We start from the raw sequence: 72,089 nt of genomic DNA, 5'->3' as shown, positions 1-72,089 counted from the left end.
CACATACATACATACATTAAAGCCGAATTTTCATTCCATTACTCCAGTCACCGCAGCTGTTTCAAAACAAATCCAGACCTAGTGGGTATTGAAGGACAGCGGAGGCTGGGGGAGGGGTACATTGTTTTAATTTTAATTAAAGTAATATTTTTGTTCCCTGAAACAGATCAGTTTAATTTTGCATCCTTAAATAGTTTGATTTCACAAATATATTATGTGTATTATAAATAAACAATTTGTTAGTCAAATACTAAATTGTTTTAGTGGAAAAAAAAGATAAAATATAACTACATTTTAGATAAAATTAACTGTTGTATTTTTAGTCAATTATTATATGTTTACATTTATGCATTTGGCAGAAGCTTTTATCCAAAGCAACTACATTGCATTTCAAGGTACACATTTACAATCGTATAATATTCAGAGATTTTATTAAGTTCATAAAGTTAAATATTATTGTAATATTTACTAAGCCACAGAATTATTTAGAGGGTTAAGGGTTGAGTGTGAGGGTTAATGCAATGCATATTTTTTTTTTCAAGTAGTGCAATTAAACAAGCTTTTTTGTTTCAAAACCATTAGTCATTTTACTTAAATATTAAACATGTTTATAAAGAAATTGGTTGAAATAATGCGGACCTCAATAAAAGCCTATAGCATTGATTTAAAGCATAGAAGCTCGCAGTTGGTCTCTTTTAATTTTTCTTTTAGGTTTATTGTTAAAAATAAATGTCCCTATGTAGAAAATTAACCTGTCCTCTTGTTAAGAAGAATGCTGTTAATTTTTGCAACTCCTCCCCCTAGTAAACTTTGTTTGAGATTTTACCTATCATACGGTCCAACAGAATGTTTGCTTCTTCAGGTGCTATTTGTTTTGTGTATTTGTCGCTTTCTTGTAACATTCAGGTTTGAATGTTAGCTCTAACCAGTTATCTTTAAAATTTGCCTGTAGGGTTCAGCTGATCTACCCGTCTTCGTACACGCAGAGTTGGCAGAGGAGGTCATAAAAATCTACATCCTTCGGGACAATGATGGGGCAGTCAGCGATGTAGGAGTTGTGATTGAGGGCATCACTGTCCTCCGCAGTCTTGGGAATCTCAGCAGAGCCTGCTGCTATCTTTTGGGAGTCACGATGCATTGGATTTGAGATATCCCAAGACCCACAAATACAGGTCCTTCTCAGAAAAATTAGCTTATTGTGATAAAGTTCATTATTTTCCATAATGTAATGATAAAAATTAAACTTTCATATATTTTAGATTCATTGCAAACCAACTGAAATATTTCAGGTCTTTTATTGTTTTAATACTGATGATTTTGGCATACAGCTCATGAAAACCCCAAATTCTCAAAACATTAGCATATTTCATCCGACCAATAAAATAAAAGTGTTTTTAATACAAAAAAAAAAGTCAACCTTTAAATAATTATGTTCAGTTATGCACTCAATACTTTGGGAATCCGTTTGCAGAAATTACTGCTTCAATGCGGCGTGGCATGGAGGCAATCAGCCTGTGGCACTGCTGAGGTGTTATGGAGGCCCAGGTTGCTTCGATAGCGGCCTTAAGCTCATCCAGAGTGTTGGGTCTTGCGTCTCTTAACTTTCTCTTCACAATATCCCACAGATTCTATATGGGGTTCAGGTCAGGAGAGTTGGCAGGCCAATTGAGCACAGTAATACCATGGTCAGTAAACCATTCACCAGTGGTTTTGGCACTGTGAGCAGGTGCCAGGTCGCTGAAAAACGAAATCTTCATCTACATAAAGCTTTTCAGCAGATTGAAGCATGAAGTGCTCCAAAATCTCCTGATAGCTAGCTGCATTGACCCTGCCCTTGATAAAACACAGTGGACCAACACCAGCAGCTGACATAGCACCCCAGACCATCACTGACTGTGGGTACTTGACACTGGACTTCAGGCATTTTGGCATTTCCTTCTCCCAGTCTTCCTCCAGACTCTGGCACCTTGATTTCCGAATGACATGCAAAATTTGCTTTCATCCGAAAAAAGTAGTTTGGACCACTGAGCAACAGCCCAGTGCTGCTTCTCTGTAGCCCATTTCCTGCACACGCCTGTGCACGGTGGCTCTGGATGTTTCTACTCCAGACTCAGTCCACTGCTTCCGCAGGTTCCCCAAGGTCTGGAATCGGTCCTTCTCCACAATCTTCCTCTTCCGTCCAGTCACCTCTTCTCGTTGTGCAGCGTTTTTTGCCACACTTTTTCCTTCCCACAGACTTCCCACTGAGGTGCCTTGATACAGCACTCTGGGAACAGCCTATTCGTTCAGAAATTTCTTTCTGTGTCTTACCCTCTCGCTTGAGGGTGTCAATGATGGCCTTCTCAGGTTGGCAATCTTACCCATGATTGCGGTTTTGAGTAATGAACCAGGCTGGGAGTTTTTAAAAGCCTCAGGAATCTTTTGCAGGTGTTTAGAATTAATTAGTTGATTCAGATGATTAGGTTAATAGCTCGTTTAGAGAACCTTTTCATGATATACTCATTTTTTGAGATAGGAATTTTGGGTTTTAATGAGCTGTATGCCAAAATCAACACTATTAAAACAATAAAAGACCTGAAATATTTCAGTTGTTGTGCAATAAATCAAAAATATCTGAAAGTTTAATTTTTATCAATACATTATGGAAAATAATGAACTTTTATCATAATATACAAATTTTTTGAGAAAGACCTGTACTCACTTGAGTTGTTCCAAAAACTGTTTCTTGAGCTGGATCCTCCAAAACTCTCTGTTAATGTTCAGAGGTTAAAAAATTATCTTCTTGCATAGTAGTGGTTCATGATCATCCCACAGAATGGGTATTCCTGATGGAAGTGTTTCTGTTATTGGATTAATTCTGTTGAAGGTTAGTTCACTCAAAAAGATGATGTTGTCATAATTTACTCTCCCTCAATTTGTCCCAAACCTGTACGAGTTTCTTTCTTCTGTTGAACACAAAAGATATTTTAAGTGAAGTGACGTGACATTCAGCCAAGTATTAAAGGGTGTTGGTTAACGCATTTAAAGGTTGCCATTGACTTTGCATAGTAGCCTTTTTTTTTTTTTTTTCCTATTATGGAAGTCAATGGCAACTTTCAACTGTCTGTTAACCAACATTCATTAAAATATCTTTTGTGTTCAACAGAAGAAAGAAACTCGTACAGGTTTGGGACAACTTGAGGGCGAGTACATTATGACAACATCATCTTTTTGGGTGAACTGTCCCTTTAATATTGATGTAAGTGTTGTTGTTTTTTTATGGTTTAATGAGTGGTAATGAGTGTGACTGCAAATGGCTGGTATGCACCAGGAACAAAGTAAGATGTCATTTCTCTTATGGCTATCATATTTTACATGTAATCTACTTGAATACTAAGATGGATGAAATGTTTCATAAGGTTTTATCATTTCCCTTATGGCTGCTTTACAGTTTTTAATTTTTGCAATCTACTGGAATATTAAAATGGATAAAATGTTTCAAAAGGTTGATTTTAGACTTTGTCTGATGTTTAATTGATAAATAAATGTTTAATAAAATATGTGTTTCTTTCTTTATTTGGTTTTATTATATTAATTATAAAGGGTAAATGGGTGTAAAAAAAAAAAAAAAGTGAATGCAACATTTTGATCATTTATAGTCCAATATTAAGTTAAATTCACTTTTACATGTAGTAAACATAGCACATTTGTTTGGTTAAATTTCATCCAATATATCAATTATATCTACTCAATATTTTTTTGTTTATTTTACATAGAATTACGGTTGTGGTGTTATAATTTTGATTATATCTAATTAATTTTATTTCTCATATAAAGTTATTCAGTTATTCAGATTTACTTAATTTTTTTACTTACAATTACTCAATTTAAACAGTATATTTCATTGATTTCACAGCTTTAAAATTTACTCAATTTTTTTGAGTGTAAAAATGTTTCACCAAAAAAATTGAGTAAATAATAGTTAAACTTTTTTACAGTGAAGTAGTGTTGAAAGTATTTGGCAGTACTAGCAGACACACAAACATACACACATTATTACCTCGACCACACTTTATTTCCAGATACGTTTCACGCCATTGTTGGGTGCTTTAATAATATAACTGTGTATGTGTTGTGTCATTAATACGCACATTAACTATTGAATTGTTATTTTAATCAGTTCATTAAAACAAACTGTCTGAAAGAATCAGTTCACAGATAAGTTTCAGAGATAAACAGATACATACATACAGGTAATATTGTGTATAATAGTTTCTTGCACAGACTGATAATTTCACTTCGTAAGACCTCAATATATTGTCATGAGTCACAAGTATTCATTTTGTGTTGCATGATATACTTTTTTGACTCTCAAGTGACAGTAACGCTTGACTTGAATTTTATGAATCATCAAGGACTATAGTTTCAGCTAAACTTTTTCTCTACTGCTCCACTGAAGAAATGGCCAGAAGGTGAGTAAATTAACAGCAAATGTAATTTTTTTTGTTGAACTACTACATTAAAGATCTGAAGCTGAAATAATACTGACTTATGGCTTCAACAGAATGTATTGTGGTTCAATTTCTCTATGGAGATACTTAATGGCATTTTTACTTTCAGAACCACCCTATAGGCAGATGACAGTTTTTTTCCTGCTTACCATGCAAAGGGTGTAAAAAAACTTGCTTTCCTAGTGCTTGTATTTCTGACAGTCTCATGTAAAATGCATTAGACTAGAGGATTTGATTTCTCTTCCACTGTTCTTCCACGTTCTCTGCCAAAACCTGTCTCCTTCTGTTATGTGTTGGTTCTCTCTTTATATCAGCCTCGTCAGGGCTTGACCTTGACCGATTCCTCAAGGTCTCGGCACATCTCCAGAGAATCATTAGTGCCTGCTGCTCATCTTGAGAAAATGAAACCGAGAGAGAGAGAGAATATAGACAAGCAGCCTTTAAATGTTTTATGGCTGACATTGTAACCACTTTTCTGACACTTACTGTTTTACGGCTACTCGTGATAAATCTCCAATCTTTAATATTTCCTTGTTTAATGCTCTTTTTTATTTAGAGCTCATGAATTTTTAATCAAGAGTTTCAGAGCGCAATTCATAGTTATGTTTTTCCAGGTAGAAACTGAATATATTATTATCATGACATTGCTGGTGACTTTGGAATAAGCACTTAATGAGAGAAAATTTAATAAAGATAACTATACGGTATATACTGAAATAGTTCATCCCAAAATAAAAGTTGTCTTGATTTATTCACCCTCACGTTGTCAGACCTGTATGACTTTCTGTTTTCTATGAGACATAAAAACAGCATCATTAGATCTCAAATCTTTATCAAAATCTGCCTAAATTCGTCTGGTGTAACACAATATTTCCACAGATTAAGGTTGCTAAAATGCATTAAGGAGACGGCCTGTTTTGACACAACAGCTGCAGAGTTTCAAAACCTAGCATGGGCTCCATTAAAACTACTCTAGATGTGCTGTTAAATGTGCTTTGCGTACAGTTAATTGAATGAATGACTTATTAAACTACTAAAACAGACTGACTGTTGGGAGGCACAGGCGCACACAGCCGCCTTCAGAGCGGAATATATATTGATGATGAAGATTGAAGTGGGAAAAACTGGGACAGAGAGGGAGGGAGGGAGGGGAGGAAGAGACAGATGAGGTGATATGGAGAGTAAAAAAGGGTACAAGGCAGACTATTCTGAAAGGTGTCAACAGGGACCGTCTTCCCACCTTCATTTTCACCTCTAACACACTTTCTGTGAGCGATCGATGTCGTGAGACAAACTCCAAACTTAGCTGTCTGCACTTGAGGTGCGTTCACACTGAGAGTGATCTAATCCATGCAGTCACAACCTCACTTTACTGTTGGTTGTTAGTTAAAAATTAAGCACTAAAAACTCAAAACACACCATTTTATTGGGAAATGAAAACATGTAATAACGTGATTAAATGGTGGATTTTAAATTCCATTAGATCAGATTTTCTTTTTGAAAGTAAATGATTTGTTACTTTTTGTGTTTATTCTGCAAGGATGTATTAAATTGGTCAAAAGTGACAGTAAAAACATTTTCATAGGATTCTGCTTTTAAATAATGTTGTTCCCCAAACCTTTCTAATCCTCAAACGTTTATCAGAGAACCCTGAAAAATATCAAGTGTTCTAAAACGAAACAAAAATGTAAATAATAAAATAATAATGTGAAGCAACACAATTGTTTTAAACATTGATATTAATAATACACGTTTCTTGAGCTGCAAATCTGCATATTAGAATGATTTCTGAAGGATCATGTGACACTGGAGACTGGAGCAATGATGCTGAAATTCAGCTTTACAGCACAGGAATTAAATACATTTTAAAATATATCCAAATAGAAACAGTAATTTTGAACTGAAATAAACAAAAACAAACTATATTATATGAATAAATAGACATGCAATCAACAGCTAAGTTGCTTCCGTTATGATCAACAAAGCTAGTTATGTTACAAGTGAGTGTTCAATTACTTCTAGCGCTTTTTTTTTTTTGTGATGCACATACAGTACACATCTCTCACTGAAATATCACTTCCTGTCTTCTAGTTTCAGTTATATGCATGCACAAAATTGCTTAACATGGCAGGCTTATCTGTCCAGCCCTTGCAGATAACACCGGACGCCCCACAGACACTTAACCACACAGATCCTATTTATCTGCACTGAAATTCAATAAAAGAGCAAGGACACATTAGAAGACTGCAGAGAAAGGCCAGTAAATAATCATTGGTGCGGTGCATAATGAATGTGCTGGACACTTCAAATTCATACACTACACACACAAACACACACATAGGATGCTATTACTGACAGAGCAGATCTTCAGTGAAGCAATGCACTGATGGCATTAGTGTGTGTCAGAATGCGTTATCGTTAGCTCTGTTCCAAATCTAATGAGCGCTCTAGTGCCTACACAGACAGCTACCTACTGAAGGTCACAGGTTTTATGCGAATGAGAGGGTCCGTGCATAGTGCGAGTGATGCAAATTTCGTCATCGGAATAGTACACATGTACTGTATGCGCACCAAAAAAATGTTTTTTACATGGTTTTGCACCAATCAGTTGTTCTACAAGGTGGCAGCACTGGCCCGGGCCACTTTAGTTTAAAAGAGCACAAAGACATTGTATAGTCATAACATTTAAAGAAAAATAGAGCAGACACTGAAGAAAGATGAAGCTTTCTAGAGTGCATGTGTCCACCACCTGCGTTCACATACATCTCCAGTGGTCTATACTTTGAAAGGCTACACATATCAGTGTACACTAGCATACGCATTAAAAAAACTAAGGATACTTGGGCCTTAAGGCAGCATTGTAAGAGTGCGCTTCAGAAACTCACCACCTTCCCTAGATCTAACTGTATAGATCTCATACAGGTTACTTTCATGTGTTTAAATGGGGCGTATTTCATATATGTGCAGGCAGCAGTATTTCTTACATGCTCACATGTCTTTGGGTGTATTGGAACATGCAAATCTCAGCACTTCTGCTAAGACCAACATTGTCATGTTGCCATGCTAAACTCTCAGAGAGAAATTTCTTCACAATTGGCTCACTTGATTTAGTTCAGAAACAGATTGATTCAAAAACAAGCCTGTTTTTGTTGATGAAAAACAGAGCGAATTGTGTTTAACATGTTGCCTACTAAATATTAACTTGTTTGTATAAAACTAATATCAGATTTGCATGCCCATGCGAGGATATTCAGGAAAACATTGCTTCTGTGTTATCTTATAAAAATTCAGGGATATTTTTTACTTTAATAACTAGAATTATAGGGGGAATCTAATTGTATTGTAAAAGGCTTCATTGTGCAGTAAATGCTTTCCACCTCTCAAAATGTGTTTTGTTTATTTTTTGCAAAGTACGTGACATACACAATAGTGTCAAAACCACCACTAGCTCTGCACCGCTTTATTACTTCAGACGTATGTGCCTTCTAGAAGCTTGCATTTTCCACATGAACGTTTCTTTATAGTGCATTCCAAAGAGGCACATAATCATTTCACAGACTTTTAAACAAACTGTTCCCTCCTGGTGGATTGACCTTAGCCATCTTCAAACACATCTCTTCCATCTTTATTTGACCCTCTAACTCTAGCACTCTCTATTCTAATTCTATTCTTTAAAAAATTAAAGAAAATAAATAAACTTGTCTCTTTTAGACACATTTATAAATGCTTCACTTTCGTATTTGTAGCGGCTTTTGTTACTATTTCTGAACTGCATATGCCAGACATTAAACCTTTTTCTTTAGAATGTTTTACACTTTAATTTGGTGTAGTTGTTTTTCCATTCACTGTTAAAGCTGAAATAACAGTCACCACCGGTCTGCCGTAATTGTTTGTCAGAAGTAAGTGGCAATTTACTGCTGAAGAGCTGCAAGCTTCTGCCAAACACTTGCAGCAAAACATTTGATTAGTCATAAATTTGCCACAAATTAGCTGCAAGCTCGCCTCAAATAAACAGTTTTTACAAGGGCATTGTTGTGCTCTGATAATCTCATTGATTTGTCCTTTAGTAATTCTATCTTCTGCAAGCTGGTTATGTGTGTCTGCTTGGCTGTTTCCCTGATCTCAGCAGGCTTCCTGTGGCTACATTCCTGCATACATTTACTTGGTCATTATATTGACATTATATCCTTCTTCCAAAATCTACTGAGTTGTTGTTTACTGCCTACATAGACTGTATTCTAAGAGAACATTGAACCTTGTGACTAACTTTAGACACACCGCTGATTACAAAAGTTTGACATTAGCATGTCGCTAAGCTAATAATGTGATATTCTAATAAGCATAAAAAACAAACAACATTTGTAGGGACATTGGATGACCCGAGTTTATATCCTGGCTTTTGGTTTCTCATGGCCTTTCCGATAAGCTGAGGTCCCCAAGTGTGTCCTGGGCCCCTGGTTAAGAACCACTGATCTACACTTTCTCAAACCACTGTCTTGTGTGAATAATTGCAAAAAAAGCACTTATATATACTGGGTATAATGGTCCATATTTAAGTAGGTTTGTCAGTAAAAATTGCAGTAAATATACTTATAAATGAAAACAGATGTTGTTGTGATCACATTTATTTCTCCTTCAGTATTTCTATCTTCTGCAAGCTGTTTGTGTGTGTGTGTGTGTGTGTGTGTGTTTGGCTGTTTTCCTGATCTCGGCAGACTTCCCGGTCGGGCTCCTGGTGGCTGCACTCCTGCATACATTTTCTTATGCACATAATGTCAGGCTGTTATAAATGACACCAGCCTTTATAAACTAACAAATAAAGATTTATAATTTTAGGACTAAATATTTGATCTTCAGAAATCATTCTAAGATGCTGATTTGATGCTCAAAAAACTTTTCTTATTATTATCAGTGTTGAAAACAGTTTAATATTTTATTTTACTGTGGAAACTGTGGGTATACTTTGATAAATAGAAAGTTCAAAAGAACAGCATTTATATGAAATTAAACTGAAATTGAAAACCCTGGCAGTTCAATTTAAGGCATCATTGCTAAAGGTTGGAAAATTGTTAAGTAAAAAGTTGATCAAAGAGGGCAGCTTTCTTTTCTACATTGACATACTTAGAAACAGGAACTTTGTGCACACATATGAAAAAGATCATCTAGCTATTTTATTCATTAAACAGAAAAAGGCGTTCTCAAGTCAACTCTAAATGACATACAACACTGCCATGAAAATTACATGCACACAAATTCAACTAATGTACAAAAAGGGCACAAACAAACACACGCAGGGCTTCTGATGAGGGCCTCAGAAAGCTCCTCTCACCACAAAGCAATCAGGCCACAGAGTAAATACGACCATCTGACTGCATGATGTGTAATTATGAATCAGCAGGCGGCACCACAAACAGCGACATCCATCACTCCCCAGTGTCTGCATCACTCAGCCAGGGGGAGGGAGAGAATCACTCAGCCCAAAATCGAAGGCTTTCAGCCCCGAAGAACAGCACTGCACCTTCCTGTATCCACTTTAACCCCAAATCAAACCGTATTGATCATCAGACTGCAAACACAAGGTTGTCCTGCAAGCAGAAACATGCTTGCAGCAAGGCAAAATTCAAGGATGGTTCATCATTAAATCTATAAAATGCATTTCTGATATCCATCAGAAAATATATACATTTTTATTAGCCTATTTTGAACTTCAAAACTTAGACAGTAGCTCATATTCATTTTTTCTTTATTATTTTCTTTATTTATTTCTGTATTTTTTGGATGAACTGTCTCTTTGACAATGTGACCATGATGGTTCACCAATTATACCAGCACTAACCAGCAACCATCGCACTTCCTCAAAGTCACAACTTTCACTTTTACTTTGGAATGATCCTACAAGTTTAATTAAACTGTCAAAATATGAAGAACGTGTTAGATTAGGAACTGGGAAACTCTAAACCTGGTTAAGGTATTTAACTGAAAAAACAATTTGGCAATATGGGTTTTATTTAACTATGCAAAAATTACAACAAAAAAAACTAAATCTCACAATATTACAATGTAATCAGTTATTCATATTTCATTTCCTGTACATTCCTCAATTCGCGTGTTTCCTTGCATTATCAAAAATATAACGTTAAAACGTGGAGCACATGCAAAAGTTTCAAACTCTCCAAGCACAACTACGCATACGCTTAGAAAATCGTCATCAACATAACATCAATGTGTTTAAATAAAGGGTTTAAATATAAATTTTGCTAGGCCACTACTGTAATTTCTTTCTCTTTCCTGTGCATCCCATTGGGCAAACGTTTAACAACACTCTCTAGAAATGTCTCTCATAATTCCTGCCATCCATCCACAGCTAAGACCACTTAACATAGAGTTGAGATCAGCATGTGCTCCCTGGTGCTGCTCCACTGTGAGACCCCCTGGTCCCAGAGGTGGAGCTGCATGACCAGCCCCAGACAGTAAATAAACTTCCTTTCTCTCTCCTTATCAATAACCCATCATTGTATCCTCCACAGTAAGACTTAACAGCTAGACCAGCACCAACCACCATATAATCCAGCACAGAACTTCAAACTAGGCTTATCTGTACAATACCTTCCTGTATTCACTTTAACCTGAAAGCAAACCATACTGATCATCAGGAAAGAAAATGCAAGAAAGCAAACTTCAACTCAAAGAGAGTTTAAAAATGATCAATATGCCATCAGTTTACATTGGATGTTGAAACTATCAATTTGAACAGATCTTAAACAAACATTTTCTTCATAAAGCATCAATAAACCATAAAAAAACGAATCTTTTGTAGCTGTGTTGACACACAATGCAGAATCAAAAAGCATCCGTGGCCTTATAGATCAATTGTTCACAAGATATCTCTCAGGTCTTTTATAAAAGACAATTTGCCGCCACGGTATAATTTTTGCAAGCTGTGGAGAGATGGTGGAATAATGCAGGCACATTGATTGACGGATTGATTTAGAGAGAGAGGGGGCGGGGCCAGGCTTCTGCTGAGCTGCGGTTTCGCGATCAAGCTACACGCCGGTCCTCTGAACCTCAGTCTGCTTATTAGATTTGCACATTAATGTTTGATGACTTTGCTCATCCGCATCAGCACTAGCCAATCGGCTGCAGCCAAAGGCACTCAAGGTCAGATGGCGACGCATCACTTCCCCCCCGTGGAGGTGGAGGTGGGGGCAGGGGTGAGGGCGAGGTGACACCTTTACAACCCATCAGCCAATTAGAAGCCCAGCAGGGTGCATTGTGGGAGTATGCAGGGCTCATGTGATCGTGATATATGATATACGCACCAACTCTACTGCACCGAGTCTGGAAAGGAGATTATGTGTTCGGGAGGATGGGCGGCAAAACAAATGGCCCTATTTGTCCACTAGATTTAGTCAACACATTTCACGTTGTGTTCTGAAGTGAATGCTCTTCATCTTTATCCTGAGGTGAGAGAAAAGAGAGAGATGGATGAACGTTTGGTGGATATAAAGGAAGACAGAGCAGAAATTGAAAACACTAACAGATATAAAGTCTAACAAAATTGTTTCCCATATTTTAATTGAGCCAAATGTTTTTTTTTGTTTTTTTTGTCAGAGGACAGTTCTTCAAAGCAAAAAGTGTGGGTTCGTTACCCAGAGGCAATGCTATGCAATTAAAATCAGGGTTAAAGAAGCCTGGTGGGGACACTAGTGTTCCAAAAACAACAAATGCTGTTGACCGGCCATGCTGGGCTTTTTTAGCAGAGATTTGACTTGGACGAGATGAAAGGGTTTAAGAGAAGAAGAGACAGAATGAGGTATAAATTTGGAGTGTGCTGCATTGGCATCTGTGTCTTCAGTCTCCTGGCACTGGAAGCATTAAGAGATGGAGATTTCCTTGAAGTCGTCTGTCAGCATTCGCCAAGAATAAAGCCTCCATCTGACATTCAAAGGTAGAATGTAATGCCAAAATGCTCCTGCAGACCGAGTCCTCAAAAACTTTAACACCACCCTGCTGCATGGTGTATTATAAAACTCTCAGACCATCTGTTTCACCTTTCTATATCTATCCCTTCTCCACAGCAGGACTTTCCAGCTCTAAACGGTCCTGTCATCCATCTAAAACTATAAAATCACTTAACAAAAAGCTGAGATCAGCATGTGCTCCCTGATGCAGCTCTACTGTGAGACCCTCTGGTCCCCGAGGCGGAGCTCCCTGTAAACATACTTCCACCCCCTTTTCAAGAAGCTCGACCCACATATTCCCCATTGAGCAAAAGTTTAACAACACTTTCCTAGCCTAGAAACTAGAATTGCCTCCTCCGATACATCAGGACTTTGCCTTTCTCAGAGGTCCAGCTGAGATCAAAAGAAGCTCTCTGATGTAGCTCCACTGCAAGGCCCACTTGTCCCAGAGACAGAGCTCCCAGTAAATGTACCTCCTTCCCTTTTCAAGAAGCTCGACCTATAAATCTCCCATTTGGCAAATGTTTAAGAAACACTCCTAGCCTAGAAACTAACATTGCCTCCTCCACAGCAGGGCTTGACCAGCTCTCAGAGGTCTTGCCATCTATCCAAAATGAAGATCACGTAACAAAAAGCTGATATCAGCATGAGTTCTCTGATGCAGCTCCACAGTGAGGCCCCCCTGTTTCAAGAGGTGGAGCTCCCTGTAAATAAGCCTACTTCCTTCCCCTTTCGAGAAGCTTAACCTACAAATCCCCCATTGGGCAAATGCTTAACAACATTCTCCTATCCTAAAAACTAACATTGCCTCGTCCACAGCAGGGCTTTTCAGCTCCATCTATCCAAAACGAAGATCAAGTAACAAAAAGCTGAGCTCAGCAAGTGTTCCCTGATGCAGCTCCACCGTGAGGCCTCCAGGTTCAAGAGGCGTAGTTCCTTGTAAATATACTGTACATCCTTCCCCTTTCAAAATCTCCATCATGAGACTCCCTTGTCCCAAAGGCAAAGAGTACAATGCAAATATACCTTCTCCCCCTTTCAAGAAGCTCAATCTACATATCCCACAATGGATCCCATTGGACAAATGTTTAAAAACACTCTCCTAGCCTAGAAACGTTGTACCCTCCACAGCAGGGATTTCCAGCTCTCATAGTTCCTGCCATCTATCCGCAGCACAGATCAGCATGAGATCCCTGATGCAGCTCCGTCTTGGGACTCTCTGGTCCCAGAGGCGGAGCTGCACAACCAGCCCCTGTAAATATACTTTCTTTCTCTTTTAAGGGGCTCGAACTACAAATCCTCCAGTGGATCCTATTGGGCACATGATTAACAACACACCCTAGCCTCGTAATGTCACCACCTCTACGCACACACACACACACCAAATTCACACCTCATAAATCCTTCGTCCCCGTTGCCCGGCTGACAGGTAGCATCACCTAGGGAGGGCAGAGGCAGCAGAGCGAAAGAGAAATAACACGGCTGCAGCTGCTTTCCACAGCCTCATCATGCACAATTACAATAACTGGCACCACAAAAAGAACATGAGCTCTGAAATGTCAGCAGGCGTCGTAAATTACAGGACACACACCGGAGAAGCAGTTACTGACGAGTGCCTGCGCTCAGATGAGACAAAACAGAGCGTTAATGGGAGAATGATCTACTGCAATACTTGCTTTTGTTAATGTTGAATATTTGAGGAAGCAGCTGATTAATTTCAATTAATACTGAGAGTTGATTGGCTAATTTAAAGATACATGGTGTAGACCTGCTAAAAAAGATGGATATGTACCGTGTAAAAATTGTGATTTTATGTTCCAGTAAAGTATATGAATATGCCAAAAACATAATACATTTGAGAAACATTATGTAAAATGTACACGTTTACACATAAGATTTTTTTTTTTTTACCTAATAGGCAAATCGTTTATTTTTTTCCTTTTTTAAGCATAAACACTACATTTTATGAAACTTATTTCATAAAGGCACAGAGGTGCGATAACACAATAAAACGTGATGAGCAATAAAAACACTGACAGCCTCCAGAATTGAAAGTGGCAGGCAAAACTACAGTATATACTGTTCTGATAAAAAAACACCAACAACAATATCGCACGTTGGTATTGATGCTAATATAGTTGTCATTATAGTTATCTCTATCATTACCAGTATGCAAAATAATCAACGTGCAAATATTAGAATAACATCATTGTTAGACAGTTAGACATTTAAAGGAATAGTTCATTCAAAAAAGATTGTCTCAATCCTTATGTTGTTCCTAACCTGTTGAACACAAAATATAATTTGAAGAACATTGGTAACTGAACAGTTGCTAGTAGTATAAAAATATATAAAAATGTTAAATTATGTTATGCAAGTCAATGGCTACCAATAACTCTTTGACTGTCAACATTCTTCAAAATATCTTCTTTCAGGAGTCATACAGGTTTGGAACAACAAGGGGGTGAGTAAATGATGACACAATTACCATTTGCTAAAAAGTCTAAATAGACAACACTCAGTAGATAACAGTCAGTACGTCTGAACAGCTTGAGCTAGATCAATGGCAGAGATGTAAAACTGTAGAGCTAAACTCCTAATGAGAATGTTTGAGAAATATCAATACAGTGCAGCCTTACAAGCGCTGTAATTAAAGTCTATTTGTCTTACCACTGGCACCAAACTCAATGCATCTCTCTTACTCCCGTGGCTTTTGACCTTTGAGTTACTGTGTCCTCTCCTGAGAAATCATTTGCTCTTCAATGTGTTCCTGCTCATGACACTCCAGGGACAAAGACACGACTCTGTCAACACATCTGCACTCCCTTAAGAGCCTCCCTTCATCTTTTACAAGGCAAATAATATCAGCTTCTGTGTATCTGTGGTTTTCCCCAAACATAATAGACTAGGATCCTAAGCTTAAGGCTTTTTCCCATACAAATAATACAGCACACCTTGTATTATTTTAGTATCATATCCATAGCACAAACAGTAGTTGAATTATGCACCAACCTTAAACTGAAAAAATCTTCAGGTATGAGTGACAGAAATAGTTACGCTTGCCAAAATGACTGTTAGTGCATGTATTACTAATTTCTAAGTTATGAGGGTTTTTGTAATTGGACAACTGTGTTAATTTGCAAAAAGCAATATTGAACAGAGCTATAAATAAAGTTGATGCAGTGGCAAGGGTGTAATTAAAAGAAAGAGCTCCATCATGTGGTGGAGAGGAAGACCAGTACACTGCACACTGTACAGTATACACTGTATACACAGAATACACATCTCACTGCTGTTAGAAACGAGCATTATGTTACTAGTATGCTGCATAATGAAACAAACAGGATATTTCTTTATGCAGTGATAACTGCTTCAGAAACTACATGGTATAACATTGTCATGTGACTGAATTCAGAACAGCACACTAGCATGCTGCTCTTACTGTTTTTATCAAATCGTTCTCAGGCAGGAATAAAAGTATGCTGTATGTGCTTCTGAATTCAGCAAACATCTGCTTAAGTCTGACAAAGGTTAGTGAGATGCCTAACATCTCTAATAATAATTCAGCATACAGTATAGCTTTTATTTATCATCAAGGAAATAAAAAAGTTTTTTTACATAATTATTAACACTTTGGGCCCTACCATACACCCGGCGCAATGCGACGCAAGGCGCAGCACAAGTGTGTTCGCTAGCTTTGCATTTTTTTTATATATATAATAAATGTATTATTATTATTATTATAAAATTACTTCTTGTTTCCTGTTTTGTCAAACTGCAAGTCAAAGGTCAGGTCAAGCAAGTGCATTTTTAATGTTTTTATGGAGTGAAAAACTTATAAACTTACAACAGTAAACATTCTCTGAATAAAATGCTAAAACTTTTAAATATTTGTTACCTTTTAAAGTAGTTATTTAAATTATATATGCTTTTTACTTTTTTCATATATTGGCTCTACTTGATATATGTTTGCCTTATAAGTAGTTATATTGCTGCATAAAGTTTATTATTTCTAATTGCACAAAAGTGTGTATAATAACATAAACAGGAAGGGGGCAAAAACATGTTTACGGCACTGTATATTTGATATATTATTTTCAAAAGTCAAGTGCATTGGATCATGGGACCATGCACTAATGCCACATTTTGGCAAAATTAATAAGTCGCCTCGGTATTCCATCCATACAAATTGCAATTCATACTAAAAGTAGAAAAGGTAGTCTGCCAGTGTGCCTATGCAAACACACACACACACACACACACACACACACACACGTTCTCTGCAGAGCTGTTGTGGGTAGAGTGAGTAATCTGACAGTCAATAAAGCTTGTCCTAGATATCATATAATTGTCTCTGCTCTGCAATCAGAGCTCATTTTCATCGAGTGCCCCTCACTAGAGTGTTCATCACCTAGTGGTTTACGATTGGAGCCTTTACCTAAAAGGTTCAAGTTTTGATCATGAGGCTGATGAGAAATGGGAATTAAGCAGTGACTAAACTAATCTAAGATCTGTGTTTTCCTGTATTAGCAGTCAGAGGCTGTGTGCGTGGAGAGACCCATGGCTCTAACATTAGTTTAAACGTCTCTCAAATGAATCATCCAACCCCTCACACACAAACACACACACACAGGAGTGAGTCTCGTTCTCTGGATGAGCTGTCTGCCCTGCAGAGAAAGTAAATGGAGAAACGTGTAGGTGGGTAACGAAGACACTGGGGGAAGAGATCTTCGTGAGGCATAAAGGTAATTTCTAATGTCACAATTATTTGCATGTAGTGTGAAATAATTATGTGAACGTGTGTTTGGTAACAGAGCTATATTTAGTCTGTTTATGTGTCAAAGCATGCATTCTGGGTGGAGGTGAAAAACACAGGGAAAAAAAACTTTACAACTGTTTCATCTCTTTACATAAGAATAGAGTTTCGCGGATAAAAATACTAAAGTTGGCAAGCAAAAATAGCAAGCATGAGCCACAGCAAAAAAATGAAATTTTTGTTGTTGTTTTTTTGTAATTTAGATCTGTTTTAAGCTTAAAAAGCCCAAAACAATTACATTTTAAATAGTGTATAATATTGTAAATGCATTTAGATATTTTTAAAGGGTTGAAGCTAAATACAACCAAATTAAACAATAAGAAAAAAGCTCTAGCCTTTAAATGTCTACGAAAAAAAAAAATAATAATAATAATAATAATTCTCTGGTAACCAAATAAGGCCTAAAAATTCAGGTTTTTGACTTGATTGTAAATGAAATTACAACATTTGAACAGAATAGTTCACCCAGAAATGAAAATTTTGCTGAAAATGTACAAGATGTAAATGATTTGGAGAACATATGTGGAGAAATGTAGCATTACATGACTTGCTCACTAGTAAATCCTCTGCAGTGAATGGGTGCCGTCAGAATGAGAGTCCAAACAGCTGATAAAAACATCACAATAATCCATACCACTACCAGTCCATCAGTTAATGTCTTGTGAAGTCGAAAGCTGCATGTTTCTAAAACAACAAATCCACCATTAAGGCATTTTAACTTATATTTTCACTGTTGCTTCTGGCCAAACTTTAGTTCATAATTCATAATAGCACTTCATTCATCTTGGAAGATCTATGGGTTAATGAATTTTTTACTTAGTTTTTTTAGGAAATGTTTAGTTTTGGGTGAACTATAGAAGAGCTAATGACAGAAATAATACTAGTATTACTACAGAGTTAGTGTTTAAAAATGAGTCACTTGAAATTATACATTATAAACTGTTACTGCTATAGTAAATACAAAGAACATGCAAAGGCCAATTTAAAATAGTGTTAGCAATGTTTCTTGTTTTAATGCTATAGCTGTTAATTTTGCATTTGTCATGGGTTGCCAGGGGAAAAGAGCTCGAAGGAGGCAGATATCGAACAAACAGAGTCTTTAACAGATCCACAAGGGAGGCATGGAGAAAACAACCTCTTCATACGACGGAGACAGGACAAACAAACTGAGGAAAGGCAGGGCTATAAATACTAAATCAAAAGACGGACTAATAAGATAATTAATGAACACAGGTGGAAACTAATTAACTAATCAAGCATCAAAGAAAAACTAGGTCAAGGCAGGGAGAACAGAAACACAGACGTTACATTTATCACGTTCTCCAAGAAAATTGTCAAGAATATTCAATAATCAGGAATAAAATAAGAAATCTGAAGAAATTTGCTGAGAAATAACATAACGTGCTATAATTAATGCATTTATTAACACACTATTTGAAAATGTACTACAGTGTCTAAAGTAGGTGATGTCCTCTATAGCAATGACTTTGTCCTGTTTATTTCTGTAACAGTTGGTCAGACACATTCATTATCTTAAAAGGTATTTTGGCTTAAATCTCTTCAGAAGTATATTTGGTCTAGCTCACGTGTACTGCTGTCCTGAGGCCGAGAAAACATTTTAGGTGAGGAAACAAAGTTCACTTCCCTTCACTTCCTCCCTTTTTTTCTCCCAGGTTTCCTTGCATTTTTTATATAGTTTTGACCTCTCTGATATCAGCAAGTTTGTTTGAGAGTTAAAGGGATCATTCACCCAAAAAATAAAATTTTGTTTGTCTGTTTATCTCCAGGGTATCCAAGATGTAGGTGACTTTGTTTCTTCAGTAGAACACAAACAGAGATTTTTAACTCAAACCATTGCAGTCTGTCAGTCTTATAATGAAAGTGGATGGGAATCACAGCTAAAACATACAATAAAAAAAATAAAAATAAAAAAAAAACATACATAAAAATAAATTAAACCCTGTGGCTTGTGACGATACACTGATGTGTAAAGACACAAAACCATCGGTCTGTGCAAGAAACTGAACAGTATTTATATAGTTTTTTTTACCTCTGATGCACTGCAATTCCTGAACTGTATGAGCTCCTCATCAAAACACAGCCAGCGCAAGAGGTGTCTTCCTCTTCTTCTTGCTTTACAGTGGATTCCACACTTATAAGTGCATTACCGCCATCTATCTCTCAAGTGGACCATTGATACTTGAGATTGTAGATAAAGTGTCAATGGTTCATTTGAGAGATAGGTGGTGGTAAAGTCTGCGATCCGCCATAAAGCAAGAAGAAGAAGACGCCTCACAAGCAGTAAAGAACGGTATTAATACTGTTCAGTTTCTTGCACAACCCAATTGTTTTCTGTCTTTACACATCAGTGTATCATCATGAGCCGCAGGGTTTAATTTGGTTTTGTTTGTGTATGTTTTTTTTATTTATTATTGTATGTTTTAGCCATGATTCCTATCAACTTAAATTATATGACTGACAGACTGCAACAGTTTGAGTTAAAAATCTCCATTTGTGTTCTAATGAAGAAACAAAGTTACCTACAACTTGTATGCCCTGGGGGTAAACAGATACAGTACATTTTCTTTTTTTGGTAAACTATCCCTTTAAGTTAATGGCTGTGCAAATATCACCTCATTATAAAAATCTTATTATCTATTTTGTGCATCTAAAAGACGTCCTCATGACAGATTCTATGCTAAAATTGTTTGTGTTGAGGATAAATGTCCAAATAAAAGCCCAAAACAAGAGAGTGAATAAAGAGAGGAGCACAGAGAGCAGGAGACAGCACTAAAAGCACACCTACTCAGCTGCTGAGAGCGGAGCTCTGCAGGTCACCTTCAACTCCCCAGCTGCCATTCCTGCCGCCTCAACCTTCATCAGTATCTCACACCTGGCCTGAACCACTTTGCCAACTGTCTTTCATGTGTAACAACAGTTGGGACACACTATCCACACTAAAGAAGACAAGGGAACTGCTAGACCTGCACAGTCTAAGCTCCCCTGACTTCCAGTTTTCTGTCCCGTATGGACACAAGCCTCATCCAACTCTTAAATGTGAGCAGTGACCACTTTCACCTCACCCCAGCCTCTTTATCTAATTATTTTTGTACATGACATTTTAATATCCTTACTGTAGGCTCAGGCTAGATGTAAGAACAAGAAATTATCCAGAAGCAGATCCCTTGCTATTCACGTAACACCATGAATAAGAAATTAAGAAACTAAGAGACAATAAATAATGTTCGAATATTCAATGTAAATTTTGTACATAAATAAATATATAAATGTTGAAAACAGTTTTGCTGCTTAATATTTTGTGGAAGTCAAAATATATATGTATATATATATATATATATATATATATATATATATACATATATATATATATATATATATATATATATATATATATATATATATATATATATATATGTATATATATATATACTTTTATCAAAAATATAAGTAAAAGTAAAATAAAAGTATATATAAAAAACTTTTGAATATAAGTTTATTGATTTTGATTAACGGTGTTTGTTTATTATTATTCTTTATTTTATTTTACTTATTATTTATTAAATAATCCTTAAAAAATGTATCACAGGACTCAAGAAATAATATTAAGCAGCACAGCTGTAGCCAACAATGATTATAAATCAGCATTTTAGAATGCTTTCTGAAGGATCATTTGACACTGAAGACTGGAGTATGATGCGGAAAATTCTTCTTTGCTTATAAAGTATATTAAAATAGAAAACTGTTATTTTAAATTGCAACAATATTTCACTAAATTATATATATATATTTACAGTTTAATTAGATTAAATTGTTTCAAATCACAGTTAAAACTGGCAATTGATAACTTATAAACGTCAGTGTACAGTTGAACACATGGAAGAAGCCAATAATATTTTGACTTTCAACATATTATGTAAAGCAAAAAAAAAGGTGGCATAATCCTCAAACCATGTGGCTCTGTAAACCGCAGGAATGACGCGCTCAGCATGTGTGACTCTGCAGGACGACAGAGAAAGATGACGGAGTTAGAGGGTCTGTAAGTGTGTGTGGTGTTTGCATTAATCCATGACTCACCCCGGCAGAGTTCATCTGGTGTAGTGTGCAGGAGAGTGACACACACAAGAGATTATAGCAGTTAAACCACTGGGTTGCTCTCCTTTTAAAGATTACAATTCAACACATCCCTCCTGTCGCCGCCTCATTGAAAATGTCTGTCATCCTTCTCACATTAAGCTTTTCCTCGTTATTTCTCAAGTACAATAATGATCAGAATTAATTTTACTGACTATAATAATAACTATAAGAAGAAGAAAAAAAGGTTTTGTTTTCAGGCATAATCTTTCCTTTCCTTGTGGATTTCTCTCTTTAGAAAGAGGAATTGTGAGCAAAGAAAAGGTTAGCAGTGTGAATCGGATCCCTCCCTCTGAGCTCTTAACACTTCCCCGTGGTCTTCCTCAGATCTTTATTCATTTCCTCACTCCTGTGCTCCTTTCTCAAGCTGTGGAAGCTAACAGTAGTTTAATATAAATTAACTACCGTTCATCTAAAAATAAATCTTTTATGAAAATTTACTCATCCTCAGGTTATCCAAGATGTAGAGGAGTTTGTTTCTTCTTGGGAACAGATTTGGAGAAATGTATCATTACATGTGTCACGATTGGGTGCGGGGATGAACTCAGGCGCAGACAGAATGCACTACACACAAGGTTTATTAGTGACAAAAGGGAAAAAAAAAAACCCAAGAGGGGGAAAACAAAGACTAGGGAATAGACAAATAACTTAACAAGATTTAGACTAGAAACAAACAATAAACAAAAGACTCTTCACTCAGGAACTCACACTACAGAAAAACAATCCACACGGCTCACAACTTTTTTTTTTTTTTTTTTAAAGTGTAACAATGAACCGCCCTAGACAGCAAACACAAGGGGATTGAAATAGGGAGACTAATGATAATGTAACAGGTGACACAGGTAAAGCAATAATAACAGAACAAGGATAACAAGGGGGGCGGGGCAAGGAAACGAGACAACACAAGCACATGACCCAAAGACAAGGCCATGTGCTTGCACACAAAACATGGGCCTGTCATGATCCTGCCTCAAGACTAGAGAAAAATCAAGGACACGAGGGCAGAATCATGACAACATGACTTGTTCACCAGAGGATGCTCTGCAGTGAATGGGTGCCGTCAGAATGAGAGTCCAAACTACTGATAAAAACATCACAATAATCCACAATTAATTCACACCACTCAAACATATCCAAAAAATATATATTTTGTCCTTATTTATTTATTTTTTTGCTTATAAACGGTGTTTGATCTGTGCATGTTAGACAAGATGGCTTTCTCACTGGAGAAAGCAATATTATGGATTATAAACTAATATTAGAAGTAAAAAATTATTTAATAATGTATTTGTTTCTTACAAACATGCAGCTTTTTACTTCTCAAGCCTTGAATTGATGAACTGGGGTATTGTGGATTATTTGCTATATTTTTATCATCTGTTTGGACTCTCATCCTGACGGTACCCATTTACTGCAGAAGATCCATTGGTGATTAAGTCATGTAATGCTACATTTCTCCAGATCTGTTCTGATTAAGAAACAAACTCATCTACATGTTGGATCTCCTGAGGGTGAATACATTTTCAGAAACAGATACATCAAAATCTTTAACCTGATGGATCCGATAGCCAATAAAAAGAATTTGTAAAGTGATAGTTATAGCATCACTGGCATCATACAGCCATCCGTGTGTTCAGTCCTGAGCTGAGCCTCGGGGAGCGGATGTTCCCTTTATCAGAGAGTCAACAATTTTACAAATTAGATTCATCATCTTTGTTTTTCTTCCTTATATCCATAACTTCTGTTTTTTCTGTTGATAGGAACAGAGAGAGACCACGAGAGGAACAGTGGGATACGGATGGCCTGCATGGGGAGGAAGAGCAAGGATTGTACATAAACATACTGTAATATAGAGGCGGACATTAGTCAAGCATTTTTACTCTGCTTTAAAACTTCTTTTAGTGTTTTTCTTTAGAAAAATTACTTCACAGCTCAGAAAATTCTGAAACAGAACATTTAAAAAAACCTAAATAATTTTTTTTTCTTTTTTTTTTTTTACTTTAGTTGAATGTCCACCTGAAACATTTCAGAAGTAAAACGATTTTAAAAACCAGACAACTGAAACATGTCCATGTGTAGGTGTGTATGTGTAGCTTTAAATAGCCATGTGCACTGTCACCTCTAAAGTACTTTCCATTACATTCTGTCGTCTCCTGTGAATCAGACCTGCACATTTAACACAGAAATATATGCCGGGTTATTATGTCAAAGCTAGATGTTGTTGTGCTAGCAGCACTCTACGTGTCACTCTAACCCTCTTGTTACCGTAATTATCCCTTTTATCCCTTTTTTCTGCATCACATACCTGTAAGTGGAACTATACTTAGACATTTCATTTGAGAGTACATCTAGCATAGAAGATTCTGCTTTAAATTACACTTACTGCCTTGTGTATGTCTTCAAAACAAAGCTTCCAAAAAGACTAGAACAAAGCTTCCACATACAGGTGCTGGTCATATAATTAGAATATCATCCAAAAGTTGATTTATTTCACTAATTCCATTCAAAACGTAAAACGTGTTTATTATATTAATTCATTACACACAGACTGATATATTTCAAATGTTTATTTCTTTTAATTTTGATGATTATAACTGAAAACTAAGGAACATCCCAAATTCAGTATCTCAGAAAATTATAATATTACTTAAGACCAATAAAAAGAAAGTATTTTTAGAAATCTTGGCCAACTAAAAAGTATTAAAATGAAAAGTATGAGCATGTACAGCACTCAATACTTAGTTGGGGCTCCTTTTGTCTGAATTACTGCAGCAATGTGGCGTGGCATGGAGTGGATCAGTCTGTGGCACTGCTCAGGTGTTATGAGAGACCAGGTTACTCTGATAGTGGCCTTCAGCTCTTCTGCATTCTTGTGTCTGGCATATCGCATCTTCTTCTTCACAATAGATTTTCTATGGGGTTAAGGTCATTTAAGTTTGCTGGTCAATTAAGAACAAGGATACCATGGTCCTTTAAACCAGGTACTGGTAGTTTTGGCACTGTGTGCAGGGGCCAAGTCCTGTTGGAAAATGAAATCTGCATCTCCATAAAGCTGGTCAGTAGCAGGAAGCATGAAGTGCTCTAAAACTTCCTTGTATATGGCTGAGTTGACCTTGGACCTCAGAAAACACAGTGGACCAACACCAGCAGATGACATGGCACCCCAAACCATCACTGACTGTGGAAACTTTACACTGGACCTCAAGCAACGAGGATTGTATGCCTCTCCTCTCTTCCTCCAGACACTGGGATCCTGATTTCCAAAGGAAATGCTAAATTGACTTTCATTAGAGAACATAACTGTGGACCACTCTGCAGCAGTCCAGTCCTTTTTGTCTTTAGCCGAGGCGAGACGCTTCTGACGCTGTCTGTTGTTCAAGAGTGGCTTGACACAAAGAATGCGAAGCTGAAACCCATGTCTTGCATACGTCTGTGTGTAGTGGTTCTTGAAGCACTGACTCCATCTGCAGTCCACTCTTTGTGAATATCCCCCACATTTTTGTTTCACAATCCTCTCCAGGGTGCAGTTATCCCTAGTGCTTGTACACTTTTTTTTCTAGAACATCTTTTCCTTCCCTTCGCCTCTCTATTAATGTGGTTGGCCTTTTGAACCTTTTCACAATATTCTAATTTTCTGAGATACTGAATTTGGGATTTTTCTTAGTTGTCAGTTACAATCATCAAAATTAAAAGAAATAATCATTTGAAATATATCAGTACGTGTAATTATATGACCAGCACCTGTAGATGCCTCATATTTTATTATTTTAAACTAAAGTTAGTCAAGAACACATTAGATAGGTGCCTTACACAAATACAGAAAGTATGCAGATGATGGTTACTTTAATCATTTGTGATCACATGGTCTTCATAATTTATTCTGATACCTGAAGTGTGACTGCCAATATGCAGAGCACAAGTGGTACAAAAACTGATTTAAAGATCCAAAGAGGTAATATGGCTAAAAAGAGGTCATAATATACAGTACATCAAGTTATTCGTAGCTGCCCACTAATATAACATAAATAAATAAAATAGTCACATATAGCTCTGTCTCTGCAACTTTATATCATAGTATCATTAATTTCTCGAAAGCCTCCGATCATGAAGTTATTAACAGGCTTGCCACTTACAAGATGTACAGGAATGTTCCATGGCTTAATTATAGCCGATTGATTTTTGCCTAATTTTGCTCATAATTTGGTGCACATTAAACCAGCTCAATGCTAGTAGGCTGCTAATATATACTCTTGATAATTTGCACTATTAATCGTGTATAGTAGGAGAGTGGTAGCTGACGTGTATTTGGACCTCTGGTGTCCTCTAGTGGTCAGATAGGTCACTACATTTCTGTATCAAGACTGTGCCCCAGTTTGCATACTAAACTAAATGTTTGCTAAAAATGGAAGACAGTATGTAGGAAGACAAAATGCCAGTAATAGGTATTTACACAGAGTATTCAGATATTCCCATCACCTCCTCCAGACACGCTGAAAAATACTGGGTTAAATACAACCCATCATCAAGTAACAAACCCAGAATTGGGTTGTTTTGACCTAGCATTTAGGTTACTACCTAAATTTAACTGCTGGGTATTTGTCATTTGTCATTTTTATTTATTTATTTAAATAGCTTTTTTTAGCGTTTTTTCAGAAATTGCATCAGCTTTATATCAATTGATCTTGAACACTTGTGATGGGTAGTATGCACATTTTTACACTGAGATATTTGATGTGTCCTTTTTGCAATTAACTCACCATACATTTGTACTGAAAGTGTTGAAATCAAGAGCAGCGTTACAGTGACCCATGACATATGCAACATTTAGTATATTATGTCTTCGGTTGAAACTAAACCTAAAAACACTTGTGGTATGAGAATATAAAAAAATATTAAATGTACAGTCGGTTAAAAATGTGATTTTTGAGTCTAAGTCTTTAAAATTCTGACTTGAGGGCCCTTTTGCTTTTATATGTTACAGTAAAAATATAAAATTAAAAATGCACAGTCTCATCAGAAACTAGCAACACCCTTTTAAACTTCTCACTTTCTTTCTCAGTATCACAAACACACACCCTAACACACAGCTCACGTTTATAAAGGAAGTTAAGCGAGATCGCGGGAAAGGAAGTGAGATGCAACACATTTATGAACAAAACTTGCTGCTTTCGCAAAAATATCTGCTCTGCTATTATATGTATGAAGATGAAGAGAAGTCCGTCAAACAATGCAAATCATGCTCAATGCTTTTAGCATGCATTAATATGCATCTTTTAGCGACAGCTCACTCCACAGAGAAATTTCTTTTTTATATATGCATTTAATACATTTTTTGAAATATACAGTGGAGTGCATTGGAAATATGGGATTTAAAGAAATATATAAATAATGTTTTGACATAATGAAGAAGAAACGTCACTGACATTATCTATTGTTTCATATTTTAATTACAGACTGTTTATTTTAGCCTAATTTTACTCATAATTTGGCGCGCTTTAAATTCAACCAAAGGCCAATGAATAAGCAAATAACTAAAGAAAGTTATGGCATAACGAGAAAGAAATGTCACTTTACATTACGTATTGTTTCGTAACTTAATTACTGTTTATGCTTGTCTAATTTTGCTTATATGTGGTGCATGTTAAACCCAAGGCCAATAAATAAACTAAAGGAAAAATGAATTAACTAATAAAGTAAGTTATGATCAAATTAGGAAGTGTCACTTCATGTATTATTTCATAACTTAATTTGAAAATGGTTTATTTTCGCCTAATTTATGCCCGTAATTTGGTGCATATTATACTCCACCCAAGGCCAATAAATAAATAAATGGAAATATTTAAATCAGAAGATTCTACATTATGTCTAGTCACTAATCATCATTTATTGGCCCTATGCATTAAAGGTCAGAGGTCAGGTTTGAAGTGGTAGGTACAGGCTACGTAAACAAAATGTTTTTATATTATGATAATATAAATAACATCATATATAAAGTATAAAGACATCATATTATTCAGTCTTAGAATGAATGCAGATGCCGAGATACACTGATACACATTCACCTTTGACAGAGTGACCCAATGAGCCCTGCATGTCAACATCCAGAGCTATTGAGTAAATACGGCAGTACTGGTTAGTGCAGATCATATTTATCCGCCCAGCAACCACAGGAAGTCCTTCTGCTGCTGCTGCTTACAGAGCATCAGCCCTGTGCAGAGGAAGTGCACACTTCTGTCAACACACACACACACACACCTACAAGAGCCAGAAGTGAGGACTTGTGGCTCCTGTCCCGGAAAACACACAAGAGGACACAGAAGTCAGAGACCATGATCAAACGCAAACTGAGTAAGTATATTTGATGGAGGGCTTCCGCAGTAGTGTGGTGCAATCATTCAGACCGGCATCACTTTACCATTGGGTTTCTGATTGTGGTTAAAGTCTCTGGTCCGTTAAGCAAGACTATTAAAGATCAAAATGCCTTAAAAAATGCCCCACTGTCCGTGTCGAAGCTATCAGGGTGTTATAAAGGAGCAGGTCTGTTGACATCATTGATTTCTATAATGGTGTTAAAGGCGTACGTTCCTCTCTGATGAAGGCTAGTGTATTTGAAGGCAGCAGTGCATAGACGCAGATACGTTTTTAAAAGATTTCTGTTGTTTTGCTCCACATGCCTTGAGGAAAAGCCAAAGCCGATCTGAGGACAGTGATGGGGTATGGGGATACCATAATGGCATTTGGGGATTCAGCTGCACAAAGCAAATGAATGTACTTCAGACTAGATCAATATGAGCCGAATTGAACATCGACCAAGAGAAAGAAAAAACTCATGATCAAAATATAAGTTGTTTATATTAGATTAGTTTGAGTATTGTAGGGGCAAAGTGTATGGGATATATATTAATAAACTGCAACTGAGAGGAGTATTACAGTATAGTGTAATGCATGAGCAAATGCATGTAAAAAGCAATCATGAAAAAACACACAATGGCAAAAAAAAAAAAAAAAATCACACGTTTTTTACACAGATATAGCTACATTCACTCTGTTCTTATGTTTAAACTAAAGTAGAAAACTTTAACTATATTAAATATATATATATATATATATTTAAACAACTCATTGATATTCACACACACGCATACGCACGCATCTACCCCCCACCACCACAAAAAAAAAAGATTATTTATTATATTTATTGTACCTTTTTCCTAATGATAACTTCCACTAAATATTACATTTTTAACAGTAACAAATAAAATGTAAAAGTATGATGATTAAAAAGTATTACTTTCAAACACAAAACAGGAAATATATCAAATGTAGGAAATATTAAACATTTATTTTGATCAATAAACACATTTTGATCCGTAATTAATTCAATAAATTGACTAAACAAAAATAATTTTCGAGAGAACGTATTTTTTTCAGTTGAATTCTACTCTTTTTAATTGTATTATTAATATATGTACACAGTAATATGGATCACCATTAGTGAAAATTAATAAACACTGAAGTATTAATATGTATTCATATTTAAATATTGATCATGAAAACACTGATATTAAGAATCTATGCTATTATTATTATTTTTATTATTATATTTCACACAGGCAATTGCCCCAGCACTTCTACTATCATTTTATAGTAATCTCATAATCCAAAATGTAAGTGTAAATTAATTTTAAGATTAATTAATTATTGTGAATGCAAAAAGTAACAGTTTTATCTTACAAAAGTTTGATCTTATCTTACAAAACATGTTCCTAACACTTTTGTATAACTTCGTTTTTTTCTTCTAGTACACTTAACTGTAATCTCATAATCCAAGAATGTAAGTGTAAATAAAATCTGTTCTTTATCATTCATTTTAAGATTCATTGATTATTGTTGAATGCAAAAAGTAACAGTTTCCTCTCACAAAACACTATTCTTCTTTAATATCAGTTACACTTTTTATAGCTGTGTTTCTTCTTCAAGTACTGTATTGTAATACAGCAATACATTAGGAACTTCCTCACATTTAGCAGACCCGTGTGCTATTAATTTCAACTGTCTGTTATCTGAAAATACTCTGTCTGGATCATACCACAAGACGACTTGACAAGAAACAAAACCAGAACGGGGCTAAACGTCGACAGTCCCCCGAAAGCTATAATTATTAAGATAAATGAACAGACGTCCCAACAGAGACAAAGAAAGAATTCAGGCCCTGACATCGAAGATCATGCAAGAAACATTACAAATTATGATAAAACTCTATTTTAAGAATTGCCTTCCTGTTTGCACAGTATCTTAATTTCCTCCCCCATTCACCATTACCACATGCTTTTCACCACAAAGAAATATTCTGTCTTCATTTATGAGAAGCTGAAATGTTGTTTTAGGGACTAAAGGGACCAATGAATTTTTTCCCATGGATGAGGTCAGGACTCATGTTTACTTAAGAGGCTACATGTTTCTTTCTCACATTGAAGGAACTCGTGGTATGTTAGGGACCCCCTGGGGTGCACAGTCAGTCAGCCCACAACGAGGAGCTTTTTTTCTTTTACCAAGAGAGAGGTTTAGTCACACACAATCTGTGCCGAGTTACAGCACACACAACATGTTTTCTCCTTTCTCAGGCTTCAAGTGGTTTGGTAGTCTCACCAGCCTCCGGCGGAAATCAGACACCCAGAAGGACGATGTCAAAGAGGTGTCCACCGACGATATGGGCATGCATCCACGGAGCCCGAGCTACGCCAGCTCCAGTGAAAATTACACGCACATGGGCACCATGCCACGAAACCCGAAGAAGGACAAAAGCTTGAAGAAGAGCAAGTCCAAGGACAAGAACAACCTGAGTCAGAGTCAAAGCATGAGACCTCTGCAGGACCAGGTCGTTGATTCCCCACTTCTCAGCGTCCTCTCCGGGAAGGGCCTGGAGGTCCTGGAGAACCCCATCCCAGAGGACAAGCCTGTTACTGGAACCAGAGAAAATCCCATTCAGAATCGTGACCTTCCAGCTCCACCGACTGTGGATGGACACTCAACAATACTGGAAAGTGAAGATCAGGAGCCGTTAGTCGACTCATCTTGCTACATGAGCATGAAGGTGTTACTACGTGAGGACGAGCTACGTGTTGATCCACCAAATGCATGTCTAGAATCTTCACCAGATCTAAGAGTGCCAGACAAAGAGCCAGACATCCAGCCAGTGCTGCCCAAGAAGAGACATAAAGAAGGAAACGCCTCCATGACGGATACTGAGGAGCTCCAGGTGGATGGTCATCTGATTCAGTTACCTCTGAAACACGGCAGTCGGGTGGAGCAGAAGCAAGCAGTAGAGGAAGAGGCTAAAATAGGACCAGACTGCAAACAAGACAGTCAGGAGGAGAAAGAGCCTAACAGGTAAGAATCAGTTTCTTGATTCTTGAATCTGAACCTTGTCTGTTTGCACCCACCCTTGCCAAAATTAGACATTTACTTGTAGTAAAACCAACCAACAAACAAACAAAAAAATCATGGTTACCATAGTTAATCCATAATAACCAGAAATTAACCATGGTTTTACTACACTAACAATAGTTTAACCATGGTATTTGTAGTAAAACTGTGGTTAGACAAATGGTAGTCAATATGCTCCCCAAAAAAACGAACGACATTTTTACTATAATAAAATCATGGTTTTTTTCGCAATGTGATTTTAACACAAAAATTCAATAAACAGAAAGTTAATATTGAGCAACTTACCATATTTTTCGGACTATAAGTCGCATCAGTCCAAAAATACATCATGATGAGGAAAAAAACATATACAAGTCGCACTGGACTATAAGTCGCATTTATTTAGAAACCAAGAGAAAATATTACCGTCTACAGCCGCCAGAGGGCGCTCTATGTTTTCTGTGTAGACTACAGGAGCACTGAGCAGCATAGAGCGCCCTCTCACGGCTGGAGACGGTAATGTTTTCTCTTGGTTCATTTCTCTCGGTTCATGTCAAATTGATTTTGATAAATAAGTCGCACCTGACTATAAGTCACAGGACCGGCCAAACTATGAATAAAAGTGCGACTTATAGTCTGGAAAATACGGTACATTTTAGAGACATTATTGCAGTTAGTTTCTGTTTTTTCCATACCTCGATTTGTTCCAAACAAAGCCAATGATGAACGAACCAGCGAGCAACGTCGCAACAGATTGTTAACAGTGAACGAATCGATTGAATGAATGAATTGACACTTTTACACAGCCGAAGAATATTTAAATAATCACACTTAATAATATTTTGATCTCAAATACACATAGTTGAGGACATTTGTATTTGAAACATTACGGTTCAATTCACACATGTTAAAGTCCGCGTTAATTGGAATATGCTGCTGACTTTATTTCAGTGTAGTGACGTATTTCCAGCGAAAAACTAAATATTAAGTAGAGGGCGTGGTTTTATTTTGGTGCTCCTCCTCTCTGTCTCTTACTCACAGCAACCGAACGGTTGGATATTCTGTGAAGGAATGCCATTCCAGAGTGGAAGCAAATGTTCAGATTTTGATTAATGATTACCATTACAAACTTTTTTAGATAATAAAGTCAATTTTTTAATAAACTCAATTTTGAATTCATGAGGACTAACGGTCACAGGACTGGCAAAAGTTAATATTGAGTAACTTATTTTTTAGATAAAATTTCCTGATAAATTTGTGTATTTTTGCTTCACTAACAAGCACAGTTCTATTCCATACTCATCCAAAGCTGCAAACAGGTGTGATTCATTCCTGAATCATTCAGAGTTTATGAACAAAACATTTAAATGAATGACTCGCTCGAAAGACAATCACTTATCGCCACCTGCCGGTAAACCGAATGTAACCCACAATAACTGAAAAATATCCCAAATGCACAAGCGGAGTGATACAAACAGTGAAAAGCCCCAGTGCGGTTTAATAATGAAGCAAATTGAAACATTAGGGCAATACAAACTCTTCACAGATAAATCAGGTAGCTGTAATATAGCGTCAGATGAGACTAATCCTCATGTCTGACCTCATACCGTGACAGTGGTTTTGTGATTCAGTAAAATATGACCTCTGATCCTATGTGACACCAGTTCTGGTTCATTGTACAAGTACACCTGGATTGATGTCACACTTGAACTGTTCTCATGAGATACAGGCTCCAAGCATTTCGACATGCATTCTAATACAGTTAATCTCAAGGCCCTAGATGCCAGTATATGGTAATAACAAAAATACTAAAATATATTTAAGTGCATTTTAATAAGGTTTGGGATATGTAAAAGAGTTTGGGCAATGATGGTGTTGGATATTCTCCTTTTACATCAGGCTTGTTCCTCTGCTCGGTTCAGCCATGTTTCCCATTTCACTTCCTGGCGTGTAAATGGCTGCTAATGAGGTCACAGACCTGTGAATGTTTGATCAATGAGGTCAAACAGTGTTTCAGCAGTGACCCTCACAGATTCACATTGGTCACATTAGTGGGCAGCAGAGAGCAACAGGATGAACAGGCATTCAGAGGAACGCTGCTGTGCATTCCTCTCTACTTCCCAAAGGGACTTGACGGACCCTAAAGATGCAGACTGGGAAACTTGAATGAACAGTTTTAGGAAACTCTTTTTTCCCCCTTCTTTTTTATGTATATATATTCAGAAGTGTTGTTTGAGTATGAATTTGTACAAGGATCTAAGGTGAGTTTGTTACTGTCAATATAATGTTTGTGTCGAAGAGTAGACGTCAAAAATTCACTACGGTTATTAACAATTTTTGTTAATGCGTGTATGACCGTGGTGTATATATTGTTAATTATAAAAATATAATGTCCTTTATACACACTGTATACTTTGAATTCAATATAGCCTTTACAAAAGAGAACTGTGGTCATAAATGGTGTCGTTATGGTCCAATTATAATACTTTGAGATATGAAGAAGAAAATAAACATGGCACTATAATGGTATCTTGTCTTGAACAGTGTTTTAATACAGGCAAACTGCATAAGCATTGTCCTCTTATAATTCGATTGTTCTCAGTCAGAGCTCATTATGAACGACACCTGGTTTGTTGTTAGCAAGCGAGTTCTTTGGTAAAAACGGCTGAGGAGGATAATGATGTAAGGTCAGCCGGCACAGCTGGAGGATGTGAGATACTGTATGTCTTCAGGAAACAGTGTGTTAAGAGTCTTCCTGCTTTTGTATTCAGTGTCTTTAAGAGGACACTGCTTTAGCTTCACCTTTTCGTGTTTTAATAATACTAATACTAATAATTAGTAATTAAAAGTTGATATTCATAATAGTTAAAATTATATTCTTTTTTGCCACTTCACTTGCAGAATAAATGAATCATGGACTGTATATAGGGATTCGCTTCAATGGCATTTGATTCTGCTTCCACAAAAGATGTCTGTAAAAAAAAATGAAATGCCTCAAAACTAATTTGGTCCAGTTTTTAAATGTTATGGCTAGGTTTTGGGCTAGAGATTCCTGTTCTGGGTGCTTTTTTTAGCATCTTGGGGTCTGAATCACATCTTGGGAGATATTTTCCTTCGCATGTTGTTTTCATGATTCATGATCAATCTCCAGAGACAGGTTTGCTGAGCATGTGAAGGACCTTTACTTCATTTCCTGTTTGTATATCTCTACTGCTTTCATTTCTGTGTTTCAGAACAGAAACTTTTGTTCAACACACTTTGGATCACTTTGACTGATGAAGACTGAAGTGCCGAGGGCATTCATACAATGTCTCCTCAGTGTGTTTGGCTGTGGTTTCCGCACACTTCTGCTTTGCTGAAACTTTTCCCATGATGAAAGCTGTTTCTTTGCTTGATCTGAAAGTGAATTTGTTGTTGCTCATTTATCAAAGCACCTTGTTTAAAGCTCTTCCCATGCTTTAATCAAGTTTGTTTCTCTCACACACGCACAGTTAAAAAAAAAAAAAAAAAAAAAGGTACCAAAGCTGTCACTTCGTCATTTTTGGCAGTAACTTTTCAAACTGTACTATTATGCTAATTGGAAATACTAATATGCACATCTTTATGGTACTAATGCACACCCTTTAAGGGTTAAATAGGGTACAAAATTATACCTTTTGAAGAGATACTGCCTCAGTTACATCTTTCATCCTTTTTTTTCTTTCTTTTTTTCTGAGAGTGCATTAAAACGTATTTTTGTATCTGGGCAATATATTGAGATTTGAAATCTCTTAAACCCAGACTATTTCTATTATCAGTATTTTTCAGGATTTACTTTTAAAAGTCAATTTTTTATAAATGAGAAAGTCTGCTTTCTCATTTATAATTGTTTTATTGGCCCAAAAACAAAGACTTGTGTCATTTTAATAAAGTTTTTTTTGTGTGTGTAAATAATCATAGTAAAAATCATCTAACTTGTTCGAATGCTCTGTCTCTGCGCTTCCTGTTTTTTGGCTGAAGCTGGTTTCATCGTGTCATTGATGTGGTGCGCAGTAGGAGGAACGTAAACATGCTTTTCACTTCCTTTTGAATGTTAAAAAAAGCTCAAGTTCCTCTGTGACTTTTATATCACATCCTGTGGTGTAAAAAAATGAAATAAGAATAACTTATGATGAAATCCATCTCATGGAATATCTCACATCAACATTTTTAAAATGCTTAAACATGTTTTATACATTTCTCTGGAATACTTGATTCTGATTGGTCAGTATTTTTGTATGAGGACACTGTGTAATTCAGTTACAACTGCTAATTTTCTTTCTTATCATATCAGAACATAATTTTGACTTAATTTGCATGTCAGTTTATTCATTTAGATTGCAATGTAAGTATCTGTGCATAAAGTGGGATTCTAATCAGGGTTTATTTGGCAATTACTGAATGACTCTGTTTATTATATATGGCGTAATATATAATATGAACATTTTGTGCTATTAAACAATGTTGTCTATGTTTTTTTTTTCTTTTTTCACAGACAGATGAACAGCAGAGACAACCAAGGAGAATATGTGGAAGTAAGGCCTTTTTTCTTTCTCTTATAACAAGAAGTCTTTTAAACAATCGAAATCTCTCATCCTTAATAAGGACAAGCTGGAATGAATTATGTTAATATATCTGTGTATTACTTCAATCTATCTGTTCTTTGATTTAGGCTATTTATTTCAGGCTCGGTCCCTGACAACTTGCTGAATATGGTTATTTTGTGTTTAATTAGGCACAGTTCCTATATTCATTTACTAAAAGCCCCATTAATCGAATTAATAAGTAGTAATTAATCGAATGAGTTCTTTTAGTATGTGCTGATTTGGTGCAAATGAATGTTCTTCCAATTCCTGCCCTTATTTGCAGTCATTAAGATATTAGATTCTGTTTTTAATGTCTGTGTAGTGAACTCTGCTGCCTCTAGATGGCGCACAAACTGCTCTTTAATTCCTGAAGCTCTGTAAGGGAAGGTTAGGTGTGGCCAGACCCACCCACGTGACCCTCATGCCTTCAGAACAGACGTTCTCATTTACCCTCACTGCATAAAATATGTGTTGACTGTGGTCAATGACACATTCACACACCATGACACACATGTGGGCCTTTTTTTATCAGTGACATTACAGATTCATTTTTGAGATATAGTGATGGCTGTTTTCTTTAACTGTCCTTTCTATTGCTGTTATTCTTGATAATTATTTCCATTCATGCATTGATTTATATCAAAGGCCGCTCACTTAAAGTAAAACTTCTTTCTTTATTTCATATCATGCCAAAAGTCTTGTTCTCCAGTACTCCATTTCTGATTCACTATAAATAGATTCGAAGAGCTTCGGTCGTACGGTATGTTTTTGGTTCAAAAGTAAAGAAAAAAAGCACCGTCTTGTTAAGATGAGGCCTGTATCTGGGCCAAAAACTCCAGAGAGTGTCTCATATTCACTTTGTTTAAGGCCAAAAGTAGCCATTGTGAATGGAAAGTGAACATTCACAGTGTCATGGCTCATGGCATAATGTTTTTGTGACTGGACATGTTTATGCATAAACCCAAGTAACAACTGAAAACTCATCAACAACAACAATCATAAATCCAACATCAATCTATGTTAAATCCATACATATTCTGTTAAAAAAATCTGACATGACATGACTGGTAGGAAAAATTATTCTCTCTCTCACTTTCTTTCTTTAATGGGTTTGGGAATTGAATGTAGATCCAGTTTTCGATTCCCACATAGTATTCCCATTTTAAGTGGCAACACAACAGTACGATAACTGTTCATTGTACCTTCTTTATCCTTCCGTCAGTTTATTCATGGTTTTTAGGCATGTCAAACACCCTATCCATATTGCCATGAGTCTAATTTGACCAGTTACAAAAGGTTATTGTAGTAGTTTGGATGCACAGCTTCTTTTCCCTCCACTACTCCTCTTTTTCTCCAACACAATATGAAACTTTAATGGTGTCTGAGTTAAAAATGAGTATCTGCTCTAAATGTTCACTGTAATGGAAAAAAAAAGTGCTTTTTCGACTGGAAACAGAGATGAACGACTGGTCTTCATGCCAGAGCAGAATGTTCCCAGAGGCCCAGGCATGTGTGATCTCTTGAGGGGTTCGTAATTGCCTTCTTCCATTCAGCCGTTGATACTGATGTTTATTTTCTGCTGGGTTGTCATCTCATTATCTCGGCTGTTCCTAGATCTCACACCTTTCCCAGCACCTCGGGATGGAACACCTAACCTTTCTGCTAGCCGCTAACACCAATTAGCAGTTTCCTTTCGGTAATTGTATTACTGAAAATCCTACTGAAATATACCAAAGCTGATCTGCTCTAGCAGTATACAGTACTAGTAATATTTCATTCAGTGTCTTTCTATTCTAATTCAAAGACTTGGGCAAGAGCCGTACCACACGCAAACTACAATACCCAGAATTCAAATGGGGCCAGGCTCATTAATGTTAATGAGAAGGGGGAGGTAAGGATGTTCAGGCCCTGTAGGCAGATGGAGGTAGAGACGAACCCCCTCCACCTCCTCATTATCAGTTCGCTCACAGAGTCTAGCTCCTCTCCATTGTACCGCTGCACCCTGCCTGCAGGACACTCACTGTGTAATTAATATTTAACTGAGAGAGAGATTCAATGAAAGATTGAGGAGGAGTTGTGAAGGAAAAGCCACGATCAGCATAGATACACACAACAGTATGAGACTGACAACAAGAAACACAGAAGCAACACAGAAAGTAGATAAGTAGGGCAGAGAAGTAGGATAGAAGACAAATTAAGATCGATTTAATGACTCAATTGTTTATCTCCTAGCCATGAGACTAAAGGGATAGTTCACCCATATATAGTTTTTCACCCAAAAAACTGTCAGTCATTAATACCCACACATATTTCGTTCCAAACCCGTTCATCTTCAGAACATAAATTATGTTTTTTTTTCTTTATGAAATCCGAGAGCTTTCTAACCCTGCATAGACAGCAAGGGAACTACCATATTCAAGGCTCAGAAAGGTAGTGAGGCATTGTTAAAATAGTCCATGTGACTATGTGCTTCAACCTTAATTTTATGAATCTACGAGAATAGTTTTTCTGTGCAAACAAAAAAACAAAAATAGCAACTTTATTCAACAATTTCTTCTCTTCTTTGTCTGTCTTCTTCATTCATGAGTGTAATGACGAAAAATGACTGTTTTCAAACATATCTGTCGAACAAACAGATATTCCTGACCCGATCTCAAACCAATAGTTGAGCAGTTATTGCTGTGTTTGTCTGGTCAGGACACTCAGATAAATACAGCAATGCTTTGATAGTACCTCAAAGCCACAGGAAAACCAACCAACAAAAAGTCAATTTAAGCAGTAATTCCATCTATTTCACAAATATCTGTCTGTTGTCACCATATGTGTGTGTCATGTGAGACTCCTCATCGTATGTGTGGTAATAACATGAAATCCTTTGCTCATTTCATGCTCTCATGAGACAAACGCACACACACACCATAACACGCACTGGATTACATGCTTTCTTCTACTCTTTAATAGCTTCAACTTGACATTCATCCTCCCATTGTCTCAGGCTGATGAGCGTTCAACATGAATTGAACATGTTCTTCCCAGATTATCTGCAAATGCACAATAGTATCAGTGAGATTTTTTTTTGGAGAATGGGTCTCGTCTAATTATATCTTTTGTTTTTTCATTGTGTGGCTTCCCTAGGGTGACAATGTAAGCTTCATTGTTCAGTAGCTAAGCTTTTTAAAGAATCAAATATGCACATATATAGACACAAAATGCTGATGTGATCCTTACAGCCATGCACATGTCTCACCAGCTGTCTGGTTTTAAATGGTGGATTTAAACCAGGAGTGTCCTTTCCTGCTCCTGGAGGGCCACTATCCTGCAGAGTCAACAAACACTTCTAAGCCACCTTATAAAGGTCTTCAGTATCACTAGAAACCTCGAGGCACGTGTTTTGGGGCAGGCTGAAACAAACTTCTGAATGACATTGCCCCACCAAGGAAATATTGACACCCTGAATATCTTACCCAAGAATAAAAATGTACTCACCCTTACATAATTAGCAACTTTAATGACTTACTGTCTTCCATTAAACAAAAAAGGAGAAGTTTTAAAGAATGTCCAGACTGCTCTTTTCCATATAGAAAGTGAATGGACTAATGCTTAGGGGAAGTTGTGGCCTGCTCCGTGTGTGTGTGTGTTCACTGCTGTGTGTGTGTGCACTTTGGATGGGTTAAATGCAGAACATGAATTCTGAGTATGGGTCACCATACTTGGCTGAATGTCACGTCACTTTTCACTTTGCTGTGGAGCTCCAAGTGTATTAAGAAACTCCAGAATTGTAGTCCATTCAGCTTGCATACTGTTTCACATCTTTTGAAGCCATATGATTTATTGTAACAAACAGACTGAAATTTAAGTCATTATTCACTGATATTCTACCTCCTACACTTTAGCTGTAAAATTTTGGTGTGAAGTGTTTATTTACGAGACATGTAACCTGTCATTTTGTGTCTTGATGCATCAAGTTTAAATATGCAGAAGCACAAATGAGGGCTAAATTTGAGATCTATGGCTGAAGGCACAATTTTCCATGAATAACAGTTTAAATTTTGGTCTGTTCCTTTTTAAAACGATTTTAGGGTAAGCAATTTTAGCGGAGGACTGTTTCTTTTAAGGATGCTGCTGTCAAAGCTTTGAGTTGGTTGCCATAGCAAGGCGTTCATTTTGATGTCACAATAGTCCCCAGGGAGCAAACACCCCATCCTAGACTGCTGTACCAAAGTCAGCATCATTTTATTTGGAGTAAGTATGTGTGCGTGTGTGGGTAGTATCCGGCAGGGAATATTCAAGGACTGAGGCTCATTAGCAGGTTTTTACTACGTTCCTAGAAAACATCATTTTATTTCCAAGCACAATTCACATCTAAATAGCTCCTGCATGCCCAGACTTACAACATCAACTTTTTTTTTAAATACTCGTACACCAACAGTCATGTGTGCCTGGGTTTAACTGTTTTTTTTTCTGCTTGTGAGACTCGATGGGTGTGGGAGTGTGTATGTGCATGTGCATGTGGCTGAGTGTCTATAGACTCTTTTTCCCTCACTGCCCCCCATCGTACTTTTCTTTTACGGTCTTTCAAACCAGAATAAAAGGGAAAATTCCTTTGAGTAGGTGCTGAATGTGTGCCTCACATACCTCTTGCTCTCTGCCTCTCTCCCCCCAGCATTGTTTGGAGCCCTGGAGGAGGGGGTGGGTGGGGTCTCTGTGCCTGCAAGCCTCTCTCTCTTTCTACATCCCTCCCTCTCCCCCTCCGTCCCTCCCCCCATCCACTGCTTCCATCCAAGAGCGATGAGGTAATCCCTGCCAGCACTGTGAAGCATAGCAAGCGCTAGAGTGAGAGTAAGAGGCAGTGGAACTGAGCAGGAGAGATATATTGAAAGTCAGAGAGGGAGAGAGAGAGAACGAGACATTGAGAGGGAGAGGGAGGACGCCGGTGCAGGTCTGAGATGACACTGGCTCTGGTGGAACAGCGATAGCACTGATCAGTTGCGGCAGTGGCTTGTGCACGGGTGAACACAAGGGGATAGGGACATGACCCGGGGCTTCTAGAGGACTCCAGGGGTGGAAGAGCTGAAGAGAGGAGGACAGGAGCCATGACGGAGAGATGCAGCCTGTGGAGTGCCCTGTCAGCCGCTGCCTGCTGCTTCTACAGGGGCTCCTTCATGCAGGTGCTGGTGAGAGGGGGGTCAGCCCCAGAATGTTTGTGTGTTAGTGTGCAGCTACAGAGTATGTGCATGTATACGCTGCGTGGTGCGTGATAAAAGGTGTGGATCTGGATTACATCATCTCTAAATATGGCTTCAGGAATTCCTGCATGAGAAGTGGAGGAAGATGCATGTCACAATTGCAGTGAATGTGGTGTATGTAAGCTTACATATTGATTCCTGTGATTCTGTCCAGGGCTTATGCTTGTGGGGAAGGGTGCCCCTCAGGGCTCTGTGTTTGGCCCGGTGCAATTGTGCAACCCCAACAAATGTGTCATTCCACCAGCCTCCGCTATGATATCACTACACCGAGTGTATGTGCTTGCGTATGTGTGAGTCTGTGTGCCGACTGGGCTCAGCTCACTCTGGCTCAGCTGTAACACTAGTGCTGATGATGCACAGTTGGATGAACGGGCAGGCAGGGCTCTGTTGTCACCCTGCGGTTATGTAGTGGATTGTAATGGGCTCAGGAAATAGGAGAATGCATCAAAGTAGCTCTGGAGGTCATGCTTTTTATATCTGAAAGTGAAGATATATTGTTTCATGCTAGGCTCAGAATACAAAAAAAATGTTGCATTACTCTGATGAGGATTGATACATGATCTCAGGGAAGCACATGATTTGGGTGGGAAGGCTGGAAAAGGGGAATGGATGTCATCTAATTGTCCTCTATTTCAGCCAACTTGGACTGGATAACAAATACAATTTTGGCTCTGAGTTTGGGTGGTGCAATAAGCACTATAGAAACAAGGACAATACTTCTTTGCCTCATCTACTTTTCTTACCCTCCCTGTTTTTTTTCTGTTTTTTTCTTCTGGTCCTTTAAAAGCAAAGCAGGTAATTAAATTATAATGTTTTGTTTTCCCCTTTTTGCCAGAATGACGCTGTTAATTTAACACTGTTAAATTATAGTGTTTTGTTTTCCCCTTTTAGCCAGAGTGACACTGTTTCTCACTATAAATGCAAAGTTGCATATGGTAATAAAATGTGTCCTTATAAAAATACATGTGTACAATACATTTAGCATAAGTTTAATATAAGCCTAAGGAAACAGTTAACCCAAACCATTATTTTATTCTATATACAGTAATCAATGTTTGTTTAATTGGAGAAACAATCAATTTGTGCATATCTGAGAGTAGGATTAGGTTAGTTTATGTTTATGTTTATGTTTATAGAGTAGGTTTACAGTTCTCAACATTGCACAGGCAGGACACTTGGCTAGTATATATACAGCACAAGCTTAGAGGTAAACGTATATACTGTATATACTTATATAACATATGACAATTTGGCATATACTAAAAACTAAATTGAACTACTCAAATCCTTGTAGGGGCCATAGATGTCTATAGACTGTCTGTAATGATGTATGTGTTTGTCCCTTTGGCCACCTGAGCTCAGAGCTGCACTAGGAGGAGATGACAGTGTCCCAGCTGCAGATTGATGATAGTCATTCTGATTTGATATTCACATGCAGAAAAACAGACACTGGTAAAAAAAAAAAAAAAAATTGTGCCTTGAATTCTGTTAAGTACCTTAACCTTGTGTGTATCTTTGAGTATCTCAGATTTTTACTTGGAATTTACAAGATAGCAGTACAGGTAGATCTTTTAGTTTTTATGATAATTTGGAAATACTAAAATCCAGTTTAGACCCATTCTCCCATTGATTTCAGATGTGTCCCTGCAGATTGTCATGTTGTTCTGCTTTTTGTGGCAATTCTTCAGCCTCATTACCAGTAAAGATGGTTGCTGTCTTGATTTTAATTGGGCTGGGCTACTGCATGTTTATCAGGGACAGCATCAACCCCAAATCCTCCATCTGCCTCTTGCAGTTGCACTTTGATTGTTTCATCTTAATCCCGACATTCTCTGCCGGCTGGCAGCCTGGCGGTCCTTTCGTCTATGACCCCACTTGCATATGTGGTCATGCTAGTTTTAACAACAGGGGTCATGGAACCACATTCACAGTGGGGGTCCAAAACTAATACCCCGTTACTATTTATACAGATTCCAGACACATTAAGACTGGTGTAATTGTATTTTTTGGTGGGTCGTTTTTCTACGCTGGTGCATGATTCATTTGCAAAGATTCCCCCCAACCTCTCTCCCTTCCAGTCATTAAAAAAATTATAATAATAATAAATATTCAAATATTCAGGGGTATGACTCTTTTTCTTGTGTTTTCTTTTCTTTCCTCTCCAAATCTTCTCTGGTGCCGCTGTCTCTTCCCCTGGGCTGCGGCGGCTTAGCAGTTGTTTAACAGAAAAGTTCAAGAGTAAATCTGTCTGTTACTGAATGTGAGGATAACCTAATTACACTGGGCTGTTTACTCTGCTAATGAACGCCATGCAGATTTGGAGTGCCGGGATTTTTTTATATACCTCTCCCCCAACTGCTTCTGTACCAATTTCTTCTCAACCCTTTGATGAATGTGGCTGAACTAGAAATCCCTTAGTGACTGGATTAGTCTTCATTCATATTGTGTATACTTCTCAGACTAATGATGTTTGTTCTGCTTTGCTTATCATGCAAATGAAGATACTGAAAAATGCTAAATTAGACACAGACCATCTGTGCAAAAGTTGGGTGTATTTGTGCACCACACTGCCCCAACAAAAGCTAACATTTCTGAAGCTATCTGTTTGGTTTAGAAAGTTATGTACTGTCATTCTTCTACTGCCCCAACAAACATTAGCTGCATCCAGTCCTGTTCCTGGATGACCACCTTGCTACAAATGTTAAATTGCGGTTTAATTGGGGTTCATATGTGTATAATTTCACAGGTTAGTGATATGGATGTTCTTCTTACCCTTGTCTTGGAGTGTACTCCAGACAGTACACATTTCTTTTTTTTTTTTTTACTTCTTTATTTAACACACCCATTCAGGTCAAATTGGGTGTTGGGGTTGGAAACACTGGTTTATTTGGTCTGACATTTGATTATCGACTGCTTTAGCAAAAAAAGTATACTCTCTTTTATCTTGATATGATAAAATAGAAAGTTTCAAGCAAAGATATCAATGTGGCTGAGTTGTTGATTTGCCTGAACCCTGTCAGTGCAGTAATTATGGGCTGCTTGTGCACTATTTTGCTTCCATCCCTTTAAGAGAGCGGTGAGATCATTGAGAGTTGAAGAGGTGCTTTCAGCTCACCTCAGTGCTGATTTCACAGTGTCTCTCTTCCATCCCTCATCTCATCTTCTCCCCTGTCTCAAAAAACAATCACGCTGTAAATCCAATAGGTCAGCATGATTAGTTGTTAGCTCTGAACAGGAAGTGTCTCTGTCTTAGTGACAGAGGATTATCAACACCAGCAGGAATTAATTTCCTCTGAAGTGAAAGATAAGATGAAATCACCACAGAGATGTCCGAAAGTTTCAGTCCCTCAAAAGATCTTTTGAGCAGGTGGGTTTGGCCAAAGAAAAGGGGGCTTGGATGTTTTGTAGGCTCTGATCCTGATCTGTTTTGTCTGTCCACTTGACCTTTATCCCAGCTTGACCTCAGGTGTCAATGGGCAGCATGCCCTTTTCCAGTTCACTGATACAAAGGGTGCATGTAAGTGATCCCCAACCTTGCTCCTTGAGAGTTACTGTCCTGCAGATCTTAGTTCCAACCAACTCCAAGACACTTGCCTGTAGAAATCAAGAAACCCTGAAGACTTTGATTTATGGTAATGGTACTGTAGATCTGGGTTGAGCTGAACACTGTTGAAAAAAAGAGCATATGCTGGTTAGTCATGCTTTGAAGCATGGCAGCTGGTTTGAGCTGGTCCTGAACTGGTTTGAGCTGGTCCTGAACTGGTTTGAGCTGATCCTGAACTGGCTATAAGCTGGTTATGAGCTGGTTTAAGCTGGTCATGTGCTGGTCCTTAGCAACTAGCTCCTGATCATGACTAGCTTATAACCTGCTTATAATCAGCTCAAGACCATCTTAAACCAGCTCAGGACCAACTAAGAACCAACTCAAACCAGATGCCATGCTTCATAACATAAATAACCAGTATATGCAATATATATATAAATATTTGTTGCTTTTTTTAACAGGGAAATCTGCAAGATGGTAGCACTCCAGGAGCAGGGTTGGAGACCCATCTACCTTTTCTTATAAACTTCATTAGACAGAAGGGGGCTTTGCCATTACTTAGTTGTTTTGGTCACAAGAGAGGGGACCACTTCAAAGCCACAAGTGGGGCCACAGACAGGTAGAATCAGCCATGCGTGGAGGATACATATGTTTGGTGAAGGCGGTTTAAGACACAGCTTGTCCTTTTGAACTTTTGTTTTATCCTAGCTATTCCTGAACAACGTTCTGTAAATGGCCTTATCTTCTGTTGAAAATATGGCCAGTATGTGACTTGGCTTTATCAGTGCACAGGGTTTAGTTACATATTCTTTGGTCTTTATAGTTTTGTATGAGGTGATGTTATATCCTTTCACATTGTTGTTGCATGAACCTGGGCTGGTGTTTATCTTGTTTAAGCATGTGTTTGACCAGTTCAAACAGGGACCATGCATTTCCTTTGTCTGTGACATTTGAATGAGTACTAGTCCCTTTTTAGACTTGTTAGTTATTCCACCAGGACTCCAACCCGTCCCTCTATCCATCATTCTGCATTTCTGTAGCACCCATCACTTTAGAAGAGCCACTACAGTGAATTACCATTGACAGTAGAGAATTATGCTACGCTTGATAACACAATACATCAGAACAAGCATAAAAATGCATTTTATTGTCTGAGATTTAAGAGATACCACCCCCCACGCAGCAACCAATCACCCTAAATGACAAAATTATGAGAAGGAAAGATTAGATGGTTAATTGCAGTAAATGAATTCAATTCCATTTCAGCTGTGCATTTGCGAAGCGTGGTGATAACAAAATTGAAATTGCGGCAAAAACGCCATAGCTGGAATCTTCTAAGCTTCTTTAGAGTGTTGTGTTGTCTGGATTGGATTAGTTATAGACTCGTCTGGAGCATGTAATCTCCAGTTTTGCATTGCATGTTAAATTGAATTAACTTAGTTTGCTAGTAGCACGCAGGGCGGGGACTCTAGCCGTATTCATTGGCACATTGATGGAGAAAAGTAGGGGAAGGAGAAAGAGAACTGGGAATTTTAGAGTGGATTTCTCCTCAAAGGTCCTGGAAAGAGTCATGTTCTTATGCCTCTGCAGCAACTACAGAAAAACAATGACATCATGCACAGGGTGGAGAACAAGAGAAGAGAGAAGGGGACTTTGACATTGCAGTGGGATATTGCTGGCTAATACCCAGTGAGTGAGGTACACTTTAACACATGCTGAGAAGAGCTAGTGTACATCCAGTGGGAGATTAGATAAGTGGCAACAAACACGCACACAAGCAGTCTGGTGTGTGTTTATCTGTGTGTAAGGGAGTTCCCCAGCACTCTCTATCTCTGCTCCCCCCAGTCCAGGAGGAGTGCATCATCTGCAGTGTCACCATGGTGACAGCCTCGCGCTCCACCCCCGTATCTCAACCCCCACTGATTAGGCTGCTCCCGTCCCCATGTGGCTGTGTGTAATGAATGTGTGAACACTGTTAAGCCTGCTGGTGCATGTGTGTTTGTGCACACCTGAGCTGTATGAACAAAGCCCTGGGCTCCATCCTATTATAAACTCCCATTAGCACTTCATTCGAGTGTACGTCTGAAGTATCATTGTGCCGGGACAGTTTAACAGCATACCGCTACAGTGCGACCCCAACAGTGAGGTCACGGGCCACCCGCCAATGCATGCCCCTCCCCAGCTGTACATGAATGAAAGTGAGATCTCAGCACTCCGCCACCGTCTGCTGCCAGCCAATGGCATGCACCGCTGCGGAGCTCTCCGGAAGAGGTGACATCATCTCCAGCCAATCGTAGCACAGCTTAAGAGCTGACTGCTGCAGGCTCGACAATGCAATGAGATATACAGAGAGAGTGTCTCATTGAGGTGAGGTAGATGCAGAAATGCGAGGAATTCAGACCCTTCTGCAATACTTAACACCTTTTTCAACCTCTTCCTGTCATCTTATCCCCCTCTGTCTTTCTCTCTGACAGTCTGAGAGATGGAAGCGGGATGCGACGGAAGATGCCTGTAAGGTTACTCTCATAAATTCACTTGTTTTGACCTTTCAGATAGCCCTTTCAGTCTAAGGCAATGCAGCGATCCGTTCAAGTCCAGAAAATCCAGATGAACTGGATTGAGTTTAGCATGTTGAATTCATTTTGAATCTGCTGCCAATCTGATGAGTAGGTCCATGTTCATAACCCTTTTACTTTTATCATATAACTGATGCTCCCCAGAAGTGCTGCCCAAAGTCTTTTATCGAATTTGGTGTCTTCATAATTTCAGCTGGTACGTCTTCCAGGCTGTGTAATTAATCTACGGCTGACATTTATTGATTAATCAGTCGGACGTGTCTTTATATTCCTTTGGAAACTCACCCCGCTGCAGTTTTCTGATTTGGGGCCGTGCCCAGTGCGGCATTGTGGGATGTGCGGTTAATTTGAACATAAAACAGCCCCTGGACTTATACTTTTACATTAGACTAATACACAGATCCACTCTCACACACAAAAGCTGCTACCTGTCATAGACATAGATGTTGGATTCATAACCATTTTTGATGGGGTTATATTGACATGTCCTAAGACCCCAGAATCCATCAGTGCCTTGACCCTGTAACCTCTCACATTCTGTAAATTGGCTCCTAATTGGTTGCCCTCTTAGAGAAACAGGAAGCAGAGGTGTCTCCAGATGGCAGTGGCTCATTGTGACAGTTCATGAATATTAACGCTTGTGCGGTCAGTCAGGTGACTGTCAGTGTTGCAAAAATATTGCGTCATTTAAAATATGATTGTCTTTTCCAAACCTGGTGAGCTGCTTTGCTGTATACTGCCTGGAAAGGTGCTCGCTGCATTTGGAACAGGTCTAATGAGTCAAATCAATTACCATTAATTGTTTTCTAAAGGCTCGCCCATTGATATTTGCCACTGGAAGTCATTTATTCTGAGTGAGAATTGCCGATTTGAGGAAAAAATATAATATGAATTTGCTTTTGAATTATTACACACTATTTTCCTATTTAATACTGTAAAGGTGCTTTGAAAAGCTCTATATAAATAAATGTGACTTATGGCTTGACAATTGATTTTATTATTTTTAAGGTTAGTATATGTTGCTAAGCTAACAATGTGATGATTTGACAATCATAAATACAGAGCACATGTATATTGGGTAAAAATATTACATTTTGTTAAGTCTGTTAAAGCTTTCATTCAGTTTAGAGTAATCTACAGCAGCTCACTCAGCTAGTCTGCCATCTTGGATGATTTATTTGGCATAGATTCATTTTCTGGATTTCCTGCGAAGGATACAAAGAACTGCTGCCTTAGAATTTGATGCCACAACAAAACAAGTAGCGATAGATCCTTCATTCTGTATCGTGATGTATATAACTCTAACAGACCATCCAAAAATTTAGTGCGGGAGTTCAATTCATCAGTTGCATTGTCCAAGCATTTCTACACAAATCTAACATAAATTTCAGAATAAGATCAATAATGCACATTTAGACAATAGCCATCTTGATACAAAGCCAGGCACAAGCTATTATGTTTCCGCACATACATTAGCATGCTAACAGTAAAATTACAGCAGTTAAGCCATTAAAAATGTCAGCACTTAAAGTTAACCACCACGGTCATTATGTATGCTCAGAACATTGTGGGTTTTTTTTTTTTACTCTTTGTGGGAATTCAAATCTTGAATGAGGCTCCCGCTGTATCTATGATTTTCGTTTTTGTTACACTCGCTAAATCACGGCGCTGAGATGGTTTTTGACTAATACGGATGCGGTGAATGTCAAGGTATTTATCTGCAGTTATGTGTTCTCTCCAAACCCGTGATGAAAGATAAGCCATGTGTGTTTTCCTGTGGTACTTGCCCCCCTCTATGACACCATATGCCCAAAACCCTCAGAAACACACTTGCTTTGAGCTGCTCCCCAAACATACATGGACCAAACCACCCGTAGACCCCATATGACCAGTTTTCTCTTAATGCCTGTCCTCTCTCTCTCTCTCTCTCTCTCTCTCTCTCTTTCTCTTGTGTGAGCTGGAGGGAAGAGGGTATAATCGGGATGTTTCTCCTGCGCCTGACTGTAACAGGCCCATGTGTCACAGAGCCACATTACGAACCAGCAGAGGCACACAATAGTAGCACAAAAGAAAGTACACAGAGTATTGTGTGGCCAACCGCAAATCACATGAGACGTGGCCTTGCATACGAGTTGTGATGTCATGCATGAGCATTTTAACTCGGGTGAAATAGCATTACCAGTGGAGACCGTTGTCATTTCGGGCAGTTGAACCTTCCCTTTAGTAGTTTTACCATTATTTTTCCATTTCTGTCTTTCAGTATTTTTGAAGCTTTTAGACTATTAAAAATTGTTTAATGCATAAACTGTACATATACATTACTATTTATTATTTATGTGTGCTGGATGAAAAAAATTACATATAAATATATAACATTGCTGCTTGAGTTATTAATCTTCTTTCTAAGGGCTGTTTGAAACGATTATTATTATTATTATTATTTGTGTTTATGTTGAATACAACATCTCTTTTTTTGTATTTCTCCTTATGTTTTAGATAAAAATGTGTAAAATTACTGTTTCATTTTTTAAATATGAATCTTCTTTCTAAAGGATAAGAAATAAAAGCCAAATATATGCATATAGATGCATATAGATCTATTATTTCATTTTATTACTGTTTATTATTTAAGTGTATTGCATTGCGAGGTTTGTATTTCCCATTTTATATTAATCTGTTTAAAAACTATTTTAAAAATATTAACTTTATTATTATTATTATTATTTAACAATTATTTTATAACATTACTGTTAATTAGTCAATTTTATTGAATTAATAATAATTACTGTATTTCCCTATACTTTTTGTATAAAAATACATTCAAATGTTTATAAATGTTCTTTCTTAATGCTATTTGGAGAATTTTTTTTGTCTAGACATAGGAGTAAAAATAATAATAATAACAAGTTTTGTTATATATTATCGCACTTAATGCTTTTAAACAAAGTATAAATGGGATTTATACATGAAATTTCTATGTAAACCTGCTGTATATTTACAGCTTTGATGTGTTCCAATTTTCCGATATGGCTCATTTTGCTAATGTAACTGACTCTTGACGTCATGAGGGAGCTCAAGAGGCGAGTCTCGCATTCTGTACACAAGTGCGAACATCTCCACAAATACTCACAAGAAAGAAAATACTGAACAAATCCACTTTTCACACAGCCAATCACGTGCCATTATCCAGCAAATCCTAGTAATTCCCAGCATTCTTCAGCTGAATTACAAACGTGGAAGCTAATTCATAATTGATGCTTAATTATCAATCTGATTTGGTACGATCGTTACCTATGCATAGGAAATCATTCAGACCCTGAGGACTGATGGTCCACAGGAAGCACTCAGGCTTTAGAGAAATGCTTGAACTGGAATGTATGTCAGCACACGCCACAACTGGCTGATGGGGTGTCATCCATATGCACCCACCCAGAATTTCCCCCTCATTTCCCAAAGACGCATCTCACTGCCCTTGAGACGTCCCATCAGAGGGACCAGGAGGCATTTCTATGACAACACCACGATCAGGTGTTTGCTCTCCGAGTGTTGAGGTCACAGTCTTGGCACATGAGACGTCGGCCCTTTTACACACACACACACACACACACACACACACACACACACACACACAGACACACACACACACACACACACAAACACACACACACACACAGACCCCACAGCACAGCAAAACAAAAAATGCCCCCTGTGGCACGCAGCTGACTGATGGTGTTTGACAGGAGTCAGTGTGTGCGCGAGTGTTTTAATGTGGGACTGGCTCTATCAAAATGCAAAAGAGCGCTCCTTTATTTTTAATAGGCCAAGAGGGTTGCCAATAACAGGAAGTGCAGGGAGGCTTTGAGATGACCTAATTCCTGCTCTGTGGTGAGCTGAGGTCGTGCTGCACTCTTCAGACTTCTGATGCTAATTATTTAAAGTGGATTGCAGGTGTATGCCCATCCCTATTGAGTAGTAAAGCACCATGGTTCTTGAGGAAAGTTACTTTTAAAAGTAATGCATAACAATATTGTGTTACTTAGTTACTCTTTGTGGAAAGTAATGCATTACATTACTTTTGCCGTACTTTTTGTCACCCTGACTGGGTTAGCATATAACAAAACAAAAAAAAAGTTATATTTTTAGCAACTTTAAAGGCCCTTTCACACCAAAAGAGAAATGAATAATCTTCCGGTTGAAGGAAATGCCTCTGTTCATGTCTCTCAACATGGGAACAGGAGAGCTGTCAGTGAATAAACGAGAAAACAAAGCAATTTACGTTACTTTTTTTATTTTTTTAATTGGTTACTTTACCAGTTACTTAAAAAAGTAATAAGTAGGCCCTAGAGATCACATCTTTATTCAGATTTGTGTGTGTGTGTGTGTGTGTGTGTGTGTGTGTGTGTGTGTTAATTCTTTAATGGTTTATTGATATGAGCTATGCTATCTGCGTAAATTTACAGCTCTGTACTCGTACTGTAGTTGTTTCATTTGTGTTTATTTTCATTCATCTTATAAAATATTAGGGAAAGGCAATGTTAATAATTCAATGAAACATAACTGAAGACTTTGAAGTTCTGAAAGAGACTTGCTTGTCCCATAGAAAAAGTACCTTGGAATACCATATAAATACATTCGGTGTACCGTAATTCCGCCGCAGTCATTTTTTATTTCATGATGACTTTACATAGACCCTCTGGCGAAGCAGATGGCAGCCGTACAGTCGTTTTCAAGACTACAGACTTCACAGTCAAGAGTCGTTGCGCCTAAATTTGTCTGCAAAGCACAAGAGGGAGAAACGAGTGCAGTGAAAAGACAGAAGAAAAGGGGGAGGATAGAGAGATTGAGGCCTGATGCCAAGCCTGCTGAGATTATACAAGAGGTTTAAAATGTCACATTGTACATTTGTAAACCTCGAGTTAACGTTCTGATTTGCATACTCGGGAGGTCAGTAACATTGACTGAACGAATACAGCTCATGACAAACTGACACAACATCACCTGTATAATAACTGCTTGTTCATCTGTGAAAATGTCATCATGTAAGTCCGCTCTGGCTGTTTTAAATAAATAACACGGTATCTTGTTCATTCCAGTTAAAACAGGGTTTCAATTTTAACCCATGCTTGAACACACTCTGAAAAGGATGTATATCATACATGAGAAAGAAAAATGGCTTAACACACAACAAAACTGTCTTAGATCAGAAACAAAATGTTGTTTCATGGGGTCTGATATCACACTGAGCTTACGAATCAGACCACGATCGAATACACATCATTCCATGCATACTAAATTAATAAAATGTTCCCAATTCACTGGCCATGTAGTCTGAGCACAAACCCTGCGCTGCTGTTCCTCACGGCACAGTGAGCCAGACACTTGAAATATGGAGATAAAAACTGTCTGTAACACTTTAGAATAGATAACACTTGTTAACTATTAACTACAACATTTCTCTCAATAAAGTCTTAATTTGCTGCTTATTAATAGTTAGTAAGGTAGTTGTTAGGTTTAGGCATTGGCTAAGATTGGGGATGTAGAATAAGGTCAAGTAGATAAATGCATTATTATGTTCTTAATTAGCACTAATAAATGGCTAATATTCTAGTAATATTTATGCTAATAAGCAGCTAATAGGTGTTACCTATTCTAAAGTGTTACCAAACTGTCTTACCTTCACACTATGTTTATATACAGTGACTCCTTCTATTGTCATCTTTCTGAACACAAAGCTTGGTCTTGTCCATATACTGTCCTAAAAAAGGTACAAAAGCTGTCAGTGGGGCAGAACCTCAAAGGGTACAAATATATATAATTTAGGTACTAATAAGCACCTTTAAGGTATGCATATGCACCTTTTAGGGGTACAAATACCTTTTAAAAAGGTACTGCCCAAGTGACAGCTTTTGTACCTTTCTGAAAGCGATGAGGGAAAATAGATGGTGATTTATACGTTCATGCTCCAAAAAGCAAAAAAAAAGTAGCTAAAAAGCAGTCTACACTACTAGTATATGGGTATGAAATCTGCTGCAGCATTTTGCCATTCGATACGAATTTGGGAACTGTGACAGATGGAAAATGTTCAATTAAATTTGGCTTCAGAAGATTTGAAAAACAGTCATATGGAATGTTTTTATAGTGCTTAGGGTGCTTATGTTCCATAAATCACTGACAAGTTTATGGAAAAAAGTAGATTCAAAATTCTCTTAACGTCTTTAGTTTTCTGTGGTTCAAGAGGACACCATATGATTATGAAACTTTGTCATATGAGAGAATCTTTGTGTGAGAATACACAGTGTACATTATCCCTGTTCACATGGATCAATGAAAATGACTTTAAAAAATGCTTATTATGGCAGGCCAGTAGTTGGCGATGTCACTTTGTAAAGAAAGACTACACTTGTGCACACATACACACACTTATAGAATAAACAACTAATTTGCGTGCGCATGACATCACCGTTTTCACAAATTCATTTTTTTGTAGTTTACTTGGAGACGATTACAGTATTGTTTTTCAAAACTTGCACTGTGAAACCTGTTTTTAAACATTTGCATTGCCAGGCCCTAAAAACGTCTAAAATGCATTTAAAAATTCCTGTTTTTAGTTGAAAATGGTGTCATGAAAACGAGAATTATCATCCTTTAATGTTTTTTTAAGAAATTAAGGTCATCTTACTGTCCAAAGGAGCTGATCTGAAATAAAAAATAAATACAATTAAAATGATCTGTATGTGGATCTGTATGTTCATGTAAACATGGTTATCAATATACATCTCTAAAATATGCACATCATCAGCTTAGTACTGTTGGTATGATCTCTAGTGCCTCATCTGACCCGCATATGTGTGTGTTAAACACCAGAGAGCGTGTGTGGGTGTGTGTTTGAAACAGAGACAGACTGAGAGAGAAAATCTAAGAAACAGAATTCGTTTTAAGATCTAATATGTTGGGATATAGGTCAGCGATGACAGATATGGGGATTTAATGGAGATTTGGGTGGTGCAAGACAGCATGGATAGATGAAGGGATAATGCAAAGATGGTTTTCTGGGAGATAAGGACATGATAGGGGCATTAAGATGGCTTAAGTTGGGATAAAGGGACAGTAACACCGAATGGGCAGCAGATGGACAACCTTTTTAGAGTGAGTTTACTTAAAAACAGCGATTGTATCCTCTCGCCACTGGAAAATATAATGTAGCGATTCAGTTTTTAAACTGTATTTAATCAAATTTGTGGGGCAACGTTGACAAGTTTATTTTCTCCTGGATGTGTGAGCTGTGAGATTTCCGATATGTGTGTCAGTAAGCAACTCATTAATACAGAACGATAATTAAAGGCTCTAATGCACACCAGTACACCAGTATATGTAAGAGCTAGACGACAAATGATGGCGTGTGACGTCATGGTAGTGGTGTCCCAATCCTTGGGGAATATTTTGGGGAAGGGGGAAGGGGTATAAAATAGAATTGGGATTAGGCCTTAAAGTTACCTTTACCGCCCCCCTTGAGTACGGAGGTTTGTTTCTACCACAGTTATCCAAGAGCATGCATTAAGTACGTACAAGTGAACCAATTGCTTGCAAGAGGTTGGAATTAGCATTCACGTATACTTTTGAACATTAGTGTAAAGTATGTTTTAGGGTCTAAATCATATTTCACATCAGTGTGGCAGGTGATTTTGACACCAGCTGTTCTGTGATCTCTCACAGCATTGGGTCAGTGCTCAGTAGGGCCGACTGGATTAGCTCTACCCCAGAGAGCAGACTCAATGACAGGCGCTGACCTGTGAAGCTTTATCTGCCATATCTGCGGTTCGCGTCGCCCTAATGGTTTTTTGCGTCTATGCTTTTCCTTTCACCCAGAGGAGCAGCTGCACTCAATCACATGCGATCTGAGTGATTGCAAAAGCTCTTCTGATTGGTGGAAATGGAATTAGGTTTCGGTTAAATGAAATGTCATGATTGGTGGAAGAAGAGAATGGGGGTGATGAGTGAAATTGGGTGATGAATCATGCTGGATGTTATTCATGACAAGCCATGGGGGTTTGAAGATAAGCACCTCTGAATGGGTTGGTGTTTGTGCATGAATTTACCCAAGGGTTTTTCGGCAAATATGTCCTACAAGATGCAACAAGAGACCAAAATATGAGACCAAGTACTACAATGAGTTTTTAATACTTATGCTTGGAAATTTTAGACAAGGTTGACATGACAGCAGGAGCATGAGTTCCTGATCATTGTCTGCTATGTTTCTTAGGTAGTAGTTTGGAGGCATTCAGTTAAAGTTTTAGGAGGTTCATTCTCTATATTTCCTTCTTTGCAAATATGGCTTAAATACCTATTAAATTAAATGAGCAGTGTGCATTATTGTACATTTCCAAGTTGGCAGCAAAAGTGCTTTGTAAAACATATGAAATAATAAGTCCTAGACAAAGTAGTCTCCTAGTCTGCTTAGTCTAGTATACATAGTTAAATGTGAAAGTGTGCACCTGTTGTCTTAAGTAGTCTTTTCTAATGGGTAAATACTCTTTATACTTTATATTAAAATTGTGAACACAAATACTTATGCTTATGAAAATATGAAACCGTGTGAAATGATTTGTATGGAACTGTTTGGGGTCCAAATTCTACTATTAGGAGACTGTTCTGTTGAAGGTTGTATCTGATTTTCCGAACCCATGTTTTCTGGTTTATTTGACCTCTGGAAAGCATATCTGATTGGATTGACATTCAGGTATCCAACAGCATAACATGTAGACTGGACTAAACTCTGTGAGAGATGTTGATTTTATATCCCACAACTTTTACCGTCAGTGTCTGCTGCTGGTGCTACATCATGTTCCAGAAAGTGTAATTGTTTTTCACAATGCATTGCTCTCTTGCTTTGTAAAATGCTTGAAGGGTGTGTGTGTGTGTGTGTGTGTGTGTGTGTGTGGTGCATGAGACACATGAAAGCACCAGGCCGAATCACACAATAGGAGGTTTCCATGACAACCAGAGCTTCAGTGCTGGGGGGGGGGGGGGGGGGGGGTTGAGCAGCATAGGTCCTATCACCCCCTTTCCATCTCTCCTTCTATCTCCTCTGGATCTTGATTTTTTTTTTTTTTTTCGTCCCTGTCTCTCTGTAGAGGTTACATATGTGTGTTTGTGTGTGTGTGTTTGCACATTTGGTCAGGTCATTTCCCCCAGCCCGTGCCTCATTAAACTGCCAGAAGTGGTTTCTCTGTGGAAGAAAGAGGGCAGTGAGAAAGACATCTTAGCCCTCCAGGAGCAGCTCTAAGTGGGGCAAGGGGACGTGAAACAGCCCAGGTGTCTCTCTGGCGTCTTCAGACATCAGTGTTTGAAAGCAGAACGCAGCTTGATCTCATTCAGTCTTTCTTCAGGCTCTGTAATAAGTGAATCTCTGCAGAAATGACAACGCATGCTTGCTAAGACTAATTCAGCACTCCTGTCACCTTCCTCATCTCTTCTGATTTCATCTCGTCTCATCTCTTCTTTTAGTTTGTCACAATGTCTTACTTTATTTTGCTCTCATTGTATCTCAACTCACATCTTATCTTTTTTCTTGTCTTATCAGGTCTCGTCTTTGCTTATATAATTTCTTATTCTCTTTTCTTCTCTTCTCTTCTCTTCTCTTCTCTTCTCTTCTCTTGTTTCTTTCTCATCTTGTCTCATCCAGTAATTTTGCCTCATCTCTTCTTCTCTTGTCTCGATTCTCCTCATCTTTGCATCTCGTTTTCAACTTTTCTTGCCTCGTCTAGTCTCGCTTTTGTCTCATCTCATTTCACTTCGTCGTCCTGTCTCATCTTATCTTTTCCTGTCTCAATTCATAGTTTTTGCATCTTTTCTCACCTTGCTTTGTCTTAATTTTGTCTCGCCTAAGTCTCATCTCTCCTCATCTTGTCTCATCTTGTATTGCCTCGTTTTGCTTTGCTCTTATCGAATCACTTCATTTCATGTTGTCTTCTATGATCTCTTCTTGTCTAAAGATTTGCATCTTCTCTTGCCAGTTTTTGTTTAGCATTTGCCTCATCTCCCCTCTTTTCGTCCTGTCTTTTCTTGACATGTCTCATCTTGTCTCTTCTCTCCTTTCTTACCTCAATGCACCTCTTTGCATCGTTTTGTCTTGCTCGTCTCATCTTATCTTTGCTTGTCTCAGTTCATCTAGATTTTGCATAATTTCTTGCCTTGCTTTGTCCCACCTTCAACTTGTCTTTTTTCATCATCTCTTCTCATTTTGTCTCATCTTTTTCTTGTCACGGTTGGAGAGAATTTAAAAAACAAATTGCAAAAGGGTCACCCATCTCCTGTGGGAAGTTCCTCTCATAAGTCAGTATGAAGTACTCATATCAGCCTAGCCCTGTTATCGCTCACACTTTGAGTTTTCCTCATAGTCCAAAACCGAGAATATATGAGACCAGAATATTGTACCTTGTGGCCATCTTCAAGCAGCAAAAGACAATTACAGACTCCAGTATGAGATTACGGAGCGGTCTGGTTAGGCCCAGGTGGTGGATTCGGCCCCTGGAGACAGAGACGAAAGCAATAACTCCCTACACTTGACCTTGCCTCGCTATCTTTCTACACTTCACGCACATACACACAACCAGTTAAATGACACGGGACTGCTGAAATCTAGAATCTTTTCCTGTTCCCCTGTGTAAAAGACAGTCGAAGAGGTAAAAGAAGCAGATGTTTAATCGATTTACCTCAGACAGAGAGAGGAAGAGACCATTAGAGTGACCAAGAGCTGCAAAATTGATCCCTCATCTCCCATATTCACCGACTTTGAGCCCTGTTACTGCCCTAAGCTTTGTCTGTTGTCTTTTTATTGACTTCATTACAATGCCGCCGTTGTTTGGATTAGTTTTCCTGTGTCACCGAGGGTCGAGACCTTCGCCTTCAACTATCACGCTCATAGATTACACATTATTTCTGCTGGACACAGAGTGCCTTTGTCTAAATGGACACACTTGGGACGGTTCTTTGGGTGAGACAAGGAAGTCTCGTTCTGCAATGTGTATTTGTATGCTTTTATTGGTTTTTAGCAACAGGGTTGGACATTACATAAATTATAAAGAAGAACTATGTGCAGTGAAGCTCTACGTGACTCAGATTACTTTTTAATTTCTCGTATGGATTGATATGTCAGTTTGATAAGCGAGGCAATAAACCTTACAATTGTTGTTCAAGAATGTTTTTTTTTTTCTCAAGAGTGATCAGTAGTTTGCTGTGTCATATACTTGTGTTCATGAAGTAGGGCAGTGTGACTTATGTGCTGGTTTTGTGTTTTTTTACTTCAGTTCTCCAAGGAGAAGTACCTGCTGGAGTCGCCCCCGGAGAAGCTCAGGAAGGAGCTGGAGGAGGAGCTCAAACTCAGTAGCAGTGACCTGCGGAGCCACGGCTGGTACCATGGCCATATTCCACGAGAGGTGCGTTTGTGGGGCAAGACAACCAGAATTCGGAATAAACGGAATAGGGTTTGGTCCACTTTGCAAAACCCTTAGACAAAAAGCAACTGATGTAAAAGTTCCTTTTGGATTTGGAGGTGGATTTGTGTCAAATTGGTTATACCACAATAATGAACCAGTGTACAAAAATTATGGAAGCTTGTTTCTGCCAATGAGTAAAAATAAAAAAGCCACTTGCGACTTTTTATCACAGAAAATTTTCTCACCTTTTTTCTAATAATTGCATTAGATGAAGTCACAATTGGATGCTATAAATTCAGAATTGGGAGATATACATTTGCAATTGTAAGAAGATACTCAGTCGTTTTTTCCTCTGAATTGGACATTATAACTCAAATTTGCGAGTTTATATCTCACAATTCTTACATTATTTGTTGTAACTGCGAGTTTATGTCCAGCAATTCTGACATAAAACCTTTGAATTGTGAGTTTGTCTCACCATTCTGACTTTATTTCTTGTGAATTTATAGTTTAAATTACTGTTTTCGCAGTGGTACTATAGAACCCCAGAAGAACTGACAGGACCTTTCGGTGAACAGTTCTTAAAATAACCATTTTGTGCAAGTGTAAGGAACATTTTAATAATTTAAAGAACTTTACAGAAACGTATGTACAAAAGAAAGGTTCAGCTGATGTCAAGGGTTCTTCATGGAACATCACTGCTATTAAAGAATCATTATTTTTGAGAATGTAGTTTATTTGCTACTGGGAGCTTCAAAAAACTCTAAATAACTTATAAAGATTTGATAGTAATTGATTTATTTCATCCTTAAAAGTGTTTGTTGTATCATCCTTTTTATGGTTTAGGAAGACCACTGAAAACTCATGTGTCCTTAATCTTGGAAGTTATGTAAAGCTAGCCAATCAAATCTGAACTATCGATTCTAGGCAGGTGTTTGTGTGCAATATGCATCACATGTTCAGCGAAAGGATTGTCTGCCATCCATGGCTATGCCTTAACAAAATCCCAAACTGTTCTCTCAAACAAACAAAGCAATAGCAAGTGCCAGTGTTTCACCCTTCGGGAAACTGCCAACACACAACACTTATCTCTGAATATTAGGCAGTAATGGATGAAAGTATTTCAACTTCAAAAGGAACACACGCCTCACCTTTGAAGAGAAGTCCACGCCATGATATACAAACAAGTGTGCAACTGGAGAAGTTGTTCAATACAAACTTTGTTAGCAGTTTTCGAGTGTTGTCTGGTTTAAGGTATTATATATTTGCTTGTTTTGAGCATGTTCGTTTAGGCTAGACATAAAAGAGAGACAGTGTTTGTGTCCTTTTTGCACCATAGAGGTGTCAAACCACAGCCCACACTGTCTCTACTATGAGGGCAGCCATCTGGGCATTAGCATAATGTATTCTTGCTCAAGCTGGAGTAAAGAGAAACTCCAGCCCTCTCTATTAAAAAATATAGGTAGTCGCCATGGCGATACGCCCCCATGCTCACTTCTGACCTCACCAAATGTACTGTTGCGCCATCTGCTGGAACAGAGGCATGTAGCACAAATGTAGCACTAGCTTTTAAAACTTGTGTTAAATACACAAGCTTTTCTATTGATTCACATTGATGTAAAAATGTTTACACTAATGTCACAGAATGTCATTTAAATTTATTTATTTACATTTAAAATGTGTTTATTTAAAAATAAAAAAAAGTAAAAAAAACAGTGTCATGTTGAGCTAGGGTGCATGTTAGAAATTTGGGTTTGAGTCCAGCTTGCAACATTTCCTTTAATAATCCCTTTTCCTTTGTGTCAACACAGGCTTCAGAAACTGTGGTTCTGCGTAGCGGAGACTTCCTCGTACGGGACTCCCTGTCGACCGTGGGTGACTATGTCCTCACGTGTCGCTGGCAGCAGGAAGTCATCCACTCCCGGATCAGTAAAGTCTTGGTCAAAAGCGGGCAAACCAAAATCCAGTACATGCTGGAGCATGAGAGCTTCGACTCTGTCCCCACGCTGGTCAGGCACCACGCTGGCACGGGACGACCCGTGTGCCCACGCACCGGAGCTCAGCTGCTGTGTCCCGTCAACCGCACGCTGCCTCTGAGGTACCTGGAGGCCACGTTTGCTTTGGCCGGTGGGAGACCGGGATCTGCACATTCACCTTCGACCCCGAGGGGGGCGCACATCAAGAGACGAAGCGTTACTATGACAGATGGACTGACCACAGAAAAAATGATTCCTCACAGGTAGACCTTCATCATTATTACCATCATCTTATGTGATAATGTGGCAAACTCATACAGCCCCTTTTTTTGTTTTTTTGTTTTGTTTTGTTATCATACTCATTTAGTTTTTTAGTGACCATCTGTGGTTAAATGGGTTCAGAGTCTCCAAATATTAGTTTGTTTGGTTTGGTTTTGCTTAGTTGTTTGTTTTTGTTGTTCTGCTTTGTAACCACGTTAATGTTTTTAGTGATCATCGGGATTGGTTAAGAGTCTCAAAATAGTTTTGTTTTTGGTTTGTTTTGGTGTCCTAATTATATTTATTTAGTGTTTTAATTCAATTGAGCTCAGTGACTCAAGGTAAGATATTAAAATGTTTTGTTTTGTTACCATATGCATGTAGTGTTTATGGTAACCATCTGGGGATAAATTGGTTCAGTTTTAAAATAACATTCTGTTTTGTTGTTTTGTTCTTGATGTTTGTTTGTTTTTTAACCATATTCATTTAGTGTTTTTAGTGATCACCAGGAGTTAAATTGTTTTAGTGAATTAAAAAATACTAAAGTCTCAAAATAGCATTATTCAGTTTGTTTTTGGTTTCTTTTGGTTTCTTAACCATATTCATTTAGTTTTAGTGTGCCCCATGTCAAGATTTGTTCTTTGATTATCAAATTCATTTAGTTTTTTAGAGACCACCAGAATTTAAGATGGTTCAGAGACACTTTCACTTTCAATAAAAGACTTAAAGATATTAAAATGTTTTGTTTTGTGTTTTTTTCTGTTTTCTAATTATATTCAATTATGTTTCAATTCATTATGTTTTGTTCTGTATATGTATTGGATATATATCCTAATCTTGAACAGGTTCAGGTGTCTCAGGTCTGATGTCAGGCTTATTAATAGCTCATATACACATGTGCCAAAGATGCAGAAGTGATGTGCTCATGTCTTGGATGTCTTGTATTATTAGTGTGACACAGTCTACAGAGCCAGATGAGCCTCAGACAGTCGAGCCAGAGGTGAAACCAGCGGAGGGCAGCAGCTGGTGTGTGTGTGTATGTGTGTTTATGTGTGTGTTTGTTCACAGCTGGCACAGAACCCCTCCCACACACTTCTGTTTCCCAAACAGATATGGCCACATGGAAACCCTTCACCTGCTTCTGTGCATGCCGTCTTTAGCAGCACAATAGCACTAAATGTGTTCTTCACAAAGCTTGTAGCCGTGGCTTATGAATTGTTCACCAAAATTAGAAGCTGCAAATGCTGATCGTTTTGACATGTAAAATGTGTTTTGACATAAAGAATGAAGGATTTAATAGCATGTTTTGTCCTTTCCAGCCCTTCCACAGTGCACCATAAGGATGCCATGAGGAACTGCGCCATGAGCATGGATCAGATCCAAGAGTACCGCTGCCCGCTGTCCCCTGTGGGGGAAACACCTCTGTCACCTGCCTACAGCTCCAGTGAGTCCACACACTCTCATGCATAAATCTGAATATTTTAACCCACTGATAGACCTTTTAAGTGTTAGTTAACCCATAATGTAAAGAATAATATACATCCAGATGGTTGATGAGGACCTTGACGTGTGAACTGCTGATTTGATTTGAAATACGTTATTAGCTCATTAAACGCAAAGCGTCCACAAAAAAAGCTTTAAGCCAAGATGAGCAAACAAATTCAAACAAGACTGGCATTTAAGGGACTTGATACACATATTACACAGATGTTCGGCACTTAAAAAATAACAGGGACATGAAACATTGAATTGAAAAGGAACTTTTTAAATCTTACTGTTTATTATTTTATAATCCATTAGTTTTTATTCAAATTGAATGCTTTGAAAAACCTTAGTTGCAGGCAGTGGAATGGGGAAAAACACAAGTCTTTTTTTTTTAAGTTGATCTTATTTCAGATTGAGCACTATGTTTTTTTTTTTTTTTTACGTTGTGTGCAGCACAAGACGCTGCAAAAGCCGCAAGACACAAACAAAATGGTTAAACATATCAATCTAGAAGTTTACATAACCATGGGCTTACTATTGGGTGTCATTCACACAAAACTAATGAAAGGTTATTAAACTTTTAAAAAACCTTGCATTTCGCTGGCCCGTCTCTTATTTTTTTAACCGCAAAATGCAAATGAAACAGAAAAATGCAAGGTCTATAGACAATTTATATAAATGTTGAACTTTTAACTTGAGTGTCGCATATATAGTATGCCGTGTCATGTGCCGAGATGCTGCAAAAGATTCAAGAAATAAGGGCAAAAGTAGTCAATCTAGTGGATGTTTACATAGAAAATCATGCACTGTGTAAATGGTCTTTTTTCATTTCACTACCCAGCGCCTGACATTTTTAAACTCAAACATGCATTCTGGTTGGCGCTGATGGCATCGCGGGCAGTGCACTGACAATGGAGCATCGTTCGCTTCTGGCGTCCCGAGTTCGAGTTTTTGCTTTACCTTTCCTGGTCCCACCCCCCTCTCTCTCACCCACTTTGCTTCCTATCGACCTACTGTCCTTCCTAAATAAAGGCACAAAACACCAAAATAATGTATTCTGTATGAATGCCCCTTTAATCCTGAAGTCCTCCAGTTTCATTTTAAATGCAGTCAGTTACTGAGGGCCATGATGACACTAGCTGCGTTTGAATGAAACGGAGAGAGCATGTCTGTGATATGAAAGACATGAGAAAAGCCAGAATCGGGCGGAGCGGTCATTATACAGCGTTGCTATTCACACTGGTTGAAATGAACTTGGAATGTTGCAACCGACCAATCAGAATCAAGCATTTCAGAGAGCTGTGCAGTGAAATCTGTTATTTTGTTTGTTTCTCCAGTCTCCCGCCACAGACATGGCTCAGGAGGGCGTGTCCTCGCCGTGATCCCGCCTTCTCCGGTGATGCGACGCTCCAGCGATCCCCATCTCTCGCCGTCCTCCTCCAATAACAACCTTCCCTGCTCAGACGCGGCCCCCAGCACCCACTCCACACCTGCCCACGGTTACCCATCCGAGAGTTCAGAGCAGGGTGGCAGTTATTGTGAGGTCAGACCCGGTCAAGCCTCCATTCCTCCCTGCAAGAGCTACGTAGAGAGGCTGAGGGTGGAGGAGGGCCAAAGCCCGGGCTCTGGAGCCCCAGATGGGATGGAGGGCTTCATGCTCCCCCTGGTGGAGACCAGCTCCTCCTTCCAGCCTGGGAAATACCAGTCCACTCTTCTGCCAGCTGAGAATAAACCTCTGGAGATGAGCGTGTTGAAGAGGGTGAAGGAGCTGCTGGCGGAGGTGGATCCCAAAACAGCCGCCAAGCACATCACCAAGGCAGACTGCACGGTAAAGAATACAACTAAATAACAAACTGACACTGGCTATATTTATAGTTATATAGTTACCGAGTTAATCAGGTGATGAAAAATACATCTTTAACTATAAATAAAAAATTTGCACTCAAAAAATATATTTATTGAATTTTGGCCGGTAATAAAACATTATAACATGTTTTGGCTCTTGGCCATCTTCAGTGTGTTGATTCACTGCTTCTCAGGAATTATGTACAAAGCACAGAGTATTGTTAAGTGTTCATAATAAAACAAGTCGGTCAACAAACCTTTTTTAGGGTTATGTAAGAGTAAAGAAGGTCAATTTATTGAAATGTTGCTAATAAAATTGTAATTTTAAAAAGGTTCAAGTTAGGGTCAGATTTCTGTTTTTCTTTTTCTTTTTTTTTTTAGTTCCTACATTTAAATTGGAATTTTGTCCCATGAACATACAGCACAATTTTTACATCTAATATAAATGTTTTTTTTTTTTTGTTTTTTTTTTGTTTTTTGGTAATTGAGAAAAAAATAGTTTCTATTAATTTATAGTTTCTTGCTGATAAATATTTAAGCAATTTGTTTAGACATTTTTCTTTTAGTTGTTTTTTTCACAATTGTATAACTAGGTCAAAAAACACAACCATTGTGTTTTTTTTTTTTTCATATTTATACATATATTGCCCAGGTTCGGTTTTTAATATAAAGAGACTTTTAGTTAAGTTTAGTTAGATTAGGTTTTTATTCAGGTTCATATTTAAAATTAATAATACAAAATAAAATAATACAAATAAAACAATAAATACATACATTACTTTTAATTATATAAAATTATAATATATTTTATATTTAATAAAAGTTTTTAGTTTAGTTTTTCAGGTCTGGTCATGGTCTTTGTTTTGGGCCAGATTTTGATTTCAACTTAAAGCCCATATATATATCTGCTCTGTCGTGACTAGCCCCAAAAACAACAATTCTGTCATCATCCGCTCACCCTCAAGTTATTCCAAACCTTTCTGACTTTATTTCTTCTGTTGAACATAAAAGAAGATATTTTGAAGAATGTGGGTATCCAAACAGTCAACGGTAGCCATTTACTTCAGTATTATTGAAAATATACTATGGAAGTCAATGGCTACCGTCAACATTTTTTGAAATATCTTCTTTTGTGTTCCACAAAGAAATAAACTCATTCAGGTTTGGAACAACTTGAGGGTGTATAAATGATTTTTGGGTAACCACACAACTTACCAGTTTACTTCTTGATGCCTGACTGATATCACAAATCGTTGTTTATTATCAAATAAATGATTCTTACATGAATTGTTGGAGGGACCCAGGACAACATTATCATTTCCCATACGCATTTACATTTCCAAACACTCCCAAAATGACTGGTAAAACCACAGCAGACAGACAGAACGACATCTGATTGGCTCTCATGCTCTTGATTCTGTTTTCTGATCAGTGAGAGCAGACGACATTATGTAAAACACGTGTGAAGCTGACTGATAAAGTCTGGACAGCACTCCAAACCTCTCTTCTGCTCACGCTCCCATAACATCTACACCTTCAGGGTTAATTAACCCTTTCCACACTGCTGTTTACCACATTCATCATGTGACGAGTGTCTTCTGCTCTGACTGTGAATATATTAGGATGGGAATAAAGGGGCGGGGTTAAATATACTGCTCTTGTGTCTGTGTGGCCATCTGCAGGTTGCTAGGATACTGGGCGTTTCCAAGGAGATGCAGAGGATGATGGGAGTGAGCTCGGGGCTGGAGCTGCTGACTCTTCCACATGGACACCAGCTGAGACTGGATCTGCTGGAGAGGTGAGGAAACACATGCACTCATACACACACAACAACATCAGCACACACCACAGACTTCAGCTGCTCTGGAGCAGTCAGCAGCCAATGATGTTTAATTCTGTCGGCCACTGATTAACAGACTGGCATTTTTAGGTGAACACCCACATATTGGAATGGTTTCTGAAGGATCATGTGACAGCAGAAGAAATGTCTTTCAAAAGCTGTGTTGAATGTATTTGAGTGCTCAGCTCTGTCTCCTGTTCTACAGGTTTTACACCATGTCTATAATGATGGCGGTGGATTTGTTGGGATGTACGGGCAGCACAGAGGAGAGAGCCGCCCTCCTGCATAAAACCATCCAGCTGGCTGCTGAACTCAAGAGCAACATGGGCAACATGTTCGGCTTCGCTGCGGTCATGAGAGCGCTGGAGCTGCCGCAGGTGAGAACACACACCTGACAGCATATGAGGTGTCATTCATGACAAGTGTTAAAGCTTAACGCTCTCTTTAAAACGATAGTTTGCCCAAAACTGAAAATTACCCCATGAGTCACTCACCCTTGAGCCATCTTAGGTGTATATGACTTTCTTCTTTCAGACAAATACAATCAGAGTAAAGTCCTGGTTCTTCTAAGCTTTATAATGGAAGTGTGGAGCACTTTTTATGATGGACGGATGCACTTTTTAGGGCTTCAAAATCTTGACACCCATTTACTGCCATTATAAAGCTTGGCATATATAACTCCAACTGTGTTCTTCTAAAAGAAGAAAGTCGTATCCTATGCACTGGGCTTGAGGGTGAGGAAATCAGGGGTCATTTTTTATTTTTGGGTAACTAACTAAAACTAAATATAAAATGTATATATATATATATATATATATATATATATATATATATATATATATATATATATATATATATATATATAAAATTTAAGTACTATTAAGATGCATTATTCGTTGTTTGCAGCATGTGATGAATGTTGTAAGGTTGCTGTTATTTCCAGGAAACACACAGCTATGAAGTAATTCTGAACACATTAAAGTTATATATTTATTTCTATTCTGTGATATTAGATCTCACGGCTCGAGCAGACATGGATCACACTGCGACAGAGACACACAGAAGGTGCAATCCTCTATGAGAAGAAACTCAAGCCATTCCTGAAGGCTATGAATGATGGGAAAGGTAGGACAGAGTGCTCTGAAGAATCTCCTACAGAAGATTATTATTATTAGTGACTTTAGCAGCTCCTAATTATTGATAAAGATTTACACCAACAATGGTGTGTTTATTTTAATAGGGATAATCGATATATCTCCAAAGGCCAATATTTGGCACTTTTAATTTATCTGTATTGGTCGGTATTTTTGTGTTTTTTTGTCTGATAAGTGTCATAAGGAGATTTTATTTTGACAAGGGAAGGACTTTTATTTTGATAGTTAGAAGAGCAGCAGCAATTCCATGATTTCAAACTATACTGTTACATCCAGTTTACTGTTATGTCATATTCATTTCATATGTCATCGTTCTGTTTGTAAAATTTGTGTTATTTGGTCTTTATTTGAGAAAATGTGATAAGCTACTACTAAATATTGTAGAAACTTAATTTTCTGTAAAATGTCTTTGCAATGATTTGTATCATAAAAAGCACTAAACAAATAAACTTGAACTGAATTGATTCCCAGTGTGCAAAACAAATGCAATAGGATTACAGAATCAAATGTTGCTAAAGCATAAATCTTTTATTTTATAGATTTTAATTATATTTGTAACATTGATTTTTGTGTGTGTGTGTGTGTGTGTGTGTACATTTTAAAATATTTAAAATAATTAAAAATTTAATTGTAGCAATTCTGCATGTTATTTGAATTAAATTATGACGAATAATGCACAGTGTATTTTTATATATGATATTTGCTTTACTGCTTTCTATTATATCGAAATCAACATCGAAGAAATCAATATCGGTCAACAAATATTTTATAAAATAAATATAAGTGATATATTAGTAAGTAAGTAATATTATGATTGTAGTAAGTAAGAAATTAAGTTTAATTTCTGTATGCAGGTCAGGAGGTATTTATTTTTAACTATGTGTGAATCTTCCAGAGACCTGTGTGCTGTCGAACACCTCTTTCCCTCCCGTGGTGCCGGTGCTGTCGCTGCTGGAGCGTGGTGTGGCGGCCGGAGAGGCGCTGGAGTCCTGGGAGAGCGTGGAGTCAGGAGTGGACGTGGTCATGAGTCACCTGGAAGCAGCACGAACCATCGCTCACCACGGAGGACTGTATCGCACCAATGCTGAGAGCAAACTACAGGGTAAACTATTAACAAAAATATCAAATCCAAGCATTTACACATAATTATTAAAAGGGGTCATATGACGTTGCTAAAAATAACATTATTTAGTATATTTGGTGTAATGAAATGTGTTTATGCAGTTTAAGATTAAAAAAAAAAAACATTATTTTCCACATACTGTACATTATTGTTTCTCCTCTATTCCCCGCCTTCTGAAACGCATTGATTTTTACAAAGCTAATCGTTCTGAAAAGCGAGGTGTGCTCTGATTGGCCAGCTATCCAGTGCATTGAGATTGGCCGAATGCCTCAAGCATGTGACAAAAATGTTACGCCCCTCACCATACTATGATGCTGTCTCCTGGCGCAACAAGACAAAACCAGTAAAACCCATTATAAACAAGGCATCTGTTGCATCCAGTGGGGACATACAGTAATTACTGATTATAATGACTTTTTATGTCTTTTTACGCGTTGCGTTGCGTATCGCACTGCGTAAACATTAAACCATGTCTACATTTGTGATCGGAGAAACAACAAACAACAAGTGCTACTCTACACTGTTCAAAACTTGCGTTTGTATCATCAGTGGCAAATCCTTTAAATATGAAAACGTACATGCAGTCTGTGAGTCAGAAGTGCCAGACTGTCCAAAGTTGGAACTGCCCAACTTTATAGAAACAGGCACCAGCATAGGCTACTCTCACAGGAAACAGTGCTTCCCACACAGTGACATAGACATGTGGGGCGTGTTTAAATGACAATATAACATTCTGGCACATCATTTGCAGCGAACTAGTCCTATTTTCACACACTTTATGTGATGTTCACAATCTGTCTCCACACAGATTTCCAGGAGCGGAAGGAGGTGCTGGAAATCTTCTGTACAGAGTTTCAGATGAGGCTTTTATGGGGCAGTCGTGGCTCTGAAGGAAACCAGGCCGAGCGCTATGAGAAGTTTGACAAGGTCCTCACCGCTCTGTCCCACAAGCTAGAACCTTCTGTGCGACACAGTGAATTATAGCACCCCTGCACCCAAAAATGGTATGATCCCTGACCTTCTTGTCACTCATACTCCTGGACCAGACCATGCTTTTTCATGGAGGGGAGCTGCAAGGCGGAAATTGAGAGCATTGATGGACTCACTTCGCAAAACAAGGCACAAAAGGGGACAAGCTTTATGCGAGCATGATAGCACCCCCTAAAGAACACAGTCGTGAACTGCAGCAATGGAATGAAATCAAAATCTAAAGCCAAAATCCCTTTTTCAGTGGTGACCAAGGGCACTTCCTTTTCAAAAAGAGAGAATGGGATGAAGTGCAAGTTGACTTGAACCCTAATGGGTCTGAATCCTGTTTTATGTGAATCCATAATTTAGTTTCCAATAGCTTTTATGTCGGCAAAGCAAAGATGTCTTGCAGAGGTGACGCATCTCTTTACTGGAGATGAGACTGCATTGACGTTACATGGTCACAATTTATTGCTGGAATAGACTGAAAACACACTCACCTTTCAAATGTCTGAATGTAAGTTGCCAAACCATGAATTCAAACAGATGTCTGCTGGATAAAGAGTCTTATTTTTATGCTTTTATGCTTTTTTTTTTTGGTTCACTTCTGTGTTGTTGTTTTTTCGGTGTGGTCATGGCTTTATCGATAGAAATGGAGTCGAAAGTTACTGTGAGGAATTGGGCCTTCATTTTTAATGAGTTTGTAACAGATGCTCACATTCACACTCTCTCCGGGTCTGACAGCAGCGCTTCTCAGAGCGCTTTGGTGTCTGTATGTGTTAGAGAAGAAGTGTAAGATAGAGGACATGCTGTTTTCTTTCCTCTCTTTCTGTCATTCTGGGTTTTTTATTTTTGTCTGAATGGGTCATATCATTAGGAATGAGACTTTCCAATTTTTTGTCATTACAGAGTTTATTATTTAACTATCAGAATTTAAAAATCCAGAGTAAAAACGAAAATGCACTTATTGAAACCTGGCAGAACAAGCTCATTAACATATAACTACCCACTTCACACATCAACACCACATATTGGGTGTGCAGTCATTCTCCTAAAACCCAGAAGAACTCACGATAAGAGTAAAATTGTGAAAGTGGTGAAATCCACCACATATTGTGCTGTTTTGGGCTGTGTGTAGCACCTACTGCTCTGCAGATTCCTCGAAAGGATCCCAATGTTGGAAACAAGTTCATTTTCAGCGCAAATTGTTTTATGGAGAAGTTACATGGGGCAGCGCAAACTATATTAGCAACTCCCACAGCTCATGTGTTTCTCATTTCACGTGCAATGAAGTGCATTTGCATGAAGTCTTAAAGGCACAGCAGCACAAAAACAGACGGTTTACTTCCAACATCAGAAAGAGGGTGGAAACTGACATGAACAACTAAATTAGCATCATTTGGACTTTAAAATGAAAATCATAATATGACCACTTTAATATCTTTCGTGACAGACCATGCTTGTCAGTATGGCCATGGCAATGAGGTTTAGCTGATACATAAATTCTCAATGAGACTGAATCACAAAGAATGACAGTTTGAATTAAATTATTTAAGAGACCCATATATGTCCTTTCCAGATCATATATCGCAAGTCAACAAAGACATTTGATTTTTCATTCGACCATTCAAAGTAATATTATGGCAATACGTTACAGACTAATATAGAGAGGATCATCGTGTAAGTGGTTTATGCATATGCATATTGATCATATTTAAGATTAGGAGTTTCACTAAAACTCACTATTTTAATGCATAAATCATCCGTTTGTCAAACAGATATGATGTATACCTCATGCAGTACAAATCTGTTAAGGAGGGTGGGCTACATTTCTAAGGTCTCATACATGCATTTTTAACTTTGGTGGGTAATAAATCTCTTGATTAAGGCCAGTAAGTAGCTATCAACCACCCAAAACACCATAGCAGCACCCCAGAAGCTGCAAAGCAACACTTTGACATCTTGGCTGTCACTTTTGTATGAGTACCATTCCCATTTTCATGGAAAAACAAAGTTTAGAAGAGTTCAGCTAATAATAGCAAAATGTCCATTTAATTGAAATAGTCCAATACTGTTTCATATCCTGGTAGATTTAGCCAAACAAAACCCAAAGTCACATACATATACCTCTATCAACAGTGTAAATGTTCTACCCTTATATCTGGGTACCAGAAAGAGAAAGGTTGTAGGTATCTGGTTCTAACGCGATCTATTGTGTATCATATGCAGGCTGCTATACTTCACACCCAGTCTATCGATGCATATTTCCAGGGAATTTTCTGAAGGTATTTTTTCAGGTATTTTAATAAAGGCACATCTGAAAGTAGACGATGCTGTTTGTCACAGATAGGGGAGCATTATGGGATGAAAAGTGGATCATATGCAATTTCACTTTTAGCCAGCAGAGTTTAGTAAGCTAAAAAAGAATGAATGGAAGTAAGTTTTGAACCTTTTGGAACTTTTTTTAATGAGGCCTGCTGGTCTAGGACTGTAACTTGTATTTGGTTTCTCTACTGTAAAGGTCAATGTGTGACTATTTCGTTTTGTAAATAGCTATCCCTAAACGGTTGATGATATACGAGGTGGACGAGGTCACGTGATTGCATCCTCTTATTATGTGCTGTACATACTGGTATGTCATATGTTTTGCACTCTTTTTTCAGAAAATAAAATACAGTAAGCTTGTGTTTTTGTGCTTTTTGGCTCTAAATATTATACAAAGAAGTAGAAAATGATCATTCTGTCTTTAATTCCTCACCCTTGTGTCATTCCAAACCCGTAAGACCTTTGTTCATCTTCAGAACACAAATTAATAAAAAAATAAAAAAAAAACTTTTTTTAGAAAAGCATAAAATGCAACAATGTAAACATTAATATTTGACATAAAAATATATATTTTACTAGATGTGTAGAGTAACCAGTCACTTGTAATGGTGTTACGTAATTATTTACAAGATGAATGTAACTGGAGTCCAGTTACTGAGAGAAAAATTGTGTGCAATTAAATTACAGCTACTAATGAAAAGGTTTACGATCTGAATATTTTCTACAAAAAGCTAGGATATGTTGAATAATAAAAGGCTGTTTATTAAAGCAATGCTATACTGATGCTTTTGTATGAATGTGCTGCAATTCCATCAATTCACACTGTCACTGAAAGCTTTAGGCTACAACCTGTAATCCGAAAAG

At 37.9% G+C, this 72,089-nt stretch overlaps 1 protein-coding gene across 2 annotated transcripts; it reads left to right on the top strand.

Moving 5' to 3' along the window:
- Positions 1 to 27,596: 27,596 nt before the first annotated feature.
- On the top strand, positions 27,597 to 71,585 carry LOC113109654 (SH2 domain-containing protein 3C-like). 2 transcript variants are annotated; one of them, XM_026273355.1, is made up of 13 exons: positions 27,597 to 27,767; positions 30,044 to 30,809; positions 35,359 to 35,398; positions 58,122 to 58,250; positions 60,062 to 60,489; positions 61,436 to 61,510; positions 61,804 to 61,928; positions 63,307 to 63,797; positions 65,497 to 65,612; positions 65,860 to 66,031; positions 66,668 to 66,779; positions 67,704 to 67,910; positions 68,740 to 71,585. In XM_026273355.1, the coding sequence occupies exons 1-13, from the start codon at positions 27,749 to 27,751 to the stop codon at positions 68,913 to 68,915; spliced, it is 2,856 nt and encodes a 951-aa protein (XP_026129140.1). In that variant the 5' UTR covers positions 27,597 to 27,748; the 3' UTR covers positions 68,916 to 71,585. The 2 variants fall into 2 exon arrangements, with proteins under 2 accessions (XP_026129140.1, XP_026129141.1); XM_026273356.1 differs by lacking the exon at positions 61,436 to 61,510 and having other exon boundaries at positions 27,598 to 27,767.
- Positions 71,586 to 72,089: the final 504 nt, after the last annotated feature.

Source organism: Carassius auratus, chromosome 10 (assembly GCF_003368295.1).
Source record: "Carassius auratus strain Wakin chromosome 10, ASM336829v1, whole genome shotgun sequence".
Lineage (NCBI taxonomy): Eukaryota > Metazoa > Chordata > Actinopteri > Cypriniformes > Cyprinidae > Carassius > Carassius auratus.
The sequence above is the reverse complement of the archived record's forward strand: the minus strand, read 5'-3'. Positions and strand labels throughout refer to the sequence as shown.

Coding starts and splice junctions, on each gene's coding strand:
- LOC113109654 (XM_026273355.1), top strand. Junction 61,511..61,803: donor CCAGCGGAGGGCAGCAGCTG/GTGTGTGTGTGT, acceptor TGTCCTTTCCAG/CCCTTCCACAGTGCACCATA. Junction 66,780..67,703: donor GGCTATGAATGATGGGAAAG/GTAGGACAGAGT, acceptor TGAATCTTCCAG/AGACCTGTGTGCTGTCGAAC.